Source organism: Corythoichthys intestinalis, chromosome 5 (assembly GCF_030265065.1).
Source record: "Corythoichthys intestinalis isolate RoL2023-P3 chromosome 5, ASM3026506v1, whole genome shotgun sequence".
NCBI classification, from domain to species: Eukaryota; Metazoa; Chordata; class Actinopteri; order Syngnathiformes; family Syngnathidae; genus Corythoichthys; species Corythoichthys intestinalis.
In genome coordinates this window covers 56177917-56238864 of record NC_080399.1, presented here as the reverse complement: position 1 = coordinate 56238864, position 60948 = coordinate 56177917, and the positions used below count along the sequence as shown (strand labels likewise).

Sequence of the window (60948 nt, the reverse complement as noted above, 5' to 3'; positions counted from 1 at the left end):
TTCTTCAGAGCCTTTATCAGCAATGATGTCTTACAGAAGAATAAACCGCGTTTGTCATCAAAGTTGTATTTAAAACTGCTTGCCTGACACAATGTGACAAATTTGCTGAAATTGTAAGAAACTGTGCATTTGCAAAACCTACTTAGCCTGGATGCTTGCTAAGTACAACTTAGTTCAGGCAAACGTAATTGTTTTTCCAATTAAAGCGCCAAAATCACTAAATATGACACAATCGAGCCTTGTCTAAATTAATTTATTGAACACCAACACAGTGCGGTCATAAGTAGCTAAGCTCTGTTGGTTTGGGATTGGTTGAGAAACTTCACCACAAAATACTGAAGTATGCTAAACTGACCCATGATACCTGCTTGAATTCCTTGATATTAATCAACTGTGAATGCCATTTTGTTCGTATTTTTCAGATTCACCGAAGAGGCAGATAGGGATAGACCGTGGACGCATCACAATATGCATTTGCTGCTGTTGTGCAGATGTGGCTACACTATGGCCCAGACCGCGATGATGGCAAAGTTCGCAGCGAAGCTCGTCAGACTGAGGAGGAGATTGAAATAACTTTACTGAGACTTAATGAAGTTTTCTATTGTTGAGATTCAGTGAAAAATAATTTGAAATCTAGCCAAGTTTTTATTTTCATTATTTATTTATTCATTATAAAATTATTTGATATATAAAATTTTTTATCGCCATTTTAATAGTCACCCTAGTTTTTTCTCCTGTCTGTAAATAAAGCAGGACCTCTAAATATGGGCATCTTTGAACGCTTTAATAGCGTCACAGTTGAAAATGACGGAAAACATAACATTGAGTCAGGGGGGGTGTCCAAGATGGCGACCGGGCTAGATGTGTTTTTCTGAGCTCTAAGTTTTTACGGAAGTATCGAGCCTTAAGACGAATGGAAAGGACTCAAAATATATGATTTTTTGAGTTGTGACTGTATTCTGATATTAGGTGTACAGTTTTGGAGCTATTTTCACATTTTTTCGTAGCTTTTTTCACTTTTGTGGTGAAGAGTGGTACACGAAAACAACGCCTGGGCACGTGGAGGAACGGCGAGGAAAGAAACAAGAAAGAAGTCGGCATTGTTTGTTGAAATGGAGCATGAGGAGTCTTTGCCGAGTTTGCTCACACCTCTTCCTGATACTCCGATTCACAGCCCTAATCCAAAGAAGTCTAGAGCGGAGGAAAAGAGGGCGAGTGAAGGAAAAGACGATGTTTCCAATGCCGACATCTTGAGGGCGGTTAATGGATTAAATGCTCGCTTCTCGAAATTTGAAGATATGGTGATGAAGAATACGGCGGCGGTCATTGCTATACAAGAAGATCTGAAGAGTGTTAAAATTCTTCATGAAGTTACGGATGAAGCTGTGAAGAAACTTAACGAGAGTGTCACCGTACTTCAAGAGAAGCAAGAAGAGGCTATAAGATACAGCCGGCGTTGGAACCTTCGTTTATTGAACCTTCGTGAACAAGGGGATGAAGATGTCAGAAAAAAGGTGTTGGATATCATCGCTCAAATCATCCCAGAGGAAAAGAGCAAGCTTGGATTTACAGTGGATACTGTACACAGAGTCTGGCGCAGGCGAGATGACGACAGTGCACGTCCTATCATCATACAGTTTACGATGCGCACATTTCGACACAAGGTGTGTAAAGCCGCGTTCGACGCCGACGTGATGAAGAAGAGCAAGCTCAGGATGGCAGAAGATCTCACCTACAAGGAGAGACAGTCCAGAAACAAACTTTGGCCGCTCGTCAAGCAAGCGCGGGAGGAAGGAAAGAAGACCAGATGGATGGGTCCGGTGGCCATTATCGACGGCGTGAGACATACTGCAAGGGATTAATGGTTTGCTCCTAAATTAGTGCTAAATTGAGGTTAATTTAATTTGTTTATATTTTTGGTATATGTTACCTCACGGGTAATGTCGTATTAGACAAGTTCAATATTATTGTACACCAAAGTTATGTTAAGTTCTTCTTTCGCAGTTCACTCTCAGTAGGAAAAAACTGATTAGTGATTAACATACTGCACGATGTATAATTCAGTGGAGTCCAAATATGTTTTTCGATATTTGAGGGTGCTTCCGTTGAAATTGGGAATCTTTCTTAGAAAGGGTATCTAGTTCCCTAAGTGTTTTTTTTTTCATAATTCTATTTTGCTAAGTGTCTTAACAGACATCTAGTTTACACTTGGAATATATACATATTTTTTGTTATTATTATGACAGACATACTTTTTAGTTCTTTAAAAATCATATCATTCAATGTTAGAGGTATTCGAGATAATACGAAGAGGAAAGCTGTTTACATGTTCTGTAGACGTAAAAATGCAGACTTGTTTTTTTTTACAAGAAACACATTCGTGTGAAAGTGATGTGAAATTTTGGAAAACACAATGGGGTGACCAATGTTATTTTTGTCATGCTACTCAACGATCTGCAGGGGTAGCTATTCTCTTAAATAACTTTAAAGGTATAATAGTTGAATCTTTTTTCTCTGATGATGGCAGGTGGATGGTTTTGGTGGTTAAATTGGATAACACCTTCTTTATACTTTGCAATCTGTATATGTATAATACTAATCAAGCAAAAAATATGTGTTCACAATTGACCAAAAGACTGAAAATCCTTCAAGCAAAATATGACGAAGCACATCTAATTCTTGGGGGAGATTATAATGACGCTCCTGATGATCTTATAGATAGAATACCAGTAAGAACTGCTCAACACTCCAGCTTTAAGAGTACAGCATTTATCGGTGAAAATTTTTCAGTTGTTGATGTATGGAGGTTTTTGAACCCTGATAAAAAGGAATTCACATGGAGTAATGCTAAAAGGTCTTTGCAGTCAAGAATTGATTTATGGCTTATTTCACCATCAGGTTTACAATATGTCTCTGAGTCTTCTCATGACCTAGCTCCTTTATCAGACCACAAATTGGTTTCAATTCATTTAGTGGGATCAACACTACAGAAGGGTAATTCAAGAGGGTTTTGGAAACTAAATAATGACTTGTTAAAAGACAAGTCATTTTGTGATATGGTAAAGCGAACAGCGAAACAGATACTTGGGAAAATGGAGATGAAGCCAGTACAGAAATGGGAATATTTCAAGTTCAAAATAAGAGATATGGCAATAAAACGTAGTAAGGAAATTAAGAGAGTTAATTGTGCCAAAGAAATAAAAATGATGTCTGAATTAAATTCTTTGATGAGAAAAGAAAGTTTAACCGAGGAAGAGGTAATCAAACTTAAAGGAATAAGAGAAGACATTGACAATGCTTATATTAATTTGGCTAAAGGAGCCTTTATTAGGTCAAGGGCAAAATGGCTTGAGTCAGGTGAAAAAAATTCTGGGTACTTTTTTGCTTTGGAGAAACGAAATAAGAAAAGAAATAATATTTCAGCCCTTAGGATTGATGACGCTGTAACCACTGATCACCTGAAAATCTCACAATATGTTGAATCATTTTATTCCAATATATATACATCAAATTGTAATGCTCAAGCTTGCAATACATTCTTTGAGACGGTTAAATTATTTACTCCTAATGTTTCAGAGCACTTCAAACAAAGCTGTGAACAACAATTGACCAAAAATGAGATTTACGAGACCACTCACGCTATGAAAAAGGGGAGAGCACCAGGAACGGACGGCTTATCGGTAGAATTCTATGTATTCTTCTGGGATACTATTGGAGATCATTTATTTGAAATGTTCAGGGAATGTTTGATTAACAAGGAAATGTCCACGAGTATGAAACAAGGCATAATAACATTAATACCTAAACCTGACAAGGATCACTTATTAGTGGAAAATTGGAGACCAATTACACTGTTAAATGTGGATTATAAGATTCTGTCCTCAATATTTGCTAAAAGGCTGAAAAGTGGTCTTAATGAGATTATAAGTGAAAACCAAACTGGGTTTATGGCTCATCGACATATCAGCTCAAATGTGAGACTTGTTTTAGATTTGCTGGAATACTCTGAAAATATAGAAACTGATTCACTTATGGTATTTCTTGATTTTTATAAAGCCTTTGATACAGTGCAGTGCTTCTCAATTATTTTCTGTCACGCCCCCCCAAGGAAGACGTAAATGTTTCGCGCCCCCCCAAACTCTCTGCCGCCACTGTAAATAGTATCATTTGTCTATAAAATTACTATTATAAATACGCATCTGCCTAACATTGTGTCCTTTTTTTCTAATAAAGAAAAAAAGTAACAGATCAACTTATAATAAAGTATAACTTTATTATAAACATTGTTTTGTTTGTAACAGAGAAGACTTGACGTGCATCAATTTGCCTGAATTAAAAAAAAAAATTCACATCCAAACTAAAAAAATACACTCAAGGTACATTTTTGACCATTTGATACAGAAAAATAAAATGTAATAAAATCAGTAAATAATACCAAATTAAAATTGATTAGAAACATTCACTCATGAGGACAATGTGCCAAAAAATGTGACCGAAAAAACAAATCTGAATAAAAGGGGGGAAAAGTGTCCTTGGACAGGACAGTTTTTATTTTTGCTGCTCACAGTATTTACCTCCTTTGCAATGATGTGGAGTTATTTTTCAATTAGCATGCTAACAATGCTCACTGGCTTACTGATATAACACTGACAAAGCAGGACGATTGTTGGCAATATACGGCACGTTTTCACTGAAAAAATCAAGCGGCTTAACAATTATTGATTTGGCTTCTTGCTATCTGCTATAATTATTTTTAGACACAGTAAACAGTGGTCTTTCATCATCACCCACTGTATTAAAAGTCAAAGCTAAAAGGCAAACGGCACGAAAAAAAGCGCATTCACGGCGGCCGAGGTAGAACCGTAGGTGAGGGCAGTCGTCGTGACGATCCCAAGCCGAAAATGGCACTTCTCGGGCGGCGACGTGAGAACCGGACAAGACAGTGGGTCGCTGCGTGAGTGAGTCCGGTCGGAAAACGGCTTTCGAAAACGGCGGTGGCACACTGCTGTTCATATCTGTTGTCTGTGTGTGCTGAGTGCTCTTCCTTAGTTCAAAAATACTGCGCGCACTCTGAAAATGAGAGCGCCACTGCCACCTACTGAGTGGATGTGCAAGTACACTTTATTCCAGTACGGCAAAAAAAAAAAAAAAACACATAAAACATGTTCCCCGAGGTCACATGCGCCCCCCCTGGCATTGCTCTGCGCCCCCCCAGGGGGGCGCGCCCCACTATTTGAGAAGTACTGATACAGTGGAAAATTACTTTTTGTTCCAAGCTCTTCGAACATTTGGGTTCGGTGAAAAATTTGTTTCAACCATTGAAATGTTTTACACTGGTATTGATAGCTGTGTTATGTTATATCCAGCCACAACTAGAAGATTTCCTGTCCTCTGATCTGTAAGACAGGGATGTCCAATTTCTCCATTTTTATTTCTGATTGTAGTGGAATTACTTTCGTTAAGTATTTTACATAATCCCTGTATTAAGGGGTTGTCCATCTTTGGTAAAGAGATTAAAATGACTCAACTAGCTGATGATACGGTGTTATTCCTAAAAGATAAACAACAGATTGGTTATGCCATTTCTCAAATAGATGAGTTCTCATTTGCCTCAGGATTAAAACTTAATAAGTCTAAGTGTGAAATCTTATGTCTGTATCAAACTGACGTGAAAACTTTGTATGATATGCCTGTGAAGGAGTGTGTTCGATACCTTGGGATTCATGTCTGTAGGAATGCTAAGGAGTGTCAACAATTTAATTTCTCCCAAAGAATACAAAGAACTAAAACAATACTAAATATGTGGCTTCAAAGAGACTTATCTATTTTAGGGAGGGTTCTCTTAACGAAAGCTGAAGGTGTTTCCAGGTTTGTCTATCCAACACTTTCCATAGAAGTCTTTGATTCTACTTGCAAAGCAATTAATAAAATGCTGGTTGATTTTGTTTGGAAAATAAGCACCATCATCTCAAAAGAACTCTACTTTCTGGTTCCAGGACTGAAGGTGGACTTGAACTCTTGGACTTTACAGACTTGAATTATACTTTTAAAATCAAATGGTTAAAAGAATGTTTAAAAGCACCGAATTCAATCTGGTATTTCATCCCAAATAATATTTTCAACAAGGTTGGAGGTCTTCGATTTCTGTTGTCATGTAATTACATGGTCTCGAAACTTCCAGTTAAAATGTCAGGTTTTTATCAACAAGCCTTGTTGTCTTGGAAGTTATGTCACTCTCACAATTTTTCTCCACACAAATATATTATTTGGAATAATGAGTATATAACAAAAAGGAACAAGTCACTCTTGATACAAAATTGGATTGATAAAAATATTGTATATGTGAAGGATTTATTTAACGGTGATGGACAGCTTTTTTCTTATGGAGAATTTCTAACAGAAAAAGAATTTCCCATTAAATTTAAAGAATTTCATTTTGTGTTTCACTCCATCCCCAGGGGAATTTTAGAACTAATGAAAGAGTATAAAAGACAGAATGACCAAGCCGGTGATGAGATCCTTTACTTAAATAATATAGATCTTTTGAGCAAGAACTGTACAAACAAACATATAAGGGAATCCTTCTATAGTAAGAGGAAAATTGTACCTAGGGGGAAATTCTTTTGGAATGCACAGTTTGATAATATTAAATGGAGGGAGGTGTGGCTTGTTCCTTTTAAACTGTTTGTTTCCAACAAAGTAAGGGAATTGCACTTGAAAATTTTACATAATATATATCCGACTAATGTGTACTTGTCTCGTTTTAAGGATATTGACAACAAATGTACATTTTGTCTGACTGAACCTGAAAGCGTGACTCATTTATTTTATGGTTGCCCCATTAGTCTAAAGTTTTGGACGGATCTTCAAAAATATATTTTGAGTCAAACTAAACAAAACATTGACTTGACGGGAAAAATGATCATTACTGTATTTGAATCAAAAGATAAAAAAATATTTACTATGTTAAATCTTTATATATTGTTAGGGAAATTTCATATTCATAAATCTAAATTTCAAAAAGTTAATCCGAACTTTAACGTTTTTTTGGTTGAAGTTGAATCATATTTCACATCACTTAATATGATAGAAAATAAAAAATGCAAGTCTGCTATTGAAGCTCATGCAAAATTGTTTGGCATATGATTGGTTTCCACTTAAAATTTGATTTATTTTTTATTTTTATTTTGATTTAGTTTTTTTATGTCTTATGATGTATATATGTTGAGAGGGGTATATTCTATGTGAACTATTTGTTTTGTAATGTTTGGTATATGTATGTTTTGTACTGTTTAAAAAATAAATAAATAAATAAGATGTCAAAGCTGTTGTGTGGTCAAAATAAAAACTGCTTATTTTTAAAGCAAAAAAAAAAAAAAAAAAATTGAGTCAGCATTGTTCCAATAGACCCTACCCACGTGACGTCACAACTCCGCTCTCCTGACTGGTGCCGCCCAATTGTCCGTCAACACATCGTGTTTACCTGTTACGGCTACGTACATTCCTCCTATTTACGGCGTGTTTTTCTGCTCGTTAACATTAATAATCAAAATGGTGAAGGCGTGTGTGGCGGTCGGTTGCAATAACAGAGAAGATAGACGGAGAGACTTGAAGTTCTGCCGGATTCCGAGAGACCCGGAGAGGAGAGAGCGAGATGGGCTGCTGCAATTCGACGAGAAAACTGGGCTCCGAACGATTACCACAGATTATGTAGTAGTCATTTTATATCTGGTAAGATGCATTTAATATATATTTGGAGGGTTTTGGGCTGACAACCACAATTAAGATCATTGCTAGGCTAACCGCCAACAACATACACGTATGTATGTAGTGAGAGTGCTATCGCTAAACCATATAAACATTAAAAGCCCTAGCTCCATTGACAAATGACATGAAATACATTAGACTTGACAGTGGATGTTAGCAAGAACAAAAGATTTTGAATTGAAAATTTCGTAACTCACCTTTCCAAGCACAAGATAGATTCCTGCCGAATTTTCGTGGACGAGGACCTGTTTCACCCAACCAGCAACAAAGTATTTATAAGCCTCCAAGCTCTTAAAGTTTTTCAAACTTTCGTGAGAATAGGCTGATTTTGTGTGGACAAGATAGTTGTATATATCAGGGTAGCTAGCAGATGACAGGCAAATACGGCGGAGACAGCGGGTCGAAAAACATCGATTTAGGCATCAAATATGGATCTGGCGAATGGATAAACTGAAGCTTTTCCACATAACGCCTTTTATGCAACGCATCAAGTGAGTTTACGGCATCCGAAAGCACCGGGTCTTCCATGAAATGCATTATAAATTGCTCGATCAATTGAGACCATTGATAATACAGACACAAAATGACATACAAGGGGGCGGAACAATACAGCGAGCACGTGATTTTGTGACGTCGGTGGGTAGGGTCTATACAATTAATAATCGAAATGACGTTTAGGTTTTGTAAGGATTTCAACGTTGGAACAACAATAATCAAGGGTGCAAAAGTGATGACAAATCAATGTTGGGTGTCAACGTTGATTCAACGATATAAGATTGACAGCGGAATGTTGATTCAACGTCTGTCTGCTATCTGGGAAGTCCATGGGTACAGAGAATAGATGGGTGGATAAATGGGTAATTATGTGTAGAGACAATTATAAATTGTAAGATTTCCTGGCCTCTAAAGCAGTAAAATAACTACAATTGCATCCTAAAGTTGTATAATTGAAAAATAATAATAATAATAAAAGTATCTGTACAAATAGCACCTGCTTTTAAGTCTAGGAAAAACTTAACTTGATGAAAATCGGTTGAGAGGTGAGTGAGTAATGATTTCATTTGAATGACCACGCATTGCTTTTGATGGAACTATGGCCCCTTCCAATATGGCCGCTACGTCGGCACGTTAGTTAGCTGTGCTACAATAACAGTCGATACTGGTATCCATAGCGACGAGACACTGTTGTAGTATCTCCCAGAGCCGTTTGCCCTATTCCGCTCACATTTACGCAGTGATAAAATAGTCTAGAATCGCAAATTTAGCGTGGCTTAAACATTTATCTAGATAACCATAAACCACTAAACTTGGAGAAATTTTTAGACAAGGACATCGTAACCTGCTGAAGCGCAAGGTAATAATAGTCAGCCTTTCGCTCCTCGGTTTCCCTTCCCTGTACTACATGAAAGTGTTTATGTTGGAAGTCTGCAGGTCCGAAATGCCTCTGCTTGTAACAGACCACTCGTGGACGCAAACAGAGTCGATGGTTTTCATCAGCGTGCCTCTCAAAGGAGCCACGAAAGTGGACATTGTCTCGTCAGACGAGTACCTTAAGGTAACATGCCCCCAGTAATTGTGTTTCGGTAACTAAACACACACATATCCAATTTGAACTTTAATACACAAGATTTGGGCCTGGTAACCAAGTAGTAAACTTAATATAAAATATAATGGAATCAAATAAATACATTTTGATAAAAACGATTTTGCCTGTAAATATAATTTGAATCATATTTTATTATTATTATTATTATTATTATTATTCAAATTTACTGTACATGCATACAAACATCTGCTTCACAAAACAGTCGGTTGACAAAAAAATTGAAACATACAGATGTAATCAATGCAGTAATGTTATCATTGCAAAATAAACAACAGTAATTAAAAAACAAAACATACATACAGTTTAACATGTAAAATTATAGAAATGTTAACTAGCGTCTTCAGGAAAAAAAACATCCTCATCAGTTTGCTACTTTTTTTTTTTATTGCTCACTAATCTTATTAATTTCTGTGTATAATTTATTTCTGAGAGGAAAACTGCAAATATATGAGGTTTCTTTGTGAACATCTGTTTGTGAATTTAAAAAAAAAATTAGCTTGAAGAATTTTATATGTATATATATATATATATATATATATATATATATATATAAATTCAAGTTGTAGGGGCCAGTAAACCATGAAAAAACGGGTTCAAAAGCAGTCCCAAATTGCTTTGTTTTTACACATTCAAAAAAATAAATGCATTATTGTTTCCGTATCGTTTCTACAGAAAGAGCACACATCATAATATCAAAAAGATTAGTTGGATTTATTTATGTAAAATATATATTTTTGTATTTATATTTTTTTATTTAAATTTATTCAGATGTTCCACCTTTGCTTTATTGGAAATACAGTATTTGTACGGTAACAGCCAATCTTTTCTCCAGTTTATATATTCAATTTGAGCGTTACAAAAAACTTTCCTCTTGGAACAATTTAGTTATTTCTGTTTAGTAACATGTAACAGTAATATGTTTATTTTTATACTTCATATCCTTTATTTCAGATGCATTCGATGTAAGACAAGGTTCCATTAACCTCTTTCTGACATATTTCAGATGGTTTTTAATTAGTGGCATCAATCCCAGTGGAATTGCTTTTATTACTAATTTAAAGTCTGTGAATGGCATTGGGAAATTATATGAAAACATGAATTGCTCATAATGTGAATCATAGTCCATCCATCCATCCATCCATCCATCCATCCATCCATCCATCCATCCATCATCTTCCGCTTGCTCCGGGATCCGGTCGTGGGGGCAGCAGCTTTAACATAACACCGATAAACATTTACAGTGACATGTGTGCAGAGGTGATCATGTGAGGAACTGTTAGTCCAAATTTACATATTTTGAGCCAAATACCTTAGTGTATTTACAATTAAATTAGCATCCAGACATTAAATATAACAATAATACTGGTTTAAAAGATAAATAAATAAGTAATAAAGATAATAAATTAAACCTAATAACACTCTAAATTGTTCTTGGGTGGAAGTGTGTGAATGATTGCGTGAATGGTTGTCTTCTTGTGCCATGCAAATTAACTGGCGACCAATTCAAGATGTATACCTATCCTGCATACTGCCCATAGTTGGCTGGGATAGGCTCTAGCACCGCTCACATTCCTCGTGAAGATAATCGGCACAGAAGATCAATGAATGAAATGAATACATGAAGTAGCATTGTTTTCACACACTTTTTTGCCCTATTTCTTCAGCAGTTGAGTATTAAGCATTGCAATTTCTCACTTAAAACTATCCATTGAATTATGTTGTGTTGTGCAAAAAATGAATTTTATTTTTAGACAATACAGAAATACTCTGTGCAGTTGTGAAAGTATTCTATTCATAATGTTCAAATATTTCACCAATTTTGAAATATTTGTTTCATAGTCTGACCTAATTTTTTCTCATGAACCAAGTCACGTGCCTCTCCAAACAAAACAAAACAAAACAAAACAAAACAAATCTATGATCCTGTAAAATACATCCATTTCTTCATTAAGTTTCAGGTGTTTCGCTGTCCTGACTAGAATTAAGTCTTGAAAGTAAAGAAGGACCTCCTTGAACAGCCCCAGTCCAAAGTAAAAGATGTCTTTTCTAAGTTGAGAAAGTGCTTTTCCGATAGCGATAGTGTAAATACTGTAGGCGCAAAGCGGAATAACGTTGTTGACTCCAGTACAGTCTAGCTAGATCCTCCTTGTCAGGCAAAATGCTCGGTCCTTAGGTTTAGCCATAGAGTTCATCCTGAAAATACAAATTTGTCAGATTTGATTTGTCAGATTTCTCAGAACCCACGAAAACCCCACTTGTTTCCTTATTGCACATGAATTAGGTGAAAATTATTTCAAGATAACCGATAAATCATTTGATTTCCATTGATTGTTTTTACATGATATTTACTCTGTCATTTTTCCCAATAGGTTCATTTCCCACCTTTTCTTTTGGAGGTTTTCCCATCTGAGCTTGTTGATGATGTACAAAGCTCAGCAAAAATTGGAAATGGAGTCGCGGTCATCAGTTTGTCAAAGAGGACTAACAAACTGTGGGAGCATTTGTCAATAACCACATGTAAGTCTTTACATCTAAGTGATTGGCATATTTTTGACCTTGCTTCTGATGAAAGCTCAGATTAGCTGGATGTTTTTTTTATCTCAAGCAATGAGCCAGCCAAAAGTCAAACCTGGAAGTTTCTGATCTGTCCGCATTGTCTATTGCGACAGAGACCCTTAACTCATGCTTGTTTCAAAAACGTGACAAAGTTTAAGTGGATTTTGAAACTCATGTTCCTTCAAAATTAACAATATGATAAATGTTTGTTCATTGTTTGGTGTTTTGCATATAAGCCCTCAAAATATTTCTTGCTGTGATTTGCAACGTAAAACAGTCTCAGGTTGAATTGTCCTATACTCACTCCCATTTTTAAAGATAAGATAGGCTAATATATGTTTGGAAAACTGTACATATCGATGGAATTCAGTGTACTAAAATGTACAAATGAAGCTTATTGCTTCAGTCAGGTTAGTATATTTAGTATAGTATCGATATTGAAAAAAAATATATTAAATTGTAAATATTTTAAAATCTATTTGTTTTCTGTATACATAAAATATAAATAATGAAATGAAAATATTTGAGTTGTCCAATAATGACTTTAACTAATAACCGATATCCCGATATTGTCCAACTCCAATAATCCGATACCGCTGCCAAATCGATACCGATGTATGCGTTCGTAGACTTAACATTTTCAGATGCGCGTTCACATTTACAAAACGAAGCGGACTAAAATGGACCAAACAGTGCTAGCGCCCTAAGATGCTCGCCATGCTAAAGCTAATGCTAACGCAATACTACGCTACGAGTTACATTTACAGTGTAAGGATCATTCAGTAAACACCTTAAAAGGCGGTCGACCACTAATAAAGACGAGCATTTTTCTATGTTGTTCTTGTTTTAAAATAATTCATATTATGAAAGCGCTACGGTGGGACAGTAGCATGTTTGGAACTTTCGTTACAAAAACAAAAAATATATTTTCCCGGCTAGCATTGGGACTTGGTATCGGCAGATTCTCAAAATTCGGTGACTCGGACTGAAGTGCAAAAATATGTGATCGGGACATCCATAATCAGATATCATTTTATAATGCTTTTATCGGCAGATATTATTGACTACACTATATATCGGACAACTCTAGAAAATATTGAGAACTACTTATTCATTTATTAACCATCTCATCTTGTGACATACGTACGTTCTGTACTTGCACTGTGTTTCAGATGATAAAGAAACAAAAACAGAAATCCGGGAGAGAGCTCTGTCCAAAATGCAGGAAAAGCTTGCTGCAGAGGCCAAAAACAAAGCAGAGAAAAAGCATAATGAGAAGAAATACGCTCTCAAGACAATGATGAACGTAAGCAACACTTCAAATTCCTCAAATGAAATTTGAAATGTATTATCATAAAAGGCCAAGCTCCATTACTGATACGGATTGTGTCATTATTTAAGTATATAGCGTCATAAACCCCTACTATATTTTGAGGGTTTTAAAAAGCACTGTGTTACTGTTTTTGTAATCAAGTAATAAGAGTAATGCGTTACCGCAATCTTGTGGCATCTTGATACCAAGGAATTATTTTTTAAGTGACATAAGTGAGGAGTTTCATTTCTACCAGAGGTGAGTAAAGTAGCCAAAAATTTTACTCAAGTAATAGTAGTGTTACTTCAGAAAAATATAACTCAAGTAAAAGTAGTCATCCAAAAAAATTACTCAAGTACAAGTAAAAAAAAGTATTTGTTGAAAAGAATACTCAAGCAGTGAGTAACATGGTGAGTAACTGCTTACGATGTTTGATTTTTTTTTTTTTTTATGATATATGTATTTCTCCTATTTCTGCATATATGAACTGTTATTATTATACTCTACTATAACGTATTACATAACCACGTTAAGCCAAAGAAATACCCAAAAAAAAAATACAATTCCGGGAGAAAAAAAAAATCTACAGAAATGAAGCATCATTCGTGCAAAGAGCATGAGTGCCCTTTAGTGAAGAAAACATATTTCCTATTATGAAATGAAAAGGCTCATATCACCGGTTTTCCGTGGTCAACCAAATAAAAACTGGGAGAGAGGTTAAAATCTGCGCTTCAAATACGGCACTTTATAGATGCCACGTGATCACAAAACGGCAAGCTAGAGTCTGATTGGTATGAAGTCATGTGATCATTGTTGCGACGTCTCATTGGTGAAACTAGTGGAGCCACTGTTAGCATCTCTGGCAAAAAAAAGTCAAATCTAAAAATCTAAAATCCTTATTCTGTGTAGAACAAGGATGAAAAATGTAACGACTATTGTACCCTAAAGTAGCGGAGTAAAAGTAGCATTTCTTCTTTACAAATCTACTCACTTAAAAGTAAAAAGCATGGCTTAGTAAAACTACTCCTGGAAGTTTTTCTCAAAAAGTTACTCAATTAAATGTTACGGAGTACCGTAATTTTCTGACTATATGGCGCACCTGACTATAAGCCGCCACCCACCAAATTTGACACGAAAACAACATTTGTTCATAGATAAGCCGCACTGGACTATAAGCCACTGCTGTCCGCACTGTATTATGGGATATTTACACCAAAATATACTAACCGGTAACACTTTATTTGACAGCGGCATCATACGACTGTCATAAGATCAAATGAACCACCATGAAGCTTTGAACCAATTGGCTTCAAAGCTTGATTGCTTCAAGAAAATTCATTTGACTATCACTGCTCCCTTGGGGGAGATAGTCAACTTCTGCTGCCACATGCTGTCAACCCTGTTGTTATCCAACACGCCTCCTAGCATGCGTTGCAGTTCTACAGATGTAAATAACAATCAAAATGCATGTTCTGTGCTAATTATTTCTTCAGTTACTGTTCAAGTCGTTTCACTATTTGCTAGTTATGATATTTGGGAACACTTTATTTAATAGACAATAGCGTCATAAGTAAAGATGCACCGATACCGATACTAGTATTGGCAGGGGGCGCCGATCCAGCCCGAAATGGTGGTATCGGTATCCGCGAGTACCAACAAAGACGGCGTCGATACCATTTACCGGTCCATTATTATAACATTTGACCGCAGCCTTTTTTTTCTCTTGGCGCTCACTACACTCTGTCTCTGTGTTGTGTGATGACACGTGAACACCAAGCAGCTATCGCTATTGGCCTGCTCCAGACCAATGAGAAAGGGCCAATAGCCACTCCCGACCATGACAAGGGCGCTTTTTCATATGGAGGAAAAATAAACCAGGAGAAATGGCGGCGGTCGGGAAATATTTCAAAACACAAATCCCGTCGATTAAAATCAATGGCTGCATGCAAGATTTGCTGCCTGAAAGTTTCGAGATGTGGAGTTCAATCGGCCAGTTTCAATACCTCGAACCTGATAAAACATTTGAAGACGAAACGTGAACGAACACAACGAGTTTGAGCCTGCAAGAGCAGGACTGATATCCAGAGGAAGGGCGCTGGACCAGTGCAACAATCTCTGGTAAGTTCACTATGTCAACTTTACTTTGTCTTTTACTTAAAAAAATGCTGCAGTAATTTGGGAACTGTTTCCAAAGTAGGGTTGCCACCTTTCAGAAATAGAAATAAGGGACTCCACCGATCCCGAAAAAAGGAGGCTAATATAGAGACGGGATGCTGTGGTCAATTATTATTACTCATAATTGTTAGCGTCCGCAAATGCGGAAACAAGGTTGGACCTCGAAGTGGACAACAAGCGGGGGATACATACAAGGGTTTAATGATTGCAAACAAAAAATAACACGCGATCGCGGGACAGTAGAAATAACAAAAGGAGTCCGTGACAGCAGGTCGACGGCGCTCAATACTACAAACACGAAGGTTAATTAAGACGATAGACAGCGAGCCAAAAAGCCAAAATAAAAACACTCAAATACCTGCACATGGTAGAGGTTACAAACGAGTGCAGCACACTAACAGAAAAATGCAGGGGCTTAACAAGCAAATGTAGCGAGACTGTAGTGCGAGATATCAGATGGCGATCAGCAAGGCAGATATCTCGGCAGCCTTCTCTGAGATCACCCGTGCTTAAATGCTGCATTGATGAGCCTGCATTGGATTCAGGTGCAACGTCAGGAACGCCCCCACTAACAGCCCAGCAACAAAACACAATCTAACCAGCAGCAGAATGTGACAATAATTTCATGAAAGTTACACTGTTTGGCCTTTGAGAGGTTTAAAAAAGTTTACTCAGTTCATTCAGAGTTTATTATTATGAATTTATTTTTACTTTCTTACTGTTGGGCTAGTATTATACTTTGTAACTTTGTACTAGTCTTTTTCCAATTTTGCAAAGGTAAGCAACAGCCTGACAAAGCCTTGATAGCAATGATTTCACATCCAATTATGTAGCTCTTTGGGGGGGAAAAAAATATATATATATATATGTATATATATATGTATATCTCCTCCGCGAGTCATCACCTTATCGTGGTGGAGGGGTTTGCGTGTCCCAATGATCCTAGGAGCTATGTTGTCTGGGGCTTTAAGCCCCTGGCAGGGTCACCCATGGCAAACAGGTCCTAGGTGAGGGGCCAGACTAAGCATGGCTCAAACTGACCCCTTATGATGAGAAAAAGAAATGAACTCCAGTTTCCCTTGCCCAGACGCAGGTTACCGGGGCCCCCCTCTGGAGCCAGGCCTGGAGGTGGGGCTCGAAGGCAAGCGTCTGGTGGCCGGGCCTGTCCCCATGGGGCCCGGCCAGGCACAGCCCGAAAAGGCAACATGGGTTCCCCTTCCCATGGGCTCACCACCTGTGGGAGGGGCCAAAGGGGTCGGGTGCGTAGAGAGTTGGGCGGCAGCCAAAGGCGGGGGCCTTGGCGGTCCAACCCCCAGCTGCAGAAGCTAACTCTTGGGACATGGAATGTCACCTCTCTGGCAGGGAAGGAGCCTGAGCTGGTGGGTGAGGCAGAGAAGTTCCGACTAGATATAGTCGGACTCTCCTCCACACACAGCTTGGGTTCTGGTACCAATCCTCTCGAGAGGGGTTGGACTGTCTTCCATTCTGGAGTAGCCCACGGTGAGAGGCGCCGAGCAGGTGTGGGCATACTTATTGCCCCCCGGCTTGGTGCCTGTACGTTGGTGTAGCGTCTGCAGTGATGCGGACTCTGCACCGGTACGTTGTGGGGAAGAAGGAGCTGAGCCAAAAGGCGAAGCTCTCGATTTACCGGTCGATCTACGTTCCTACCCTAACCTATGGTCACGAGCTGTGGGTCGTGACCGAAAGAACAAGATCCCGGGTACAAGCGGCCGAAATGAGTTTCCTCCGCAGGGTGTCCGGGCTCTCCCTTAGAGATAGGGTGAGAAGCTCGGTCATCCGGGAGGGGCTTGGTGTCGAGCCGCTACTCCTCCGCGTTGAGAGGAGCCAGTTGAGGTGGCTCGGGCATTTGGTTCGGATGCCTCCTGGACGCCTCCCTGGAGAGGTGTTCCGGGCATGTCCCACCGGCAGGAGGCCCCGGGGTCGACCCAGGACACGCTGGAGAGACTATGTCGCTCGGCTGGCCTGGGAACACCTTGGAATCCCGCCGGAGGAGCTGGCTGAAGTGGCTGGGGAGAGGGAAGTCTGGGCTTCCCTGCTTAAGCTGCTGCCCCCGCGACCCGACCCCGGACTAAGCGGAAGATAATGGATGGATGGATGGAATATATATGTATATATAAACGGGGTGGTATCGTATGGTATCGGTATCGGCCGATACTGCACAGCCAGGTATCGGTATCGGGGCCAAAAAATGGTATCGGTGCAACACTAATCATAAGACTGTCATAAGACCAACATATTATGAAATGACACTGCCATGAGTATTTATGAATACATTTGACAGATGTCATTTTGTGTCATATATCTCACTTTTGAATGAATGCAAAAATCCAAGCTGGACATTAATGGAGTTAGTGCCATAATTTGCCTGATGACAATTAATGACATCTCTCATAAGCATTCATTAATGCCCATGATAGTGTCATGTCATAGTTATGACGGTCTTATCGCAGTCTTATGACGCTGCTGTCAAATGAAGTGTTACCTTTTAACCCAAATAAATCAAATAAGCTGCACCGGACTATAAACCGCAGGATTCAAAAAGTAGTGGTCTATAGTCCGAAAATTACGTTAAATGTGACGCGTTACTATCTACCTCTTATTTTTACAAACGTTTTGCATTACTGCCAACATGTCGCATTTATTCGCAATTATAAACCTTTTTGTGGTTTGGTATCTAAAGTATTTTCTATACTGGCTACAGAGCACAGTCGCTATCCACCGTAAATAATGGAGAATATTGTTTGCACCTTAAAACAGATCTTACTAAAATGTATTTCTTGCCAATGTGCCTGCAAACTTTCACACATTAGATAACTGGTTGTGTGTCAACATTTGCCGAAGAGTGACATTTGCTTTCGAGATAACGCGGATATTGAAATTCAAATTGCGCTCACAAACTTTGAACATTCCACTTCAGTTAAGCCTGCGATACAACCTTGGAAGGGAACAGAAACACAAGTCAAATTCACTCTTCAACCTACATTGGTATTTTACAAAGCAGAAAGACAGAAATGAGCAATCAAAATTCATGTGGCATATAGTAAGTATTGCAGATTTATATTTTCATTGCCGCACCTCTCCTGTGTCTTGTCTTTTTAAAAACAAGACAGTGCCAAAATTAAATAAATACATCATTAAATACATCATTAAAATTTTATTTCAATAGTCTTTTAGTTACGTCAATATTTATTTCAACATTTATTTTAATATTTATTTATTTCATTTTCTTGATCATATATTTATTTAAACGTGTTAATTTCAATTTATATATTAATACATTTTTTCCAACATTTACCGTATTGGCCCAAATATAAGACGGCCCTGATTATAAGACGACCCCCCTCTTTTTCAAAACTCAAGTTTGAAAAAAGACTTTCTGAGCACCAAATTAATTTTTATACAGAAAATAATTACAGTACATCCGAAACAAATGATTATAACAATATATTTGAGAGAAAAAGCATGTTATTTTGCCTCATTCAAATCTTAATATCTGAAGATTTAAATATGTATACTAAAGTGCAATCACATTTATAATGAATGGCTTCTGGATTTTGAAACGTAAATAAACATGACATGACTCTCATGACAGAACATCGCTTTAATGATATCTGGCGCTATCTAGCGTCGTGAATGGGAGAAAAAGCATGTTATTTTGCCTCATTCAAATCTTAATATCTGAAGATTTAAATATGTATACTAAAGTGCAATCACATTTATAATGAATGGCTTCTGGATTTTGAAACGTAAATAAACATGACATGACTCTCATGACAGAACATCGCTTTAATGATATCTGGCGCTATCTAGCGTCGTGAATGGGTATAATGTCTAGACCGCAAATATAAGACGACCCCCTCTTTGTCAGTTTTATTTCATTGCAAAAAACACCGTCTTATATTCAGGCCAATACGGTAGTTTTTCCTTCATTTATATTCCATATCGCATATCCTCACAAGATTCACAGGGAGCCGGTGCCTATCCCAGCTAAAATATGGGCTGGAGACAGGGTACATCCAGAATTTGTCGCCAGCCAATCGGGTGATTCTCATGAATGCTTCGCATGACAGTAATGAAGAACACTTACCAAAGCTTGATTTAGAATAGCAGAATGCTATGATGACATTTTTTTTGTCAATAGTTTGAGCTCCCAAATATTTACAGTAAAATATCTAATTGATCAATGTCTAAAAGCATGTAATATTACACATTATGGTTATGATCATCTATGCTGGGTCAGTAGACATATGTAAACATAACATAACAACTATTAACAATATCAAAATAGCCCAAACAATCTTTCTTGCCCAATATTTTTATTGTTTTGAAAAAAAAAAGCCAAAATTCACAACATAACAACCTCAAAGAGATAATATATCATAACCCAACTAAGAATTATAAATTTTAAGCACATTCACAAACACACTCACACAGCTTGCAAAGACAAACATGAAAAAGACCTATGTTTATAGATAAACAAAAATGGGGTCATTGTCTTGCTGAAAGACCCAGTGCACGACCCATCTTCAGCTTTCGGGCAGAGGGCAACAGATTTTGATTTAAAATGTCCTGGTATTTCAAAGCATTCATGATGCCATGCACCCTAGCAAGGTTCCCAGGGCCTTTGGAAGCGAAACAGCCCAACAGCAACACTGACCAACGCCCATACTTCACAGTGGGTATGAGGTGCTGTCTACACGCCAACAAGCTGTTTGGGAGGCATGCACGGAGAAAAACTTTCCTCACTCACAATCTAAACGTAAACGTCTGGAGTTCGCCATTTGTATTGGGGCTTCACCTGGGACCGTGTGCTTTGGTCAGATGAGACACTCTAAGTGGGTCTGGTGTGCCATGAAAGATGCGCATGCTGAAAAAAAACATACCAAATACTGTTTTGGTAACAAATTATGGACTGGGCCAAATAATAGATGTAAGCATCTTTCAACTATATTTGAACTATTTCATGTTTTCATGACTTTATCCCTAAAAGCTTATAGTTTATGTTTGCTTCATGAGAATCACCCAATTGCATATGTTTATTTAATTCACTTTTATTTCATTTTTGCACTTCTGGTCTTCCATAGCTAAACAAAAGCTCAGGGAAATAAACCACAGTTCAAATAGGTCTTTGCACAATCATGTAATATAATTTTTATTTGGTGATAGATGGAAAACGAAGAACGAGAAAGAATCCAGAAAATGAAGGATGATGAACGAAACAGAACAACAGCTGAACTCGAAGCATGGCAGCTAAAGGAGCGCAAGAAAGCTGAGGAAGAAGCTCGACTCAAATTCCAAACCAATCAACCAAAAGCTGTGAAACAAAAATGTGAGAATGCCGGGCCGGTTGGAAGAATGGTCAAATTTGATGAGTAATTTGATGGTAGCTTTCAGGGGGGCTGGAAGTCACTCCAACAGGGGGTGCTGAGGATCTTATTTTGTTTTTCCCATCCAAAAACAGCCGTATCCAAATTTGTCACTCTCCTTTCAGGGCGTTCACAATGACAGTTTACATACTACTACTACGCTACTACAAAGACAGCGTTCTATATCACCTACAGTGTGTGTTGGAGTTTTTTCATTGGAAATAAAAGCGCCCTTGTATCATAATACAAATCCCCGCAGCTAGATGGCGCAATGACACACAAACACATTTGAAAACTAAAAGGTCCAATAAGCCACTTTTCACAACACTCAGTTAAATTGCACACAAATATCCAACAGCGCTCTGCCCGGCGGCAGCTCACAGCGACAACAAACAATAATATGGCTACAGTGCAAGCTGTTTGAAGTTCTCTACGGTCTAAATCTGCAGTTAATTATTTCTCGCTGGGCACAATTATAGACTATCATAATTATTTTTTTACATCAAATAGAATTTTAGAAAATTTCACTGTTTTTGCAAAAAAAAAATTTTTTTTAATGTTAACACCTCCTCTGTCAACAGTTAACTCTTCCGTTCCAATAGTGCCTTATATTCAGCTTGACCTGGTAGCAAGCAAGATTTCAGGTGGTGACCATGTTCTTAACACACACACAAAAAAAAAAACTTTTCTAACATTTAAATTTAATCCCCAAAGTTTAATACGCTAATGTTTTATGTATTGATTTATTTTTAAACCAAAAAAAAAAAAAGAATCTACCAAAACACTTTTTTTTCACCCCAACACCAGGGGGTGTTTTAGCACTCTCAGCACCCCACTTCCCGTGCTACTGGTAACTTTGCATTCAATGAATTCTCGCGCAACGCAGGGAATGTTTCAAATGACACCCCAAAAATGTCCGTTTGCGCCAAAACGCAGTTTTTTTTTTTTTTTTTTTTTTTTTTTTAAAGATCCTTTATAATGCCTCATGACCTACAATATTGATCCAATTCACATACCATAAATAAAATTTTAAAAAATCAGGAAAGTAAGGGGCATAAAAGTTGTATTCAGAATTTGCCAAAAATCCATAGTTACCCCAAAATTTGCCCTAAACTTTCCCATTCATTTCTGAAGGCCAAAATTTCCCCTTCATTTTCAATGGCAGAAAAACATGGGTGGTTGTGATTTTTGACCAAACAGATTTTTGACTTACCATTACAGCCCAAAGACATTCAACTGGCGCCCAAACAAGTACATGACATTGACAGCCTTGCATGTCCATGCCATTGACAGCCATGTATGTCCTCGACAATGACGGCCATGTACAGTGGGGAGAACAAGTATTTGATACACTACCAATGGGAAAACCCATTGACAGTGTATCAAATACTTGTTCTCCCCACTGTATGTCGATGCTGTTAACAGCCATGTATCTCGATTCTATTGATGCTAATGTACTTGGATTCCATTGACATGTTAGTTCCATGTTAGTCCATGCCATTGACACCAATGTACGTCCATGCCATTGACGGCCATGTAAATCCATGCCATCCATATATGTAGATTCTATTGATGCCAATGTACTTAAATTCCAATGATGCATAGGTGAGTCGATACCATTGAGGGACGTGTACGTCAAAATTTCAAAAGGAAATGACTTGATAGCAACAGGAATTTACCATATGTCTCCAAATCAATAGGAAGTGACCTGATATCAACAGCATGTGACCCTGAAATGTCCCAAAATCAACAGTTAGTGACCTAAAATCAGCAGGATGTGACGCCAAGTGGTCAGCTGCCTTGGCCCCACCCACTAAACTTTCTGCAAACAGAAGATGATGTCACACCAACAATGAACTTCAGATTCTTGCAGTCCGCTAGCATGCTATCCATTGGCCTTCTTTTCTCTTGTTGCTGTGTGACCATTCTCTCATTCTGTTATCATGTAACAGCTACCACAGCAACTGAAAGCTAGACATTATCATCAATTCTGGTTTTGATGTCACTACCAGAATTGCTGAAAAAAGTGAGTGTTACCTGATACATTGTTTTTGGTTCAAATGGTTAAAAAAAAGAAAGCAAAAACAGCCAGAATTGAATGCTAAATTCATTTTATACATCTAAAATTACCTTAGTGCAGTCATTTGCATTTATTGACACGGTCACCATTTCATAGCAACTTTTAGCTTTTTATTCTTGCATTTAGATAAGAGAAGTGTCAGTGAAACAGACAAAAGGAAAAAGCAAGTGATCATTCCTGCTCCAAGAGTTCCAGGGAATATTGAAGTGTCGTTCACACCACGAGTTTTCCCCACTGCTCTCAGAGAGTCACGAGTTGAGGAGGAAGAAGAGGTAACATGTTAGTCCAGACTTGTACTGTCAAAACTCAGTAATTCAATAAAAGAATTTAAAATTGAACACAACACTTTTGCTCCTCTGCTTACCACAGTGGCTGAAAAAACAAGCAGAGGCCAGGCGCATAGTCAACGCAGATATTGAAGAGCTGAATGACCTAAGTGAGGAGGAGAGGAATCCTGACTGGTTGAAAGAGAAAGGAAAGTGAGTGAAATCTGCGTTTATCATCAATACAAACTAGTTCCTGATTTGTGGTGAATGAGCACACTTTTTGCCCTCCTAGCAAGTGTTTTGCTGCAGGAAACTACTTGAGCGCTTTGAATGCCTACAATCTGGCAATCAGAATCAACAGAAAGATCCCAGCTTTGTTTTCAAACAGGGCTGCTTGTCATCTGAAGTTACGGAATTTTCACAAAGCCATTGAGGACTCATCTCAGGTCAGAATGCAAATATACTGGAGGTTGTCACTGATCAACATTGCATGGCTTATAAATTGCTTTACCCAACTATTGACTTGAGGGCAGTGCCGGTGTAGGTAAACACTGAGCTTTGGTTGCACAAACTGGTCAGGGGCCTGCGCCTGCTGATGACGTGACAACCCTTGGGGTGTACAAACTGGTCGGGTTGGAGTTATACATCCGATCATTGTCATGTTTTTTTTTTTTTTTTTTTTTTTTTTTTTTTTTGCTGTTCGGGTAGGGGATGTCACAACAACACTCGGGTTGCACGAACTGTTCAGGTTGTTTTTTCTTTTGTGTAAATAGTGGACAATTTACTGTGTATGAAGAAATGTTTCAATATTTAAAGAAAGGAACATACGACATGATGGATATTCAATAAGGATGAAAGTAATTCTTACACATATTCATTCTCAACTTTCTTTACAAATCACTTTAAAACCAAACATGTTACTGTATTAAATTACTGTAGATAATGTGTATGGACAAAAGCAATAAAATAGATAAAAGAAGCAAAATAAAACCCAAACAAAATAACAAACCATAAGACGACTCACCGAGTCAAAGGCTTTGGTGAGGTCTATAAAGGCCATGTACTGTATAATGGTAGATTTTTCTCCTGACACTTTTCCTGCAGTTGGCGAGCAATGAAGATCATGTCCGTAGTGCCTGTGTTTGGGCGAAAACCACTTTAGGACTCGGGAAGAATGCTCTCTGACAGGGGGGCGAGTCTATTGACCAGGACCCGAGCAAGGGCTTTTCCTATGGTGGGCAGGAGAGAATTGCCACGGTAATTCCCGCAGTCTGCCTTGTCACCCTTTTTAAAGATGGGGACAATCAAGGCATCCCTAAGCTGTGCAGGGATTTCCTCTTCTTTCCATACTTTCAGGAGCAGCGCATGGATAAGCTTCAGAAGATCAGGACCGCCATTTTTCAGGACTTCTGCTGGGATACCGTCAGGTCCAGCATCCTTGTTGTTTCTCATCTTCATGATGGCGTCCTGTACTTCATCCAGGCTTGGTGGTTCTCCCATGCTGTCCTATATGGGCTGTTGAGGAAGTCGATGAAGAGCCTCCATCTCATGAGTGGTGTCCCTTTTTAAGAGGTCCTTATAGTGCTTTTTCCACCTATTGTCAATTGCCTCCCTGTCCTTCAGAAGCAGGAGCCCATCATTAGAGCGAAGGGAGGTTAGGCAGCGGTGGCTGGGGCCGTATACTGCTCTTGTGGCATCAAAGAAACCTCTTGTTTCTCCAGAGCAAGCTGCTGGATCTCGAGAGCCTTCTGTGTCCACCACTGGTTCTTTCAGTTTCCTAACGAATGTTGGTACAGCTGCCTTCGCTTTGGCATTGGCTGCTTTTTTAACCTTGCAATGGATGTTGTTTTGTCAGGTGACAAAAGTTTTCTGTTTGATGTTGATGAGCTGTTGGATCTCACTGTCATTCTCGTCAAACCAGTCTTGATGTCTCCGCTTTTTGTGACCAAGGATGCTTTTGCAGGAGTTCATGATGGTAGTGGAAAGTATACGCCAATGTTTTTCACCATTGTCTGGGTACTGTCAAGCCAGTACTTCTCAAATAGTGGGGCGCGCCCCCCCAATGGGGCGCAGAGCGATGCCAGGGGTGGCGCATGTGACCTCGGGGAACATGCTCTTTTTTTTTTTTTTGCCTTACTAGAATAAAGTGTACTTGCACATCCATTCAGTGGGTGGCAGTGGCGCTCTCATTTTCAGAGTGTGCGCAGTATTTTTTAACTAAGCAAGAAAAGAGATATGAAGAGCTGTGCGCCGTTTTTGAAAGCCGTTTTCCAGACAGACTCACGGCAGCGACCCACTGTCTTCTCCGGTTCTCCCGTGTCCGCCCGAGAAGTGCCATTTTCGGCTTGGGATCATCACGACGACCGCCCTCACTTATGGTTCTCCCTGGGCCGCCGAGCATGCGCTTCTCTCGGGCCGTTTGCCTTTGATTTTAATACAGTGGGAGATGAGGAAAGACCACTGTTTACTGTGTCTAAAAATGATTATAGCGGACAGCCGAAAGCCAAATCTATTGAGACGCCACTTAAAGACATTAGACACCAATCTCATTGATAAGCCGAGTGATTTGTTTTTCAGCGAAAACGTGCCGAATATTGCCAACAATTGTCTTGCTTTGTCAGTGCTATATCAGTAAACCAGTGAGCACTGTTAGCATGCTCAGTGAAAAATAACCCCACACCATTGCAAAGGAGGTGATTCTGTGAGCAGCAAAAATAAAAACTGTCCTTCTGCACAAAGACACTCTTTTTTTCTTCTATTCAGTTTTGTTTTTTCGGTGAAATTTTTTGGCATATTGTCCTCATGAGTTAATGTTTCTAATCTATTTGAATTTGTTATTATTTACTGATTTTATTACATTTTATTTTTCAGTATCAAATGGGTTAAAATGTACCTTGAGTGTATTTTAACAGTTTGGATGTGACTTTTTTTTAATTCAGGCAAATTGATACACGTTGTCTTTTCTGGTACAAACAAAACACTGTTAATAAAGTTATACTTTATTATAAGTTGATCTAGGTTACTTTTTTTCTTTAATAGAAAAAAAGGACACAATGTTAGGCAGAGGCATACTTATAATAGTATTTTTATAGACAGTACTATTTATAGTTGCGGCAGAGAGTTTGGGGGGGGCGCGAAACATTTACGTCTTCCTTGGGGGGGGGCGTAACACAAAATAATTGAGAAGCACTGTGTTAAGGCAAGGTTGCCTTTAGCGTATCCTGCAGCTGTTGTTGGTATTTAAAGTCATCCAACAGCACAGTGTTAAACTTTGGCCGGCTTTGTCCTTTCTGCAACCTTCTTTTCAGCATTAAGCGGATAGACATGATGGAGCGAATGAGGCGGTGGTGAGTCCAGCAGTCATCTGCGCTGGTCATTGCTCTGGTGTTGAGGACATCACGGTGGTCTTTAGAGTGGACTATGATGTAGTGAATGAGATGCCACAGTTTGGAGCGGGAATGCATCCATGATGTTTTAAACTTGTTTTTCTGATGGAAAAGTGTGATGGTAGTGACCAGGCTGTGCTCTGAGCACTTGGTTAGCAGTAGTATGCCGTTGGAGTTTGTGTTTCCAACCCCTTTTTTCCCCAGCGTGCCGCTCCATAGGTGGTGGTTTCGTCCCTCTCTGGCGTTAAAGTCTCCAAGCAGGATTAGCTTGTCCTCCTTTGAGACTTTAGATAGTAGTTTGTCCAGGGCATCATAGAATGCCTCCTTTGCTTCATCCTGTGCATCAAGCGTTGGGGCATAGGCACTAATGACGGTGGCCATCAGACTGCTGGCAAGCATCATACGAAGGGTCATTAGGCGCTCGTTGATTCCCACAGGGAGTTCTTGAAGGTGGTTGATGAGGCAGTTCCTAATAGCAAAACCCACACCATTGATATGTGGCTCATTTGCAGGCTTTCCCTTCCAAAAAAACAGTATACCCGCCTTGTTCCTCCTTCGGGTTTGGGAGAGTGCTGCGATGTCGATCCGAAACTTCTTAGCTCTCTGGAGATGATGGCAGTTCGCCTTTCAGGTCGCTTGCTGGCTTGGTTGTCCGTGAGGGTTGTCACATTCCAGGTTCTAAAATGTAGTTTTGTATGTTTCTGACCACGTGGTGGTGATCTCTCTGGATGCTGTATTCCAGACAGGATTGTGTGAGGCAGGCTATGTTTGAGGTACCTTTTCTAACCCCCTCCCCTACTGGGGTGAGCAGAGTGGACCTGAATAGGGATGCTCAGTCATGGATGCAATTGCCGAGAAGCTCTTTCTGCCTCAGTCCAAGAGCTTGACCGACTGTATCAAAAATCCATCGCCTGTGTGCCAGGTTGTGGCTAAGAAATCCCAGACTTCACTGTCCTGTCCCCGTTACTATTTCCTGATCGCCACAGGGCTTTGTCTTAACTAGGATGTAAAATGGATCAGGTTCCCTTCGGGAGGATGCCTGCGCGTAACGTCTATTTTTCGTGGCAAGACTGATGCGGCTGCAGCCACCACACAGTCCTTGGCAGGCAGAGAGGGATCTAGGTCCAGTGGCAAGGACTCCATGACGACTGGAGACCACTCTCTGTTGCAGCCTTCATCCGCCTTCAGTGACGTTGTGACACATAGTGTCATCCTCCGCCACTCCCGTTGTTGAGGTATTTGGATCGCTCTTAGTCTGGGACCTCCCCCTCAACCTTACCGCCATTGGTGACCATACCCCGACGGCATTGATAAGCATATGCTTCTCCCGTCTGCCCTTGTCTTCTTCTTTGGTTCTTTCTTCCGTCGGGCAAATCATATCACATTTTGTAATTGTCAATGATTGTCAATGACACCGATGAGGATGACAATAAATATTTCATTCATTCATATTTCATTCATTGCTCTCAGGATCATTGGAACACACAAGGTTCTCCACCGCGACAAGGTGGCGATCCATGGAGAACAAACATAACACATTAAAAGGGTTGTGTCTCACGCAGGTTTAAAAGCCAGTAGTGAAACAGATTTTTGGGGGGTTAGTTTTAGAGATGGACAGTGATGGGCCTTTGATATTTTTATTTTATATTCACATTTAATTGTGAATAATCATTTCTGTGTGTGAATCATCAATCGCTTTACACACGCATTTTTAAATGGGCACTTTTAAGCAAAGTAGCAAACTAATTACTGCCACTCTCAAGAACACATTGCACACTTTTAAAAGGGGATTTTACAGAAGAGTACTGTGACTCTTCGCCAATAATATAGTGAGAATAACAAAATGTCCCTGTCAAGCACAGGTCCCCGAACAGGTTGTGCAACCCAAACTAATTGTGTCCCCAGCATAGCATAGGCAAGCTAGGCATTTGCATCGGGCAGTAGAATTACGCCCATCATTACTGTTAATAAATGTTAACATGAAAATTGTGTTAGCTTGTAACCTGTTGACTCCCTTGCTACTACATCAGTGTAAATTAAGTGTAGTGTTTATCCCTTTCACCTACACCTACAGCACTTGTGTGAGTGTGGGTTTTCCACACAGGCTCTAAATTGTTATGAACACCATAAGGTGGAAATATCAGGTAAAGTGCACTTTAAATCAGACTTTAATGCACGGGGCGCAACTTTTAATCACTCGTTTCAGGTTAACAATAAATAGTGACCGACGTACACCCTTTAAATTGTGAAAATACAATATTTACAAAATATACAAAGTTTAAAAATATATATTGTCATTTTTGGGTTGGTTACTAGCTTGAGGGTCATTGCAGAATTGGAGGACATCTTACAGGACCTTCCACACTTCAGATTTCATTTAAACCACATAGACAGTAGAAAATACTAATACATGCACTTTCTGAGAAAATTTAGGTTGTAAAACACCAAACCAAACCCTTGATCTGTAAGCTGCCCTAATCAAGCCTTTGATAGTTTATTACTTACGGTAATACACACCCCAGCTTCCACCTCTTCAACCTATTGCCCTCTGGCAGCTGCTACAAGGCCATACCAGTCAAAACAAACAGACTGAACGACAGTTTCTTTTTCTAAGAGCTGTCACTATACTCAACTCAAATTTGCACTGAAATATCACTGTTATTGCACTGCTAATGCCACAACATTGCCACATGCATCTCACTCAGTAATATGTTCTCAGACATTTGTCTAAATCTACGGATTGCATATGCAATATGCACTTCACAGTTACATTGTAACATTTTTGCACTGTTACACAATATTTACACTACTATCATATCAAGTCATATCTGCTGTACTGTACCTCTACATCCCCACTTGGTGCTTGTCACTTATTCACTTTATTCCCAATCTGTGTACACTGTAGCTTGTGTTTTTTTTTTTTTTTTTTTTTTTTTTTTTTTAATTATCCTTATTGTCAGGGGTGCACATATTTTTTTTGCCCAGGTTCTCAGAGGAGGACCTGGAGATGTGACTTGGTCCTCATTGAGCTTGAGAGCCGACCCGCCTGATGCGATACAATTATGACAAGCTTTACTTAGAGCCAATTACCTTTAATAATTATATAAACAATTAACGCTTGATTAACATCAACTGGCACAACAAAATTGCCATTACTTTGAAGTGAAATGTAAAGAAATAAACATAAAAGCACTAATTCAAAATAAAGGGCATTCATATGCGGCTCCCACATTAACTCCAAGCCTTTGTAAAAGTTGAATGTCCTCCTCATAATAGCTCATTGAACGTGAATGTTTAGCTTTGTGAAATGCGAGCAAAAACACGTTTGTCAGTGCATAGCGCTGTTCTTCAATAACTTTTTTCTGCCACTTGTCCATAGGGCGAGTTGGGTCCTGTCTGACATCGATAGTTTGCTTAATTGCCACATGCTTTGTTTTTTTCGTGCTTTTCAAAGTTTGGATGGCTAAAATTCTTTGACCCTACATAAAATGCGCTGCTCTTATTAACGACATTGGGATTCTCATGGCAAATGTTGCACCGCATTTCCGTGCGAGCATCATTTGCTTCTAGCCATGGTACCTCCTGCAGCCACTTTTCAGCAAAACTCCTTTTTTTCCGGTAGCTCCGGTGACGTCTCTGTCGTCTGTCTGTCTTTTGACGGGAGTAGGGGAACACGGAAATAATTACTCATTGGGGCCTGCCTCTTTGACATTTTGAGAAGTGATTTTCTCGTGTCCGCCGCAAATACAGTGGTCAGCCATCGGTACGCAAAAGCGTATGGAAGCCGTTGAGGGCCAGCGCGTTTGTCTACGTCCAGTACGCATGCGCGCATGCGGACCACTTATGTGCACCCCTGCTTATTGTCCATTTGTTCTATGTGGAGCACAATATGGCGAAGCTTTAAATCTTGTTGTACTCTGTACAATGACAATAAAGGCTTTCTATTCTATTCTATATAGCAGAAGGTAAAGGCTTATTTTCTAAGAATTTTTAAACCCAAATGTCCTCCAATATTGGAATGACTCTTGAATTAAATTTACTTGGAATTTACTAAGGACTTGATATATTTGATTTTTACTGCAGTAACGCCCATAGTTATGACTTACACATACGTGACTCACTCGGGTGATTGTTTCTAAATGAGCAGATGGTACATAATATACCAAATGAAAGGGATGTGATACGAGAAATGTGTCAGTTGTCATTCAATACCCCATTAAGAATCGTTTCCGCAGATGTTCACACATTCAGGGCTGAAATCAGTCATAGTCTCAGACCCCTCACAACCAGTTGTTCAGCTGTCATTTTTAGTCACACGCCTTGTGAAGCAAGGTGTCAGAACATCAATACCAGGTAGGTACACTAAACACTGGCAGCCAACACAAATAAACTGAGATAGCCCACAAAGGAACGGTGGTTCTAGGTAGGATTTATACACAAGAAACATTAAAGGGTACCACGGTTAGAAAGACATGTAGTTCATAAAAAAATAAATGTTAGTACGAGTTATAATAATTTGATATTAAAACCCCTCTAAATATTTTTGTTTTAATAAAATTTGTAAATTTATTTTAACTATTAGGTCACCATTGTTATTGACGTAACTATTAGGTTGCCATTGTTATTGACGTCGGAGGGCGGTGACGTCACATGGACACGCTTCCGGCCTTCCACCGTGTCACTCTGCCCTTCCAATTTGAACCCGAGTGGAACATTAAGGTGAAGGACAGCAAAAGGGAGTCGAGTAGTGTTTATGTGTCAAGTTCGCTAGTGACAGCACTCCCCTGCTCTAGAGTGTTTGATGTCAGAAACTGTTTGCAGATCTTCACGGTAAACTTTTGTGTGATCCAACTTATTCCAATATTATTATGGAGATAGTTAGCATCCAGAGTTGCTGTGTGCTTTACATATGATGGTAAATGGTGTTATACTTGTATAGCACCTTTCCAGGCCCTTAAAGCGCACCGGAGCAACGTGGGATTCAGTATCTTGCTCAAGGACACTTAGACGAGTTCATCAGGGTGGAGAATAGAACCCACAACCTCTGGGTTGGGGGGGGGACAACTACTCTACCACTGAGCCACGCCACCCCATGATTAGTGAAACACAGCAGTTTTGATCATTATTGCTGGTAGCCCGGGGCCGTGCATCACAACACACTAAAACGTTTGCCTCTGCCGAGACGCCTCATGGCGTCTAATGACGTCTTACCTTATTCTAGTCACGTAAAAGCTGATATCCAGATTTTTGCTCATCCTGCCCGTTGCTTCCCAGTGAATAAGCAACACGTAAAAAGAATAAATGTATTAATGCCCAACAGATTATAATGACGCCTTATTTTGCACATTGAGATCTAAAAGGCAGAGAAAGGCAAGTGGACACAGCGTTCATTGGACCACGCCGTTTATTGGCATAAGCTTCGGCAAATCCTTTACATCAAACATAATTATATTATAGTGAAAATACAACTAAAATAATAATTCATATCTCTCAAAAAAAATAATGTTCACAAAAAGAAAAGCGCTACAAGTTGTATGAATAAGGACCTATTCTCACACGGTTAAACAACAACGCAAAGAGAACTGGCATTCACAATCAAGATATGCAAAATACACATAAAACTTACTCAGACTTTGGTAGAACTGTAAACATTTTAGCAACTCGTTTAGCTCAACAAATACACTGGATGGCAATATCTAGTCACAATAAACAAACTATGACGCTGGGAGCCATTATCACCAGTCTTGACCACACTCAATGAACGTGAGGTACAATGAACCCGCAGTAAAAAAAAAAAAAAAAAAAAAATTTTTTTTAAAGAACCCGCAGTACTGCATCAATCGAGGGACAAACACACTCATTGGCTTGATCTTTAGTTAATTTAAAACTCGCCATTTACACCTTGTGGTGTATTTAAATCACTACCTTAGATAGTTAGAGTGACACTGTGGAAGTACGGCAGGGAGCCCATGTGACGTCACCTTCTGCAACGTCAACAATGGCGAGCTATTAGTTTATTTTTTTATGTGAAATTTTACAAATTTTATTAAACGAAAACATTGAGGGGGTTTTGATATCAAATTATTATAACTCGTACTAACATTCATCTTTTAAGAACTACATGTCTTTGTATCCGTGGTACCCTTTAATACCGGTAGTAAACGTCAATACTGTCAGTCTGAAGTAATTAGAGTAAATCGCACTATTTATTATTGTGAGAATGCTCTACTCAGTGCAGTATAGCACAATTTGGCTCATATAAGCTTAAAAGACTAACCTAAAGATGAAAAGAAGAAAGTGAAAAGCGCCCATGTTTCTAATTAGGTGACGCTTTTCCTATATCGTTTATCCTCATAAGTGCTGTTAATAACAGTGTTAGAGTATAACGGTGTTTCCAACGGCGTTATTTTTTTCAGTAGTGAATAATCTTAGTACTTTTCCCATCTTTGCAAACCCATCATTATTACTGAGGATGTGAATGGTAGCGTTACTACAATTTGGTTGAATGGAGTACGAGTGGTCTGATTTTGTTACACGTCAGCTGCCTGCCTGGAGAGAGCAGAGCGGGAGGGGGGAGGAGGGAAGGGGATGTTGAAGCCTTTGCAAACGCGATGGTGATTGGCTAAGCGGGAGGATCATGCATGCTCTGGAAAACACAACAAGGCAGCCATAATGGCGACGGGCCAGGGAATTTTAAAGGTAGCGTTTTCAAACATGATTTATATTTACTATTGTTACTTTACGTAATATTTAAGAATAGTGTTCTGCCTTAATAGGCCTAACATATAACATGATTTCAGAGATTTGCACTGGTTAATGGACAGTTTACATTTGTGGATTCTTAACAGACTGTAATATAATTCATCCAAATAAATATCAAATATTCTAAAATACTGTTTTTAGTGTTTTTATTTTTCAATCAGTTAATATAAACATTTTTTTATGTGAAAGATGTTATAGAATGTATAATGTAATAACACATAGCAAATGAAAACTAACATCAGTTACTAGTAACTAATTACTCTTATAATGAGGTAACTGAGTTACTAACTCAATTACTTTTTGGGAGAAGTAATTTGTAACTGTTACTAATTACTTTTTTAAAGTAATATTAACAAAAATGATCCTCATGAATTTTGTGTATGAGAGTCTATTCCAGATGGCTCTGAGAGGTGTGTTTATCTGGACTGACACTAATCCATCACAGGGCACATCATGCTTACTATCATTCCATATTATATGCGTGTAATATTGAAATGAAAAACCGCACAGTAGTAATCAAGTTCAGGCTACTCTAGGCGAGTACCACTTTCTGTCCAAGTCAGGTTTTATGATAATGCCGCAAAATATATAAGACTGAAGTAAATCATTCTCTGCAGGCTCTTGAACTGCTGACTCCAGCCGTTCCTGCCAATGCGGCCGCCCGAGCCAGAGCTCATGTGCGTCGAGGCTCTGCTTTCTGCCAGCTGCAGCTCTACACGGAAGGTCAGAAATGCCACACACTTTGAGTCTGACTAAGCAAGTCATACATGAAAAATACTCAACAACCCATACATTGAAAAACAACTTCTCTCACTCGAGTTCAGTAGAAATGTTAAACACTAATAAAGTACTGTTACACAAAAAAGGGACTATTTTTGTCAATTCCACAAATTATGGACTATCGGTTATTTACCAGTTGCACTTGCTGAAGACACTAATTGTTTACCATTTAAAAAGGTCATCCAAATGATTTAGTCTTTTTTTCTACTAAATCTAATTTCCAATAATAATCTGGCTCTTCCTACTACTATTTTATGTGAGTAATTAAAACGGTTACACTTTTTAACATTTACCCATAGATTATATCAGATGGCAGCAATCCAATAATTTTGTCCAAATGACACTATATTACTTTTGTATAGTTCTTTATAGTGTTGTGTGATATGAGTTGGAAAAAAATATTCTTTCACGTTATTGGCCAGTTTATATCACGATATTGATATGCCACAAGTTAATAATTTTTTTACTATTTTGCAGCTCCTCAATTTATTTTTGTATTGACATTAAACACCTGTCACAAATGTCAAACCCATCAAGTACCATATTTTCCGCACTATTAGGAGTATCGGAATATAAAGCGCACCTTGAATGAATGGCCTATTTTACCCGTCGGTGTTATTTGTCCATACTCTGGCTTTTTAAAAGTTTTTTTCCGTGTTTCATCAAAGAAAAAGCATCGGAAAAATTACACTAGGGAGCTAATATTTCCCCAGGGTAGTAAAAAACATACAAAGATCAAAATGGCACCATGCTGCAATTTCTAACTTATTGCAAACAGGTTGGGGAGATTTGTACTAAATTCTTGTAATAATGGCATGTTCCGGCTCATAGACTCCCATTATACAGTACTGTGCAAAAGTTTTAGGCAGGACACCTGCCTAAAACTTTTGCACAGTACTGTATATATATTTTTTAAATTATTAGATTTATTAGGATCATGGAAGCTTCCACTTGGGGAAAATATATACATACAGTATATCCTGTATATACATAATATAATAAAAATATACAGTACTGTGCAAAGGTTTTAGGCAGGTGTCCTGCCTAAAACTTTTGCACAGTACTGTAAATCATAATTTTTGATATGCTGTAAACCTGATGTGTTATAATTAGGGCTGTCAAACGATTAAAATTTTTAATCAAGTTAATCACAGCTTAAAAATTAATTAATCGTAATTAATCGCAATTAATCGCAATTCAAACCATCTCTAAAATATGCCATATTTTCTCTGTAAATTATTGTTGGAATGGAAAGATAAGACGGATATATACATTCAACATACTGTACATAAGTACTGCATTTGTTTATTATAACAATAAATCCACAAGACGGCATTAACATTAACATTCTTTCTGTGAAAGGGATAGAAAGACTTGTAATTCTTGAAAGATAAATTTGAGTACAAGTTATAATAATTTTGATAGTTTGTATATTGTGACTAAATATTGCCATCTAGTGTATTTGTTACGCTAAACTTGTTTGAATAGAGTATTATTTTGCATAGCTATTTTGATTGGGAATGCCAGATCTCTTTGGATTGAGCACTTTTCTTTTTGTGAATATTATTTGATTTTTGAGAGATAAGAATATTATTTTTGTTGTGCTTTCACCAAATGATACTGTAGCGACTTAAATGTTCTTAACTGCCCAAATGCATGATGGGAATTTGAGCAACCATGAGTCACAGTGGTTGCTGCAAATGGTATATCTTCTCTGCGTTAAGTACAAGACATGGTGTTAAGAAAAAGATCATCTCCAATTATTCTTCCCATGTCGCATGCTACAATAATTATAAAAGTTGTGGAAGAGATGCCACCGCTTATTCCATTATATAGCGCGGCTCCAATAAATGCCTGCGTTACCAATTCGCCCTTCTTGGTAATTGGCGGTGCTATGGACTGGTGATTTATGTTGGCTCATTGTCGTCGGTTGGCTCGGTTCGTCCGATTTCCTCCTGAAGAAGACGGGGGCATACATATAAACACCGAGAGGCGTTGGATGGCTTGATGTGGGTACTTTTATTAACAAAACAAAAGCATGTGGGGGACACAGCATTTTAAGCATTTTAATCTCTACTGTCTACTCTCTTGCTCCCTCTATCTGACTCGCTCGACCACTTTCTTCCTCACTGCTCAATCTGACAATGCTGGTCACATTGAAAATAACAGCAACTCCCTTGGCGGGTGCCGGTAACACCTGCGTCCACTCCACTTGCTTGTCTCTGCCCTTAGCTCTCAATATACTTCAAACGGCGCCATTGTAGTCTGTTCGTGGCAATGCTTGAGTGGGTCTTTCCGCGCATGCGTTTATTGCATTAAATATTTTAACGTAATTAATTTAAAAAACGCGTTAATTTTGACAGCCCTCATTTTTATATTAAATTGCCTTTCAAGATGACATATTCTATGTGTTGGATTTTATCAAGTAAATTATCCCCCACAAATGCGAAACTCCAGTGCGACTTATATGTTTTTTCCTCTCCTTTGGGCATTTTGTGGCTGGTGCGACTTATAGTCTGAAAAATACGGCACTTACTTGGAAGTGGGGAAAAAGAAGCAGCCTTACCCCTGAGGGTCAGTGCTGCAGCTCGCTCATTTTTCCATGAGCGGAGGAACAGACGTCAGTGTGATCCATCAGAAAAGCTACTTTACGTGCAAAAAAAAAAAAAAAAAATTGGTATTTATTCTAAATTCATGTTGTGCATTGCTGAAATGTCAGTACCAAATTGATATTAACAAATCAATGTTTGCAATTCTAAGCAACAACAATTTGTATAAAATTATAATTTAAAAAACAAATGAAATAAAAGTGCAAAATTGTGCTTATTTGTATTTTTATATACAAATTTAAAAAATATTTCAACATATTTTTGATAATAATTGCTTTCAGTTTTCGGCAATAGGCCTTGGTTTTGGTTAAGAACTTTCATTTTGGTGAATCCCTAATATTTAGTCATCTCATTGTTTTCACAGGATTACAAGAATACCAGACTGCGTTGAAGATTGACCCGAACAATGAAGCATTGCAAGCAGACACACAAAAGATTCGGGAGATCATACAAGGCAGTGCAGAATAGCCTCTCCCAAATTTAAAGCCCTGATGTTAAACTCTCACGGTTTTTTTTTTTATCTGGGGATTTGCATCAATTAACTCAAACCTCCAAAGATGGAACCTGGACTCTTTTGAGTTACAAGTTGCCGAGTGATACAATTTATTTTCAAGTTTGTGATCCCAAATTTGAATTACAAGCAAGGTTCATACACTGCTGGCCAAAGGTATTGGCACCTCTGCAATTCTGTAAGATAATGCTCAATTTCTCTCAGAAAAGCATTGCAATTACAAATGCTTTGGTAGTAATATCTTCATTGATTTTGCTTCCAATGAAAAAACAGAAAAGACACACAAAACTTCAAAAATGGGCTGGACAAATGTATTGGCACCCTTTGAAAAATCATGTGATGCTTCTCTAATTTGTGTAATTAACAGCACCCGTTACTTACCTGTGGCACATAACAGACGGTGGCAATAACTAAATCACACTTGCATCCAGTTAAAATGGATTAAAGTTGACTCAACCTCTGTCCTTTGTGTGTGTACCACATCGAGCATGGAGAAAAGAAAGGAAGACCAGAGAACTGTCTGTGGACTTGAGAAGCAAAATTGTGAGGAAGCATGGGCAATCTCAAGGCTACAAGTCCATCTCCATAGACCTGAATGTTCCTGTGTCTACCGTGCGCAGTGTCATCAATAAGTTTAAAGCCCATGGCACTGTGGCTAACATCCCTAGATGTGGACAGAAAAGAAACATTGACGAGAGATTTCAATGAAAGATTGTGCGGATCAAGTTCAAGCTGTCCTGCTGTCCGGGGGTACAACAGTGTCAACCCGTAGTATCCTACACCCAGGAAGACCCCACTTCTGACCCAGAGACATAAAAAAGCAAGGCTGGAGCTTGCCAAAACTTGCCTGATAAAGCCAAAAACGTTTTGGAAGAATGTTCTCTGGTAAGATGAGACAAAAGTAGAGCTTTTTGGGAAAAGGCATCAACATAGAATTTACAGGAAAAAGCGAGGCCTTCAAAGAAAAGAATACCCTCCCAACATTCAAACATGGCGGAGGTTCCCTGATGTTTTGGGGTTGCTTTGCTGCCTCTGGCACTGGACTGCTTGACCATGTGCATGGCATCATGAAGTCTGAAGACTACCAACCAATGTAGGGCCCAGTGTGAGAAAGCTAGGTCTCCTTCAGAGGTCATGGGTCTTCAAGCAGGACAATGACCCAAAACACACTTCAAAAAGCAATAGAAAATGCCAATACTTTTGGCCAGCAGTGTATAGAAGGGTTTTAAGTGTGGGGATGGGAAGAGCAACAAATTGAGCAAAATACGAATAGTCACAAAAAAAGCATGTAGTCATGTAGTAATTGGCTGACATCACTCACAAGGTTACACCAATTAAAAGCCCACATTTATACTACGACAGCTTTTGTCTGAATGTGTGGAGATAGAAGGGAGTCTTTACAGTCTCATTCATTCATTTTCCATGCCGCTTTTCCTCACGAGGGTCGCAGAGGTGCTGGAGCCTATCCCAGCTGACCACGGGCAGTAGGCAGGGTACACCCTGAACTGGTTGCCAGCCAATCGCAGGGCACAAGGAGACATACAACCGTTCTCGCACACACTCATTATTATACACAATTTAGAATATTCAATCAGCCTGTTTCATGCGGGGAGAACATGCAAACTGAACATGCAAACTCCACACAGGAAGGCCGAAGCCCTGGATTGAACCCTTGATCTCAGAACTGTGAGGCGGACGTGCTAACCACTCAGCCAAGTGCCGCCGAGTCTTTACAGTCTCATTTATCGAATTTTGACAGTATATTTTATGATTTACCAGTTTCTCTAAAAATAAATAAATAATGTTTAGGAGGGCCTTGACAGATTGGTGACCTTCCCTTTCATTGAAATTGAGTGATGTGCACATATATTGGCATGTGCTGGTATCAGATTCTGATGGTATGATAACCTTAAGCCAAAATTTCACGGTATCACTGTATTGAAAATGACAGCTCTAAAATGTGTTACTTTGAGATATCTGGGTTTAAAAAAAAAAAAAAGAAAAATTCAATTGAACAGGATTTTTATTTTTCAAAACATATTGGCAAATTGGAACATAAGTATAAAGTTAAAATAAATTTTAAAAAATGACAAATAAAAATTGAAATAATCTAAATAAAATAAATAAAAGCAGTCCTTTAGGTGAGCTTAAACCCACAGCCACAGCTCAACATTATTAACATCATCCATAAAGAGCATGTGTGTATCATCGTTACATTAGACACTCTCTTTCTTAACACAGACAGTTGCCAGAGAGAAAAAAAATGCGTTTTACCACCACTAGACAAGCTGGAGTTAACTCTCGTAGCTGGTGGGAAACGTTCATGACAGTGTTTACTAACCTTTAATTTTGTATACATGTGAAATCATATTAGAAGTATTGCCTCCTCGGCAGCCACCCTCCGCAAACATGTTTTGCATGTCGCCTGGCCCTCCTCGTCTGTAGCCGAAATATTCCCATACCAGAGAATTCGTTTTCTTCGATGGGGGAAAATGTTCAGGAGTTTCACCTCCTCCAGCCATCGTGTAGCACAGCTGACTCACTGACATTGAGCAACAACCGGTGAGGGAGGGTTGAGCCTTGCAGCTGCAAGCAACGGATTTCTCCATGCATTTTTGAGACATGAAAAATGTCATATGTGTCAAATGTCAAACGGTATGACGGAAATTTTTTGCGGTTTGGAAACTGTGAGGTTTTCATACCACGTGTGGATACATGTCTAAAATAAAATAAGTCAAAATTGTGCACACTTACGCAACCACAGATTATTTTACTTTCTTTAACACTGATATTTGACTTTTATAGCTGTGGTTGGCTTTGAAAATAATAATGGGAAAATTTCCTAAATAAATGGTGTTATACGTGTATAGCGCTTTTTCACCTTTCAAGGTGCTCAAAGCGCTTTACACTACATAGCCTACTGGTGACACAGCACCAGGAGCAATGTGTGGTTCAGTATCTTGCTCAAGGATACTTTGGCGAGTTCATCAGGGTAGAGAATCGAACCCACAACCTCTGAGATAGGGGGGCAACTACTCTACCACTGAGCCACGCCACCAAAATAATCTGTCATGTTCTCATATTTTACATTACAAAAAAAACTGTCACCTGACCTGAGTATTATACATATTCACTTACACAAACAGGTAAACAACTTTTTTTTTTTTTAGTTTTTGTTGGGGAGGGGGGGTGTTTCAACATGGAATTAAATTACTGCAATTGCATGGTGACCAATCCATTGTGCAGCCCTCCCTCTTGTCAAAATCGAATGAGAGACTTTTGAAGAGAAAATCTAATGATGGAATTTATTCAGAGTTTTGACTTTCAGATTAAGGTTGTAATGTTTTTGGGAAGGTTTACATTTTTAATCTCGTTTTGGGGGGGGAAACACTTCATTGAGATGATGCGATAGGACATAATTTAGACACAATCCTGCTGAAATAATAATGACTGAGCAACCTGTTTTGAAATGTATATTGTATTATATGACATGAAAATCATTTACATCAAACAATAATGGATTGCTTATACAAAATGTTTCTCTAGTTTAAGAACTGTGAAACTCGACACACTATTCCTGAACGTTAGAATGATCACTAACAAATTCACCAATGGGGGGCAGCACATGACCACAAACATAATGAGAAACACGCTTTGATCACACACTTGAGCTGAAGGCGGACCAGAGGCTCCGTTGCAGAACAATTTTTCATTTTTGCAAATGTATAATATATGGATACATTCTTGCATTCTCTAAGAGTTTCCAGACGGTTTAGATTCAACATCCAAATCCCTACCCCACTGTTTGTAAAATCTGATCAAAAAAATTAATAGTACTGTAATAATAATAATAATAATAATAATTGTAGGGACCAGATTAGTTAGATTTTTATTTGTTTGTTGTAGACAAAAACTGTAGATGAAGTGAATTTTGCAGTCCCATTATTTTTAGTATAAAATTGTATTGGCATTCCACTCTTTCATTTTGTTAATAAAACAAAAATAAATAATAACACTAGTACAATAACAGCAAATTAACAACAATAATGTATCCAACATTACCTTCTAGCAATAAGTCAGTATATTTAATCTAAACAAAGCTTGTTTGTCAGAAATTAATGTTTAAACTTTAACATTCAAAAGAAGATGGAGAAAATTATTTGACTAGATTTACGAAAAATAATCTGATTAAGACATTATAAATTCGCTGTGTACGAATGCATTCTTGAAATCTATTAGATTCCTGTGTGTTTATGGGGGATTTTATCATTTTTATTATTTAACTTGTCCAGTTAGAGTACATTTGAATGCCTTTATCAACCATTTTAATGTACCATGGGAAAGTTTTAGCTAACCCTTTGAGTAAATAGTTTATGCCAGTCGTCCCCAACCTTTTTTGCACCACGGACCAGTGTGATATCGGCCTTTTTATCCAACAGCAGCTAATGATACTGTTTACATTAACTGATGTTGGGCTGTTATAGGTATGCAAACACCCCAGTAATGGCGGCCAACCACAAGAGGGTGACATACTCTACTCGGATTAGTCAATAGAGTGGACAGACATATTCATGTGTCAAGAGACACCAGCCAGACTGCGGTCGTTAACAAATGATTTATTATTTCTCTCCAACCCGGTAGCAAATGCGCCACAGACCGGTACAGGTCCCCAGCCCGGTGGTTGAGAATCACTGGTTTAAGGCACCGAAAGAAAGAATGACACAAGTACTGAGACTTGATTGAATATACTAACGACAATGTACAACTCCTAGCAAAAAGTATGGAGTCACCAGTCTCGGACGAGCACTCACTCAGACATTTTATCATGTAGAACAAACTCAGATAAAACGCTTGAAAAAATAATGAATTAGTTCAAAGTGCAACTCTTTAGCATTCAGAAACACTAAAAGAAATGAATAAAAAACATTGTGGTGTTCAGTAAATGTTACTTTTATAGAGCAGGTGCAGGGAAATATACCTAGAATCACTCCATTCTGAGGAAAACGATATGGAATCATGAGCAGTCTCTGAGGCTTGGACTTGATGACTATTCTTCATCAATTTGGTGCCAACTCTCTTTGATTACAGTTGCCAGATCATCCTTGCAAGTCGGAGCCTTGCTGTGGACCATTTTTTTCAATTTCCACCACAGGTTATCAATAGGGTTTTAATCTGGGCTATTTGCAGACCATGACATTGACTTGATGAGTCTCCAAGGAATGATTTAACATTTTTAGCTCTGTGGCATGATGCATTCTCAAATTGGAAAATGACAAATATAATTTCAGCTGAATGGATAAGAAAGCTGTCAAAAATTTCAATGTAAAGTTGTTCATTTAATTTAACCACAGCCATAACCCCAGTGCCTTTGCCTGACATGGAGCCCAATATCATCAATGACTGAGGGAATTTTGATGTTTTCTTCAGGCAGTCATCTTTGTAAATCTCACTGGAACAGCACCAAACCAAAGTTCCAGCATTTCCAGCATCACTTTTGAACTAATTCATTATTTTTTCAAGCTTTCTATCTGAGTTTATTCTACATAATAAAATGTCTGAGTGAGCGCTCGTCCGAGACTGGTGATTCCATACTTTTTGCTAGGGTTTATATAACTTCCATTCCCGATAAGACACCCTGTGAGGAAGGGTGTCTGACCCTCACTAAAATAGGACAGAAAGGCAAAGGACTAGAAAGACTGGGCAGACAGGGCAGAGTAAGTGTGCAAGGAGTGTTATTAATGTGCAGCCGAGAGCCCATATTGAGACTAATCTCATGTGAGAATACTATTCACTGTGTTATTGGTAGCCCAGGCACAAGCAGCTACTGTATATCCCAAAATGTGTTTCATGACACCTAAGAGTAAAGGCAGGGACCACCCCTAACCAACCTCAATGAGGGCTCAGCCAGTGTGCCCAACTCATGGGGATACCGTCCGCAATCCCAGGCGCACTGGAACCGTCGTGGACCTCTACGGCCAATGAGCAGGCCCAGTGACAGCTCACTTAGCGCTTACACAAGCAGCAGCCACAAGTGTAGTCAACATGACAAGGCACCAGGAAAGAGGGGATGAAAGTGGGCACCAAAGGTTGTTAGGGGGCCGTTGCAGGGCCAAGGCAGTGGAGCTTAGCCCCACCCCTGCAGCCAGGCCGGGCCCCAAAAGCCAAGCAATATGAAGTTCAAGACCCACCTACCATCCTATTATTGTTGCCAAGTTTACAGGGATTATCATTGAAAAGCTATTTCAGAAATCATCTATTAAGCATCTTTTTTTTTCATTTATTTTATGAGTGTCACTTCAAACACAATAATTAGATGCAACGGTGGATGGTTTTATGAGGGCAAATTGACACTGAATTTCTTTTTAAGAAACAGTTTTTGTTTAATTCTAGCATTTTTTTTCCTTTTTAGATGATAAATTAAGTGCCATCAGCAGTAGTTGAATAATTTAAAAAACAGTTATTATAAGAATTTAATAATGATTATTTCCTCATTTTCAAATGCATAGAAATATACCCATATAATTTTAGGCATAATGTCATTTGTCATAATGTTTTATCAATATCACATTTACAATTTCAACCAAAAATTTTCCCAGGCTTTAACTTTAACTGTTCATTTCCATGCTCAAATTCAGAATTTATTTGGCACACTAGAGACTTCACACTGCAAAAACACCCATCATTAAAATTAGTTAAATTTCCTTGTTTTCAGTGTAACTACTAGAAATAAGTGAAATTATCTGGCAGTGCTTCAATATAATTTTACTCAGATTTGTTGATAACAGACTTATTTTAAGCAATAAATTTGTATATTTAATCTTAAAAATGCTTGTTTGTCTGAAATGCTTTTAATTCAAAAATAGATACTGCTCAGAACTATTTGAAAGCAATTTTTTCTTGATTTAGGTGAAAACACACCTCCTTAAAACAGGTTAAATTCCCTTGTTTTCAGCGTAAATCTACTAGAAATAAGTTGAATGATCTGCCAGTGATTCAGGTAAATTTTACTCCGATTTCTTGAAATAAGAAAAATAGCTAGCTGAAAATACAGTGCCTTGCAAAAGTATTCGGCCCCCTTGAAACCTGCAACCTTTCGCCACATTTCAGGCTTCAAACACAAAGACATGAAATTTAATTTTTTTTGTCAAGAATCAACAACAAGTGGGACACAATCGTGAAGTGGAACAACATTTATTGGATAATTTAAACTTTTTTTAACAAATAAAAAACTGAAAAGTGGGGCGTGCAATATTATTCGGCCCCTTTACTTTCAGTGCAGCAAACTCACTCCAGAAGTTCAGTGAGGATCTCTGAATGATCCAATGTTGTCCTAAATGACCGATGATGATAAATAGAATCCACCTGTGTGTAATCAAGTCTCCGTATAAATGCACCTGCTCTGTGATAGTCTAAGGGTTCTGTTTAAAGTGCAGAGAGCATTATGAAAACCAAGGAACACACCAGCCAGGTCCGAGATACTGTTGTGGAGATGTTTAAAGCCGGATTTGGATACAAAAAGATTTCCCAAGCTTTAAACATCTCAAGGAGCACTGTGCAAGCCATCATATTGAAATGGAAGGAGCATCAGACCACTGCAAATCTACCAAGACCCGGCAGTCCTTCCAAACTTTCTTCTCAAACAAGGAGAAAACTGATCAGAGATGCAGCCAAGAGGCCCATGATCACTCTGGATGAACTGCAGAGATCTACAGCTTAGGTGGGAGAGTCTGTCCATAGGACAACAATCAGTCGTACACTGCACAAATCTGGCCTTTATGGAAGAGTGGCAAGAAGAAAGCCATTTCTCAAAGATATCCATAAAAAGTCTCGTTTAAAGTTTGCCACAAGCCACCTGGGAGACACCCCAAAACATGTGGAAGAAGGTGCTCTGGTCAGATGAAACCAAAATTGAACTTTTTGGCCACAATGCAAAACGATATGTTTGGCGTAAAAGCAACACAGCTCATCACCTTGAACACACCATGCCCACTGTCAAACATGGTGGTGGCAGCATCATGGATTAGGCCTGCTTTCCTTCAGCAGGGACAGGGAAGATGGTTAAAATTGACGGGAAGATGGATGCAGCCAAATACAGGAACATTCTGGAAGAAAACCTGTTGGTATCTGCACAAGACCTGAGACTGGGACGGAGATTTATCTTCCAACAGGACAATGATCCAAAACATAAAGCCAAATCTACAATGGAATGGTTCAAAAATAAATGTATCCAGGTGTTAGAATGGCCAAGTCAAAGTCCAGACCTGAATCCAATCGAGAATCTGTGGAAAGAGCTGAAGACTGCTGTTCACAAACACTCTCCATCCAACCTCACTGAGCTCGAGCTGTTTTGCAAGGAAGAATGGGCAAGAATGTCAGTCTCTCGATGTGCAAAACTGATAGAAACATACCCCAAGCGATTTGCAGCTGTAACTGGAGCAAAAGGTGGCGCTACAAAGTATGAACGCAAGGGGGCCGAATAATATTGCACGCCCCACTTTTCAGTTTTTTATTTGTTAAAAAAGTTTAAATTATCCAATAAATTTTGTTCCACTTCACGATTGTGTCCCACTTGTTGTTGATTCTTGACAAAAAATTAAAATTTTATATCTTTATGTTTGAAGCCTGAAATGTGGCGAAAGGTTGCAAGGTTCAAGGGGGCCGAATACTTTTGCAAGGCACTGTAAGCTTAACACTTATTTTAAGCAAAAAGTTAGTTGTTTAATCTTTAAAATATCAGATTCTTTGTCAGCAATGTTCTTCATCCAAGAATAGATATTGTTCAAAACATTATTTGAAAGCAAATTTTTCTGGATTTACATGAAAAATGACCAACTTTTAGACGTATTGGATTAATAAGAACAAATCCCAATATTTACTTAAAGTAAGTAGAATAATCTGACGCATCCATTTGTTAAGAAGTCTGACTAAATTTAAGAAAAATAATCTGGTTAAGATGTTATAAATTGACTAAAGTACCGCTTAATTGTTGAGTGTTTTAATTAACCTGGTGACCTGAAAAAACTTTATAATATTCCAATAAAACCAAGGGTGATTGAAGAAAAATATTTTATTCATAGTATCTGAAACCCTAAAAGATGCCATTTAAGAAACACTTGTGGAATTTTCTTTTTTCTCTCTCTCTCTCTTAATATTACGTACTTTACGCATTCTTGAAATCTACGTTTGAGATTCCTTATTGAACGCTGAAACATCTCAGATGGGATACTGTGAATTTCGTCCTGAATTCACTATGGCTGCTAAAATTACAGTGTTTTTTTCAAGGTCACTGTCTTGCAGTGCTGCCACTTCCTCATGTCCGCACTTCAAAAATTCCTGTTTTTTTAAACAGTGGTTCACAGCAGAGAATGCATTCGAGAGTGCATTCTAGGGCCGCAGCTATCGATTATTTTAGTAGTCGATTAAGATGAACTATTTAATTCGAATAATCGAGTAATCAGATAAGGAACATAAAAAAATAAAATACCTGAGCAGAGCCTCAAATGGTATATAAAAAAAAAGTAAATAAATTAGGGTCTATGTACAACAAAAGAACAATTGGCTAACTTACATAGCAAAAGTCCGCTAGCTTAAATGATATAAAATGCTAACTTTTTTTTTTTTAACAGTGCTCTTAACAAATGGTTCAGACACAGATTCTCACAAAAAACAGCTAAATATACCTATAAACTAAAATTCGAATGTATTAAAAAAAAAAAAAAACTTTAGTGCAAACAGAAACTTAGCTTAGGTTGGTTTTAACAGGGAGAAGCTGGATTCAGCCATGTGAAATTCGGCAGACTAGAGGGCAGTGTATCCACCCAAATAAATAAAGCTAAATGCAAACACTTTCAAAACAAACCATTACAACGCCACTTTAATTAAACGAATACTCGAAGCAGCAAATTTTAATTCAAATCTTTTTTTCTAATCGAATACTCTAGTTAATCGATCAATCATTGCAACACTAGTGCATTCATACAGGAGGACACCTTTTAAAGGATGTAACTTAAAAAGACAAAAATGAAAATTATATTATTGTTATTTTAAATGGCATGTTTTAAGGTTTCAATTACTGTGATGAAATATTTTTCCTCCATCAGGCTTGGTTTGTTATGAAAATGCTAAAAAAGTTCCCGTTTTTTTTGGGGGGGGGACACCCTGTATAACACTTTTTGGTGCTTATGATATGAACTCAATTTCTTTCACGGTGAAGACATTTTAAAAATTGAAGAAACTGGCTTGCAAGATTCTCAAATATTCCTTTTTGGAATGTAGTGTTGGAACTGAAATTGGGATTCATACAATGCAAAGTTTGCTGATGATGCTCACTAGCTTATTTTGTATTGAAGTGATATATCTATCGCACATGACATATGTTTTTTTCCTCTTGCCCTTTTGAATTCCTTTTCCATGATCTCATCGCATTAGACATTAGAAAATCACTATCCTGGATTTTGAAAGTGGGCTCCTTTTTGTGAGTGATCCAAGTCGATTCAATCCTTGGAAAGCTATGAAGTAGCACTTGAGGACCTCGACCACACACCCTGCCCTCTGTTCGCAGACCCAGTAGAAATCTATAAACACCTCATAGAGCTGCTTTTCTCATTTTTTAACCTGCTACCAATTTTTGCTTTTTTTCTCCCTCTAATCTTTTAATCAAATGTGCCGAAAGCTTCACCAAGAATTACCAATGGTTGAAAGTCCGCATCAAAAGAATGGGGTCATTAAGAGGCTGTGATTTGTGGTGGGGCTTCATTGTGGCGGAGTAGTTGCAGTGAATGGTTGTCAGTGAATGACTTCTCAAAGCGTTTGAAAAGATAAACACAATTCCAGAGCTCACGGACAAGCGAAAAGGCTTCAAGTGTTATTACAAAAGATTAATGCAGGGCCTTGGAAATTGAACTAAAGGAGGGTCGTGCACTGAGTGCTTCTGTGAGGAATTTACTGCGGTACTTCCAACAGTTGGCGCTCAGATATAGAGTCTGTAAGTGGGGACAGAGATCTTCAAGCTTTCATTTGAGTAAGTGTAGATTGTGTTCAATTCAAAGGAAAAGACGAGAGCTAGTATAAATGACTTTCATATGAAAGATGGTCGCCCGAAGAATCTGAATATGCAAACCACAAATTTCTCAGAGCTTTGTTATATAAAAAATCAATACCGTAATTTTCACACTTTAATTCACACCTGCCGCCACTCACCAAATTTGTCATCAAAACAACATTTTTTCATAGATATGCTGCACTGGACTATAAGCCACAACTCTCCTCACTGTATTATGGGATATTTACACCAAGATATTAACCGGCAAGACTTTATTTGACAGCGGCATCATATGACTGTCATAAGAACATATTTAACCACCATTGCTTCAATAACCTTTATTTGGCCATCACTGCTCCATTGGGGAAGACAGTCAACCTATGCTGCCAACTGCTGTCAACACTGTTGTTGTCCAACATGCCTCCTAGCATGCATAGCAGCGTTACAGATGTAAATATCAATCAAAATTCATGTTCTGTGCTAATTATTTAATCAGTTACTGTTCCAGTTGTTTCATTAATTGCTAGTTATAGTATTTGGTAACACTTTATTTTACAGTGGCGCCATAAGACTGTCATTAGACAATCATAATTATGATGTAACACTGTCATAAGCATTAAAAAATGCTTATAAAAGATGTCATTTAGTGTTATCCGGCAAATTATCTCACTTTTGAATGGATGTTAAAGATCCAAGCTGGACATAAATGGAGTTAGTGACATAATTTGACGGATGACACTTCATGACATCTGCCATAAGCATTCAGTAATGCCCATGATAGTGTTAAATCATTATTATAACAGTCTTATGACGCCGCTGTCAAATAAAGTGTGACCTATTAACCCAAATACATCAACAAATAAGCCGCACTGGACTATAAGCCACAGGATTCAAAATGAACGAAAAAAGTAGCGGCTGATAGTCCGAAAATTACAATTGTTCTTTTGACGTGCCAACGCAAGTTGAGACAGTGTTGGCCCGCGAAAATAAACAGACAAATATGGACGCTTCGGTCCTCTAGTTGCTTTTAACACAGGTGAAAATCATCATCTAGTTAGGTGTTCCCGCCCCCACATGTTCCTGTTGATTATTGTTCCTGTCCCGTGATCCGCACGATTTCCCTAAATAATTAATGCTCTAGTATAGTCCATACCCCCACCTACTGTACATGGGTGTGCAGCACCCACCCATTTTAACTCATTCACTCCCATCCATTTTCACCGGAGCAAGCCCCTTCGCTCCCGGCCGTTTTACTGGATTTTGACTGATTTTGCAAGGCCCACAGAAAAATTCTGTTCTATTGCTATATAAACATGGAACCCACCAAAAGAAAGATTAGACTTTCTTCTTTCAGCAGGAAAAAAAAAGTTAAGTTCATAGAAAATACAAAGAAAATAGCTTAGTTTTGGCAATTTTCAGATTTCTGATGAAAAAACAGAAATTGAGCTTTTTGGTAAAGCATACAACTTTGACTTTAACACAGCTATTTTTTGCTTTAGTTACATCCCAAATATCTGAATAATGTTTTCCCTTTACAAAATAACATAAACAACAAGACAAATAGAGCTTTTGATAGAAAAATAACAATTTATTTACACATAACTAACTGAGAGATGACGCTGTTCTCGCCGCGACAGGCGGGTACACTTTTCCCTCATTGCCGCCTGTCTCATAAAGATGGATTTTTTTTTGTCTCTGCAGGGTCTGCTCGGTGAGCAGCACGGACTCAACGGCATCTTTCGCTGCACTGGTGGTCCCAGTCGTTCTGCTCGGTCGTCCAGCGCCTGGCATCCTTCCGCCGGCGCTCCGACCGTGCGGCCCGGCCGTTCGTTGCCGTTGAATCGGGTTGTGGGTCTTACCAAATGTGCTACTGCCCTCCAGTGGCCAGTTTTATTGCTTTAAAATGGATTTTCAGCTTTGTGCTTTGGAGCTCAGTTGAATCAGAACCCAGAAATGTCTCTTATGAAAAAAAAAACGTAAAATGCGTCTTTGGGACCCTGAAACAATTAAAAATAGAACGTATTTGTGCGTTTTTGGGAGCAAATGAGTTAAGGCACGCCGCTCACTTTTGGTCAATATCTTGTTCACCTCATTAATCTTGCTTGTATTCATGTTGCTGCCTCTAGTGCTCAGTTACGGTATAGTTGCACGGGGCTTATTGATTGTGCCAAGGCATGAAAAGTAAACTATTAATTCACAATGAGAGAAAAAAACAATAGTAACGTGTAACGCAGGCGACAATTTGAAAAGTAGGGGAGTAAAAGTACAGCTACGTGCTGTAAAATGTAGTGAAGTAAAAGTAAAAACTAGCACTTCTTATTTGTACTCGAGTAAAGTACACATACACAAAAATATACTTAAGTACAGTAACGAAGTACGTTTACTTTGTTACATTCCACCACTGGTGTAGGATCAAAAGTCAGTCTAAAGGCCGAAAACAACACTGACATGTGTGCTCCTTTTGAATTATGTTTGTTTTTTTGTTTTTTTTTAATGTTGTTACCAATCTAATTATTCCACATAATTTGAGAATGTAAATGTAGTTACCAAGATGCTTCAGTGCGCGTGCGAGTGGGTGTGTGCGTTTCCGTGCGTAGTCTCAGGGAAACTCCCATTGTTGCTGGAGGTTAGTTTGATTGGCAGCTGGACACCCCCTCTCGCTGACTACTGGTGCTGAGTGACCATCACAATATGGAGGCCTTTATCCCTGCACGCTGGCCAGGACACACACTGCTGCTTCTGGACACCACACTTTAACCCATTTAACACACTATACAAAAGCAGGGGACCCCCTTGTATACATGTTCCGGCCAAAAGGAAGAGTGCAGAATTCAATCAGCACCTGGATTCGAAAGTTAGATTGGGTTAGCCTTTACGTGACACTGGCTTGCTTCTTTTGAAATACTGAAAAATGTTGGTCTGGCCCGACTTCAGGTTCAAATCCCACTCAGTTACGGTGTAAATGTGAGTGTTAGTGGTTCTCGATTTCAAAAAGTGATTGAAGGAGATAGTACCTTTTCTCGTAGGCACCCACTAACTGTTTGCATCACTCTAACACACTTAATATAATTAATCAGGGAATAGTATCATTTCTCGTAATTACTGTTTGATTGTTTGTATTACTCTAACACACCCAATATAAAAAAATAGCGCTTATACCATAGTTTAAGGAAAACAAGCAGAATATAGGGCATTCTTATCACGGAAGCCCAACGTGTGCATCATGAGCAGGATTGACGCACCAACTCTCACAATCAGTTCTCCCGGACAGTCCAGAACAAATAGCTGGACGATCCGTCCCAACACAAGGAGCACCGGAAAACGCCCGGTATCCAACTGATAACACGACTGACAAGAGTCCAAGAGCCCCTTTGACGCTGAGGTGGCAAAGTCCACAACCCTCGTTGCCCTGACAACAGTAACTCCTGAATCCTCCTGTCCAATATACAAACAGACAATAATCCCAAGAACACCTTTCTTCCTGTCCACGGGCCGCCCCGCGAGAGCCTTCAAAATACTGGATGTTTAACTAAGCGTTGTCATTTTTTTCTCGGGAACCATTGGTTGACATCTGATGGAACGAGCTTGCCTCCCCGCCTGAGTGTTTCTGTTTCGCCTTGCCGTTTTGATCGCTGTCGACCTGTATAAATTGTCAACTTGTTTTCGGTGAACCTTCTTTAAACCTTTCAAAATGGAGTCAGTACAAAGCGTTAAAACAAACGACCAGTACTGGATGTATAAACTGCCCAAAGTCAGCTGGAATTGGCTCTACATAAGCAGACATGGATGGAAAAAAAGAAAAGAAATAGTTTGTAGTTATATTTTCCTTTTTATTGGTAATTTCTCTGTGGCATCAAATAAAATGTTCTTTCCCCCATTTAATTTAATTGATAAATTTTTAGCCATGCTTTTGTTTGAAAAAATGATCAATACCTTTATTTATTTATATTTTTTTGCCTAAATTCATTTTTTTATTGTGATAATACATTTTAAATGAACATTAGCCTCCACTTAGAGTACTGTACATTATAACTACAGCATGACGATAAAGGATAGAGGTGTTAGGATCCTTTACAAAAGAATTCAGACACATTGCACACTGTTTAATAAAAAAAATGGGACCAATCAGAGGTCCAAGCATCATTGAATAACATCTGGAATTACAATAATATGCTGTGCTGTACTCGCAAATCCTCCTTTTATTTTATTGGTATCGCAGATTATTCACAATATTACGGATCATCCACAAGGAAATTCGGAATTTCGGAATTTTGTACTTACGAGTTCTATTTAAGAATAGAATAGAATAGAATAGAATAGAATAGAATAGAATAGAATAGAATAGAATAGAATAGAATAGAATAGAATAGAATAGAATAGAATAGAATAGAATCAGTGGTGGGTAGTAACATGTCACATTTACTTGAGTAACTTTTTGATAAAAAAGTACTTCTAAGAGTAGTTTTACAAAGCAATATTTTTTTTCTTTTACTTGAGTAGATTTGTGAAGAAGAAATGCTACTCATACTCCGATACTTTAGGGCAGGGGTCCTCAAATACAAATCTTCAAGGTCCACAATTTTTTTCATACAAGCATGGGTCCATTTATTAATGTCCGTCAAGTACATGGCAGGTCGAAGGTGGTAAAGGTTTTCTTTTGACCAAACAAAAATACAATGCACATTCTGATTAAAGAAAAAATAAATTGAGAAAACATTTTCTTGACTTAAAATAGAAAAGACAACAACAACAAAAAGCATGCTAGTAGAATGTTTACACGTGTACACTAAATGTTTGACAAGATATGTCATTAAGGTGCAAACAATAACTATTGACAGTACATTTTGTAACTGTAAAACACTGCTGGACAAAAAAGAAAACATGTGTAAGTCGTACAGTACATGTTCACATGTACAGAACATAAATGACAAGCTCTGTCATTAAGGTGCAAACAAAATAATTATTGACAGTAACTTTAATTGTAAAACACTGCTCAATGAGAGAAATGGCATTTGGGGGTCACAAAGCTGTTTACTCACATCATCAACCAGTATTTTAGTGCATCACTTCAGTCATGCACTCATTTATTATATCTCCATCAGAGAACGGCTTCTTTTGTTTGGCCAACCCCCACGACACTCAGAGTGAGCACTCTGTTGCCATTTGTTGTTGTGTCATAGATTTAACAATAACGTTGCTTGACTCTTGATATGACTGCTTCAACCTGTTAATTTCTTGCCTTCTCAATTCTCATTTAGGTGGAAACTTCTCTTCAAACGAGCTGTGCTCTTTAACATAATGGCGTTTCACATTTTCGCTTTTAACAGCGCAATTGTCTTTAAGCATAATAAGCACATAGGTTTGGTACTTGCAGTTGGTAAAATGGACGCATATCTGTCAGTCCATTCCTCATTGAAACGGCGATTTCGTTGTCCACTTTTCTTGTCTTGGTCAACTTTGAGCATGACGTTTTGTTAGATTTCATTCCACTGGTGGCATGTAAACAAACAGAATATAGTGCTGGGTGTGACTTGTGTTTCACACTGCTGCGGTCTGTCCACTCTAGCTAGTAACATGCAGGATCTCTCAGCAAAAAGTGTTTTTTTTTCTGTATTTTGAAAGGGCCATTTGCTCTGGGTCCGCAGAGAGGTGTGCCGTGGTCCGGCCGTGGACCGCGGTCCGCTAATTGAGGACCCCGGCTTTAGGGTTCAATAGTTGTTACATTTTTCCTCTTTATTCTACATATTAGATTTTACTTCCTATTTTTTGCCAGAGACCAACTGTGGCTCAACCAGTTTCACCAATGAGAAGATGCAATAATAATCACATGACTCCATTATACCAATCAGTCTCAAGCTTGCCATTCAATGATTGTGCAGGCCTGTTAAATCATGTGGCGTCTCAAGAATTTGACATAGAGCGCTGGCGTAAACATGGTTCGAAAGCGTGGATTTTAACCTCTCTCCCAGTTTTTATTTGGCACTGATTGACCACGGAAAACCGAAGATGTGAGCCTTTTAGTTTCATCTTAAGAAATATGTTTTCTCCTCTAGAGGGCACTTTGGACGAATAATTCTTCATTTCTGTAGATTTTTTTTCTCTCGCCGGAATTCAATTATTTATTTTTTTTTTTTCTTTTATCATTTCTTTGGCTTGATGTGGTTATGTTATAGGTTATAGTAAAGTATAAAAGTAAGAGTTCATATTGATATCTTTGTGCTGAGAAAACCACCATTGTTTACAAAAAAATCAAACATTGTAAGCATTCACTCTAGGGCTGCAGCTATCGATTATTTTAGTAGTCGATTAATCGCTGTTCGAATAATCGAGTAATCGGATAAGGAACATAAAAATTAAAATACCTGAGCTAAGCTTCAAATGGTATAAATAAAATAAGGATCTATGTACAATACAAGAACAATTAGCTAACTTACATAGCAAAAGCCCGATAGCTTAAAGGCTATAAAATGCTTACGTTTTTTTTTTTTCCACAATGCTCTTAACAAAAAGTTCAAACACATTCCCACAAAAAAACGGCTAAGTATATATTTAAACGAAATTAAAAATGCATTAAAAAACATTAGCTCAAACAAAAACTTGGCTTACGTTGGTCTTAACAGCGAGCAGTTGGATTCAGCCATGTGAAATGAGGCAGACTAGAGGGCAGTGTATCCAATCTAATCAATAAAACTAAACGCAAATACTTTCAAAATAAATCATTACAATGCCACTTTAATCAAACGAATACTCAAACCAATAAAATTTAATTCGAATATTTTTTTCGAATCGAATACTCAAGTTAATCGATTAATCGTTGCAGCACTAATCCACTCACAATGTTACTCATTACTTAAGTATTCTTTTTACCAAATAATTTTTTTCTTGTACTTCTGTACATTTTTTTAGATGACTACTTTTCCTTTTACTCGAGTAATATTATTTTAAAGTAACGCTACTCTTGCTTGAGTAAAATTTTTGGTTACACTACCCACCTCAGAATAGAATACAGTAGAATGCCTTTATTGTTGTTATACACCGATACAACAAAATTGTGGCATGGTTACCTAGTCAGTGCAAAAAAATATATTTTGTGAGTGCTCAAATTGCAATAATGAATTTATTTCATCACATGGTGTAACTCAGTTAGCAAAACATGACTGCAAGGATGTATTTTGCTCGATTCAAATGTTACCAATAGTTAGCACTCTAAATATACATTTTAATTTAAATTAATCAAATCCACTTCTGTCTTTATTTTTCAAAACACCCATGAATACAATAATGAACGATACCAGAACAAGGTTGATTTTGCTTCCTTCCTACCTTCCACTCTCATCTTTTCCCGCTTCCATTCCCTCCTCCTTCCTCTTGCTGTCTACCCAGCTGAATAACCACTAAAGGTAAATTAGATCATAATGACCCTGCAGCCCCTTTACAAAACCTGATTTGACACGCAACCTTCTGCCTAATGAGCTGAAAAACGCCTCTGTGTGTGCGTTATTCTGTGTGTATGTGTGTGTGTGAAATGTCTGTATTTTGCTCCTTTCGTCACAGCTCTGTGTGGTATCTCCTAACACACAAACACACTTGCAAACACGCGCATACACCAGTAACCATATGTTGGCATTATCCAGTTAATGCGTTGTTCTCCAGAGACATTGTTAATTGGATTCAATCCACTAAATGAAGATTGCAAAATGGCTGAAATTGCTTTAAAAAAAAAAAAAAAAAAAAGCTTCAAATGTTTACTCATAGGCTGCCATTGACGCGTTAGCGTTATAGCATTATATATGGTGGAAAACTGAGACAAGACTGAAAAAGCAGTTTCTGCTCTTGCACTCCTCTTTAAAAGAAACTGCTGTATTTTAAGCCAAAAGAGCTGTTGTGTTTGATAGAACAATATGTTTATATGCTACCATAGCAGATTCATAGTGCATTAAGCCCCCGAACTATTTTTAATTTTTGGAAACCCCCTTTTACAGACGTCGCGCAACCGATTTTGTTTCAACCCATCCATAAAACGGAGGTAATTAATTATATTTATTGTTCAAAATATCTGTCATTTTTAGCTTAGAATCATTAATTGATGTCTAATATTTCGTTTAAAAAAAAAAACGGCATTACAAAATTGTTCACCCGCATATTTTAAACTTTTTAAAAAATGACATCACCATGAAAAAAAATGGTGTTTCTAAAAAAGTCACGGATATCTACCTCATAACTATCGCTTAATTGTATTTGTTTTTTGTTACTGTCGCATTTTGTCCGATATGTTAGATGAAACATGATCGATCCAAATGAAGAAAAATTGAAAATAAATGTTTAAAAGGGTAAATATATGAAAAAGATCATCTCGACCTCTCCTTGATTTCAGCGATTTCTGCATCGCTACCCTTGTTATATTACCATGTTTCACCCATAAAATCCCAAAGAAATCCAGCTGTGGCCATTCACAGCTGTGTCTTGACACTCAGTGATACATGCTACATAGTTTTTGGATCGAAACAAGGTAAGTACGCGATAATATCTCATTAAAGTCATGGTGTCTTTAATTCTGCTCTCGCGTGCTCTCACCTCCAGATAGGGTTTCGCTGTTTTAAAAAAAACATTTTTTTTAAATGCTCTCTTGTTCAAAACGTTTCTTCCCCCAGAAAATTGAGATTTTAAGCTTTCCAATGATGTATCACACATGCATATCGGACAATTTTGAAAGTTGGCCTAAATGGGGGTCTCAGAGCGGAACTTCAAGACACCTGAGTGTTTCAGTTTGACTTAAAGGTAGTTCGTTAGTGTGTCCAATTATAAATTAAAAAGGTAAATTGGATAAAATTAACAAACTCAGATAAAAAGCTTGAAAAATAATGAATTAGTTCAAAAATGCAACTCTTTAGCATTTAGAAACACAAAAGAAATGAATAAAAAACATTGTGGGGGTCTGTAAATATTACTTTTATAAAGCAAGTGCAGGGAAATATACAGTATATGGAATCACTCCATTCTGAGGAAAAAAATATGGAATCATGAGAAACAAACAAATAATAATCAAAACACATCTCTAGTATTTAGTAGCACCACGTCTAGCTTTTATGACAGCTTGCAGTCTCTCAGGCATTGACTTGATGAGTGACAGTATTCTTCATCAAATTGGTGCCAACTTTCTTTGATTGCAGTTGCCAGATCATCCTTGCAGGTCGGAGCCTTGCTGTGGACCATTTTTTTCAATTTCCAACACAGGTTTTCAATAGGGTTGAGATCTGGGCTATTTGTAGGCCATGACATTGACTGGATGAGTCTTTCTCCAAGGAATGCTTTAACAGTTTTAGCTCTGTAGCATTGTCATTTTGGAAAATGACAAACATATTTTGCATTACTTGTGCATTTATTGAAGATTTAACCACAGCCATCTCCCCAGTGCCTTTGCCTGACATGCAGCCCCATATCATCAAGGACTGAGGGAATTTTGATGTTTTCTTCAGGCAGTCATCTCTGGCAAAGTTCCAGCATCATCACCTTGTCAAATGCAGATTCTTGACTCTTGACACCTTGTTCAATGCAGATTCTTGACTCTTTGCACTAAAAGGGGGGCCGCATTACGTCGTCACTCGAAATTAATATCTCAATATCTCAAAAACGATAGCAGCACTAACGAAAATTTTCACAGCACAAACGTAGCTCAAACGAAAGACACCATTTTTAGCCATTTTTAATCAAAAGGGGGGACTGGCTGATCTCAGAATGACCTATAAAAGGATTGTTAATATCTCAAAAACAGTAGCAGCACAAACTTTTTTCAGCACAGATCAGCACAAACAGCATAAACGAATGGCACCATTTCGCGTCCACTTTGCAAAAAACAGTGGTTGATAACTTTTGAATAGATGTCCACTGTCCCATAACAGGTTAATAAGATACTAAAATTAGACAATAATTAAAGTAGCCTTGACTGCAAATTGAGTAAAATAATTATTTTGATCCCTGCAATACACGGAATTTGTTAATAACCAAAAATAGCAGTACGTTTGTTTGATTAAAAAGATCTTCAATCAAACATGACAAAAATAAATATATAAAAGCAAAATTCTTGAAAACATTCTTAATGCATCTTATCACAGTTCAAACGATATTATCATAAAACAATTTGTGAATGAGGACAGGTAAAATCTAGAATTTTGCAGATGTTTTTTATGTCAAAGGTCAAATGTTTATGTGTCGTTCAAAATGGAGTCCTTAAGGATATTAGGTAGGGTAGTATCAACTGACCTGACCTTTGCTCTCCATACTTGTGTATGTCTGATTCGGTCATAATGATTTTTATAACAGTTGTCATAAGGAATGACTTTTCCATTCTTTTCTCCTTCACTGTGTCTTTCTTACCTTTTCTTTCATCAACTCCCTATCTGAATGAACTCTTACAGCTTTCCATGGTGAATCTTTGTGTGTGCCTGTGTGTGGTGGTCTGAGCCTGTGAATGATAGACTAAACCCTTTCTGAAATATAGACTCCTAGGGGTCACTCAGTAACCCCATGAGCCAATTGTTACTGCCCCACTCACAGGCTCTCTAAGCTGCACTTGACAGCACTTTCTTTTGGTATATGTGTGCATGTGTGTGTGTGTGTGTGTGTGTGTGTGTGTGTGTGTGTGTGTGTGTGTGTGTGTGTGTGTGTGTGTGTGTGTGTGTGTGTGTGTGTGTGTGTGTGTGTGTGCATGTGTGCGTGCAAAAGATTTAGAAAAAGGGAGATTGTCATCATTGTCCGTAGGCCAGTACATGCTGTATGCACATTATTCAGAGAAATATACTGTACATACAATGTAGAGTCACAACACTTTTTTTTATTAAACACCAGTTCATACACAAAAACTGGCATTTAACCTTTGGGAAAGCCAATTTTCATACCTGATATAAAATGGCTATTTCATAGGCTGGACACATGAGTTGAAACAAAGTTTTCCCTGTTTGATTGCAGCAATTAACTTTTCACGTCGCTATGTCTTTTTGACTATCCGGTAAAAGTACAGATTTTAACATTTATCCTCCTGATTTGTGCACTCAAATGCAACACAGTTCTTCCGACGGATCCAACCCCAATAGCAGCTGACTCCGTCTAGGATCCGGCCTCAGCTCACTAGATCTCACCCGCTGAATGTCAGTGCACCAGATGCGGCCCGTATCATGAATCTGACAGTCCAAATGATAGGTTAGGCCGTGGGTGTGTAAAACCTATCCTCAAGGGCCGCTGTGGGTCCTGGTTTTTGTTCCTACCAATCGAGCACAGACAGTTTAACCAATGAAGTTTGTGCTAAAACAAGCAGCACCTGACTGCAATCCACTGATTACACTTTTGAGACACTAGATTGTTGAAAAGATCTCGTCTTGTTTTGTAGGAATGGAATCCAGCACCCACTGCGGCCCTATGTGGAATAGTTTGGACACCACTGGGTTAGGCACTGGTCCGTACAGACCGGAGGCACTAAAAACCTGCAATTTATCGTTCGGCGCGTGACGTCTCAACAGCGCACACCCTGAAGGCAGGCATTCGCTACGACCCCGGTCATTGACAGCAATGGCAACGAAGATGGAACGTGTGTATTTGCAGGTGCAGCTAATCAATATTGAACAAACAAATGTTGTTAATACAAATGTTGAAGCGTAGCAACATAGAAGACATTTGGAAATGTTTTAAAACAGCAGCATTGTTGTGCTGAACCAGAAACGTTCTGATCAGACCAATCACAGTCCTTCGACGTTCACTTCACGCGCGTTGACGTGACACATAGTCAGGATTTTTTAGGAAGTGCACGTCAGAATCAGCCTTAAACAGGAGAACACACAGGATTTAGGACACATCATCTCAGCATACGGAAATTTTCATGGTAATTCAATTGCGTGTTAATAAAATGGCCGGTGTATTCCAGTGATCTGCCATGTCTGCAAGTTAAGTAATTCAAAATTTGTGCATAACAACATTTGGAGGGAGAAAGCATTTACTCTGTGTTGCTGTAAATGTTTCAATGTTTGAATTCTATTATTGAAATTGAACCCCCTCATCCTTGTGTTTGTGTATTTGTGTCACCTCCTTGACTGTACGATGAGTGATGAAGGGAATAGTTACCTTTCTCGCACACACCATATAACAGTTTGCATTGCGCTAACACACTTAGTATACTCAATCACGCAATAGTATCGTTTCTCAGATTTACTGTAGGACTGTTTGTATCACTCTAACACATCCTAGTATAAAATAAATAGCACTTATACAATAGTTTAATGAAAAGCAGAATAGAGGGCATAAAAGATACACGACGCCATTTTATCACAGAAGCCCAACGTGTGGGTCACGATCAAGAATGGCGCACCAACTCTCACAATCAGTTCTCCTGGCCACTCCAGGACAAAGAGCAGGGCGCTCTGCCCTAAAACAGGTAGCATCTGAAAACACCCTGGCCCAACCAGGATAACAAATTGATAGCTCGGCGCCTGGAACGTCAAGACCTGCATCAGCCGCCGTGGCAACCACGTCCCAGCCACAAAGGATGACGCACGAATTTCACTGCCCAAACCTGCCACAGAGAGATGATCCCTAGCTGACACCCAGCCACGCCTTCGGCCCCGCCCACTCCACCGCAGCTTTCAAAAGGACTGGACACTTAGATTTGTTGATTTCAATTAGAATTGCTTCAGTGAGCCTGGGACCAGGTGCTGCTGATGCTT

General features: G+C 38.5%; 1 protein-coding gene across 2 annotated transcripts; it reads left to right on the top strand.

The window, feature by feature from the left end:
* Positions 1 to 8972: 8972 nt before the first annotated feature.
* dnaaf4 (dynein axonemal assembly factor 4) lies at positions 8973 to 38968 on the top strand. Of its 2 annotated transcripts, none has more exons than XM_057835916.1 (10): positions 8973 to 9121; positions 9192 to 9322; positions 11743 to 11890; positions 13102 to 13235; positions 20604 to 20766; positions 23010 to 23155; positions 23253 to 23362; positions 23442 to 23595; positions 33915 to 34020; positions 37051 to 38968. In XM_057835916.1, the coding sequence occupies exons 2-10, from the start codon at positions 9206 to 9208 to the stop codon at positions 37152 to 37154; spliced, it is 1182 nt and encodes a 393-aa protein (XP_057691899.1). In that variant the 5' UTR covers positions 8973 to 9121; positions 9192 to 9205; the 3' UTR covers positions 37155 to 38968. The 2 variants fall into 2 exon arrangements, with proteins under 2 accessions (XP_057691899.1, XP_057691900.1); XM_057835917.1 differs by having other exon boundaries at positions 8990 to 9121; positions 9225 to 9322.
* Positions 38969 to 60948: the final 21980 nt, after the last annotated feature.

Coding starts and splice junctions, on each gene's coding strand:
- dnaaf4 (XM_057835916.1), top strand. CDS start 9,206: ATGCCTCTGCTTGTAACAGACCACTCGTGGACGCAAACAGAGTCGATG. Junction 23,596..33,914: donor CCATTGAGGACTCATCTCAG/GTCAGAATGCAA, acceptor CATTCTCTGCAG/GCTCTTGAACTGCTGACTCC. Junction 34,021..37,050: donor GCTGCAGCTCTACACGGAAG/GTCAGAAATGCC, acceptor TTGTTTTCACAG/GATTACAAGAATACCAGACT.